The sequence below is a fragment of the Emydura macquarii genome, unplaced genomic scaffold (assembly GCF_026122565.2).
Source record: "Emydura macquarii macquarii isolate MOO-44397 ecotype Brisbane River unplaced genomic scaffold, CSIRO-AGI_Emac_v2 contig_312, whole genome shotgun sequence".
Classification (NCBI taxonomy): Eukaryota; Metazoa; Chordata; order Testudines; family Chelidae; genus Emydura; species Emydura macquarii.
In genome coordinates, this window is record NW_027130449.1 from 9,626,679 (window position 1) to 9,698,586 (window position 71,908).

Sequence of the window (71,908 nt, forward strand, 5' to 3'; positions counted from 1 at the left end):
ACTGGATTTGGTGGCCCCAACTGAGGGGTCATGAATGGGCCATGGGACTGGACTCCCCTCTCACCTCCTAGATGTTATCCCTGGAGGGCAGGGCAGAGAATTTGGGCACCCAACTCTTCTCTTACTTACTCCAGCTTTACACCAGTTTAACTCCATTGACTTGAGTGGAGTTAATCCTGATTTACACTGCTGGAAGAGGAGAATCAGACCCCATGGCGGAGGCATGGTTTGGGGGGTGAGGGGGCAAGCTCGCTGCGCCGCAGTCCATGCTGGGTCTGGTTGGTGGCTAGACGGAGGGCTCTGCGCTCCAGGGGATCGCCAGCCAGCAGGTTTGTTGGCACCAAAATCACAATTTTTTTTTTTTTTTTTTTTTAAATATGTGGCTCTTGCTAAAAAAGAAAGAAAGAAAAAAGATGGAGGAAGAAATGTGGCGATGAGGAAGGAGTGACAGACCGGGGGGACGGATGGAGGACGCTGGTCATGTCACTTCGTGCACCGCGGGGAGGCGCTCGGATACCATGGTGATGGGCACGGTATAACCACCTGACCAGACCGGAGCACTGGAATGGAGACGGTGGGCTGGGGTATGGAGAGGAAGGGGAGACAGAGGTCGGGGAGGAGTGAAGAAGAGGCCAGGGGAACGGATAGAAATTTTAGCAAAACGGCTGAAGCGGGAGACAGGACGAGGCAGCTGCGAGCACGGCTTTCCTCCCGCAAAGCCGGCTTACTGCCTGGGACTCCAGCTCCAGAAAAACGGGGCCATTTGTTTCCTATGATTATTCACAGCCCCACTGAAACAAAACTTCTTCCCTGCCTGCTGCCCCATGAGCAGCGACTTGACAAAACCTGGGAAGGAGGTCCCCGATCCTCCACGCATCCCTCCTAAACCTGCCAGGATCTCGCACACCACGACCCCCCTTGGCCCAGGAGAGGTGAAGGAAGACAACTATGTCGCCCTGGTCGCCCTCAGCCGAGGTGAGGAGGCGCAGTTCAGGGTTTTCTTCCCTGGGAGGTAGCGTATTTGGCCAAGGTGGCATCAATTCCCTTTCCACCCCGAAACCTCTAGTCGAGGGTGAAGGACAGGTCACGAGAGACAAAGCTCTGATCCTCCCATTGCCATGGAGATATTAATTCGAGCCGAGTTCAAAGGAAATTGTTCCAGCTAAAGCTAACAAGCCTTGCCTGGCAGGAAAAAAGTGCTGTCAGATGAAAGAAGCCAGCCTCTCATAACAGGGGAAAGGGGAGGTGGGTCGGAAAGAAGTGACCTGTCTTAAAAACACACACACATGCAGCCCTGCTCGGGAAGTTCCAAACAAACCTGGCCTGATTCCCTGGCTTTCTAGCAAAATCCTCCGCTTTCCTTCTTCCAACGCCACCACAACACGCCAGCTAAGCTCCCAAGACAACTCTATTCTGCACGGCCTCTTCCGTGCAAAACGGCAGCAGGGTTCGTGGAGAGCTAGGGAGGCGGCACGATCTACTGGTGACTGTGAGAGAGAGTCAGGACTCCTGGCTGTAATTCCAGCTCTGTCCCTGACACCTTGGGTGTCCTTGGTCGAGTGGCTTTGCCCCTTTGTGCCTCAGTTTCCCCCCGTAAAATGGAGATAGTGACACTGTCCATCCCTCTCCCCTCCAGGGGAATTGTGAGGCTGCTGATGATTATTACGTGTGTAGCATCAACAGGCCTCGGCCAGGATCGGCCCCATTTTGGTCGGCACCAAACACACACATGCGGTACAATCCTAGCTCCCTGGAAGTGAACAGCCAAACTCCCGTTGACTTGAAATGGGGCCAGGATTTCACCCCTGGGGACTGAGCTCTACTGGCCAAACTCACATGGGGAGCCGGGGGTACCTACAGAATTGGTGTTTAGTGTTAACAAGGGGAGAGAGACTGCAGCTGCCAATTGGAAAGAGGCGGAAAAATATCTATGAGGCAGGGCAGGCTGCTCCCCATGGCGGAGGCTGCGGAGCAGAAAGGTCTCATCGCAGTAGTGGTGAAGAGACAAGTGGAGGGGTGGAGAAAGTCCAGAAAGTGTTGCCTAGGCAAAGGAGGGCAATTTTGAACCATATCCTGAAATGACGAGAAATGGCCTGTCCTCGCCTACAGCCACCCACCCCACTCCTGCACCAGAGGAGAGCATAGAAAATCACCCATCCCGATTCTAATCGGGACTGACCTCGGATGGTGCCAATGGCTGTGTGTCACCATAGACCACTGGCCAAATCCTCTGGCATTGCCAGGCATTCACTGGGGTAGAGACAGCCAGCCCCTCCATCTCCGCAAGAAGATTTTTCTCCCCCTGCTTCTCCGTCACCAGGCTCCGGTTCCTCACCGCTGGGCAGAACACTTCAGGATGAATCATTACGTCTCCAGCATCCAACCTTCAAGAGGGCTATGTTCTGGCAAACAAGGGCTCTCAGAGGCCTCCAATGCCTCTGGACACCAACGTGCCTTCAAAGCTTCTGAGAAACTGCGGGCAGCTAATTTCACCTCCCACCCCTCCAGGGAATGCTGCATTCTCTCTATCTCCCTTTCCCGTCTTCCCTCATCATTGTCCTCCTCCTTTCCCTCACCTCTCCTCCCCACCTTCCCCAAACTCACAGCCCCTACAGGGCCCCAAAGTTCCTGCACGGAAAGGCAGAGGGCATGAGAAATCAGTGACAGCAAATTCTGTGGGTTGCACGTCCCACTTGCTTAGCAAGAGTTAGGTTCCCTCCCCACCGCTCCCCTTCCCTTTTATCTTCCCCTCCTTCCAGGCATAGGCCTCTAGGCAGCTGCCAGAAAAACTACTGATCCCGCAAGAATTCCCATCCCAGCCACTCAGGGAAGGGAAAGTTCTCTCTCTTTTCTGTATCTTTCTCCTCCTCTTACCCCACCCTTTCCCTTCCAAAGTCAGAATGAGGGAATGCCAACTCATGGCCCACTGAGTAACACGCCTGAGTGATGGGAGAGAATTCAGGGCATAGCAGGAGGACAGAGTTAGGTTACTGTAGGCTACAGGTGGAGAGTTGGATGCTTGAGAATGTGGAGACACCAGGGGGTGGAAAGATTAAGTGAGTTTGTTAACGATGAAAAGGAGCGGCGCATAATAATTTCTACCTTAATGATACTTGGCATCTTCCCTACCCCCTTTCATCTGAGCATCCCAGATCCATTATGCGGCACAATCTACTGGTTAATGTCCTAATGGGGAAACTGAGGCATAGAGAGGGGAAGTGTCTCATCCAAGATCACACAGCAAGGTAGGGGCAGAACCAGGGACAGAGCCCAGGGTTATGTGCAGTTTACACCCAGAGAAGTTAAGAGTATTTTTATCTTTCTGGAAGGCTGCACAACACTGTTGTATTGCTTAAAACCCAGAGCCCACTGTACAAGAACCCAAAGGCTGCTTGCTCCCTACGGCAAGAGGGCACAACTTACCCCATCTTGCTCTAGGCTGGCTCTTCGCAGACTGACTGCCAATGACCCAGATCGCATTCTTCCTTCCAAACAGCACTAGGAAACCCCCAACGAACAGAGGGGTAGCATGTAGTTTTAACACGGTTTTCAATACACCACACCCAGGAGTCCTGACACCCAGTGCCATTCTCTATTCATAGAATCATAGACAATTAGGGTTGGAAGAGACCTCAGAAGGTCGTCCAATCCAACCCCCGGCTCCAGACAACGCTTCTTCCATTTAATTCTGCAATTGTCGTGTTTCTGTCTGTAAGTCTCCAACCAACCAGCCACACACACTCCCACTATGCTGGCCTGGCCAGTAGTCCTTCCCTGCCCCAGCCCTCTTACACAATGCATCACTGTGAACAAAATGCACAATGCCGTTCCCGCCCTGACTTACGACTGGTGCAAACTCACCGACTCCAGTGAAGTGAGCCGGTGGGGTAACCAATGCATGGAAGAATCAACAAGCAGCAGGAGCCGGGAATGAGTGCAGGTCAAGATCAAGGAGAAGAACCTACCTGGCCGCAGCTCAGAACTCAGTAAGCTACAGCATAGGATCAACAGGGCCCACACTCATTTCTATAAAGCCTTATCATCACGAACATGCTGCAGAAACAGCAGTTTGGTGGCAGAGCCAAGACTGGAATCCAGGAGTCTTAACCCCCCATCTGTTGTTCAATCCAATAGACCATACGATCTCCCATTTGCATAGGGGCAAGGGCAGGGTGCATTCTGATTAGCGCTGATTGGTCCCAAATTCTCAGATGAAAGAGCTAAAGAGGTGTCCTGAGACTTTTAGGACGATGTGATGCTTGCGGTGGTGTCTTCCCTGTATACCTGAAGGAATTCCCCTTTGTTTTAAGTCTTGTCTAAACCGGCAATTCCAGGGCAAACCCCTAGCATCGATGGGTGAAACGTGTATGGGTCCATTTACCCCACTTGAAACCAGGATGAACGGCAAATCACTGCTGATACCCATTAGCACATTCTGCAGTAGGGGTTTGCATGAGAGGTAGCTTCTCCGAGGACTGGAATCAGGGCAGATACACAGTGTAGATAAAGCCGTATTTTGTCTCTCTCTGCTCCTGTCTCCTCTCTTGACCTGATGTCTATCTCGTTTATCCATTGAGAACCCAGCCACCATGGCATCGGAGTATAAGTAGAAAATTAAGGCTCTCTATTTAACCCTAAAGGATCTTATTATTTAGCATTGTCTTAGCCACTGTCGGTAAGGGTTTGTCTAGACTGGGGGAAATTATAGTGGTGCATATGTAGATCCAGTCACCAGTACAAAATGGGGCTTGCAATCAAAATATACCAGGGTAAATCATACTGGTGCAAGCACCTTCTTACACCACTGCATCAGCATAGCTACCTATCTCAAGGCAAAACTCCCCCCGCACAGAGTCTGCCATCGGCACTTCCCCCCAACACACTGAATCTGAGGCCCCTTTTAACACCCCTCCTCCCCGCTCTTCCCCCTCTGCATCTTTAAAGCATTATTCCTTCAGCTTGCTGAAGTGGGAGCAGTGCCAGATTGCTGAGCCGACACTGTTTGCTCAGTTTAGTTTTGGCTCGCATCAGGAGGCGCTCTGCTGGCAGAACGCACCACTTGTGGCCATATGTGGCATTATTTACACCGACTTGGGAAAAGAGCTGTAAAATACAAGCGGAGCGCAAGAGAGAGCCGCACAGCCAGAGATGGATGGGTAAGAAACCCATCTGAGAAAGCCATCTAGTGTGGGCTGTAAAAGAAATTATCACCGCGCCAAGTTAAATGGACGCCCTTCTTAAGCCAGGCTGCATGAGCTCTCAGCAAAGGTTGTAATGAGAGAAGAAATTGGACCTGCTTCTGGAATTGGTTCACGGAAGCTTAGCCACCAGCTGGGAGGCTAATTTAAGTTATAGGTTTTTATTTTCCTCCCCTTCACTCCTGCCTTTGAATATAAGGAGAGCAAAGCAACCCAGATACCTAGGATTCTGATCTTGCCAGATCCCACAGGCTAAGTAGGGTCAGGCTGGGTCACTATGTAGATGAGGAAACACCAAAGAAAACAAAGGACCCTCTTTTAGGCTGTGATTGAGAAGCCCCAGCACAATGTTGTTAATACTCTTCCAAACCACTTGAAGCCCCCCTTATGATTCCCAGACATGGGCTATTTGCAACCGCACCAGATCCTCCCCCTCCCCGGATGTAAACTAGAGCAGTCTGAAGAAAAATGACATCTAATGGGTGGAAATGGCAGCAGCAGGGGGGCAGGGGAGGAGGGAGGTGTCAATCCTGTTGAGAACCTAGGCAGCGTGTTCTGTGGATTACTGCTTGTCTGTACAGCACCTAACACTCTAGAGTTGGGCTCCTCGACTGACCGTGGCCCCTAGACACTGCTGCAATCCTGCATGTGCTCTTCTCTCTCAGCCAGCACCCCAGCGTGGTGCTGCGCCATCGGAGGTGCCAACTTCTGAGGAAGACAAATCCATTCTCTGATCAGCTGGACTAGAAAAGTTCCCCTAAAACTTTCCACAAGGGCAGGAGGGTTAAGCCTGGCATCCCAGCCAGATTGCAGTTAAGAATGTGGACAGAGCCCCCGCCGGGACGTGCTCCCATGGCTTTAATGAGAGATTCCCACGAACATCCTCCTACCTCAGCCTGTACCTGACAGGTGTGTGTGTGTACGTGTACACACATGCTCACAGAAAGGGGATGGTATTTACTCGTTTCTCTCTGCAAACAGCAACAGAAAATACCCTCTCCAAACCGGAACTCAGAAGGAAGGTGACTTGACTCTGTAAACACTGCTATTGAGAGCAGTTTATTGGAAATGTTTACACTGTTCCTGAAAAATATGAGGAGCATCGATAAGAAATCACAGCATTCAACTGGTGTCACTGTGCCAAGAGAGAAAGAGAACGGGTGGGTGGATGAGTGGCTAGGGAGGCTGTCAGTAACCTTTTCCAAGGTATTTTGGAAATACCCAGCCCTTGATGCTGTCTGGTGCATTGCAGAGGCAATATTTGCTCTTCTGCTGTATATTTTTTTCTGAGCCCCCGGGAGAAATTTTCCTTGGCAAAGACGGTTTAACAGGATCAAGAGGCAGGTTGAACTTCTGCCATCAGTGGCAGGGCAAACATCCCAACCCCTCCTGACAATTGGTAGCAGAATTTGGATTTCTGGGTGCTCCCTCGGACCCATCAGTGCATAGGAGATGGAATGAAGTCTGCAAACACTCAAGGATCACCATGCAATGGTAGGTACTTAATCATGGGGGGGGGGGAGAGACGACGACTCACCAAATGATCTCTGCTCAGAGCTCCAGAGGAAGGGACCCCATCCCCACAAAAAATATCACCAGGTCCCTGACCATACATCCCAGGGAAAAAATACCCCACTCCAGTTTCGACTACTGATGTTTGCCCTGTAGCTTCAGCAAGATGCTGAGCATGTCTTCACTTCTTGCCTTAAGCTGTTCTTCTGGGCACTGTTAAACAGCACTGGTGTTCCACCCCAGAGCTGGCTGCAACAGCAGTGGTGGTGTATATATTTTACAAACACCTATGCACACATTCACCTACACCTGTAAAGTGCTCAGAAATCCTTCAGCATGGAAGGTGGTATAGAAACCTAAGGCACTATATGGTTAGTAGTAGTAAAATAGAAATGCATTATAGATATTGAACCCTCTCTGTGTGCGCCCCTTGCAGTGCACATGGGACTAGAGCAGTCTATAACAAACCTCAGTGCCAGGATTTGGTCCTAGCTGTCGGCCCTCGTTTGCATGAAAAAAGCCAATGAAAGCACCACAAGGTTTCGTCAGGAAACTAAGTCCATGATCTACCTGTGAGTCTCCAGGGGCCCCTGTGGTTAGATGCAATTGATCTTTCCCCTGCTGGGCTGCTACTGAGCAGAGACTGAGAAGCTCTCAGAGGGAGGCTGCCTGTCAGACCCCCCCAGACTGGAGCGCGTGTTGGTTTGTGTATGTGCTGGATCTGGGTGGTGGGGAAATTGACCAGACTACAGCATTTGGCTTTTGCAAGATGGATTCCCCACCACCACAACCGGCCAAAGCCCTGTCTCCAAGTCCTGTCGGGAACACTACCCAAATAGTGCTCTCACCTTTCAAGCAGGGCCATGGCCCTTGAAGTCCCAGACAATGTTTCCATGGCTAAAGCACAGATCTGGGGCCTGTCTCCAGCGCTGCCTCTGACTTGGTCTTAGGGCCTGGGGCAATTCATGTCCCCTCTGTACAGCTCAGGGTTCTCCACCAATCACAGTCGGATGATGATATTTACCTTCCATACAGGGCATGTTGCAAGGCTGAAATTCATTTACCCCTGCCCTGTGCCGCAAGCGTCTCAGCTGGCTGGCACGAGAGAAGGGCAAACGCTACAGCGGAGTGAGCCTTACTGGACGTGACCGTGAAACCCAGTCATACCCCACGTGCTGCCTGAAATGATGTCATGCCCTTTGTGCTTTGTCTCTAGAGCAGCCCTGTACTCCTCCCAGCTTTCCTCTTTGCTGGCATCATGAAGGAAGTCTGCCCCAATAACAGGACAAACCAGACAGCTGCACCCCCCACCCCCAAACACATTCCCCCACTAACTCTGCATTTTGTAGAACTCCCATTTTTTACTGCAACTTTAACAGAGGTAAAACAGAGGTAAAAATAATGAGTCCTGTAGCACTTTAAAGACTAACAAATTTCTTTGTTGCAGCCCACGAAAGCTTATGCCTGCAGAAATGTGTTAGTTTTTGACGTGCTACAGGACTCTCCTTGTTTTTGCTGTGTACAGACGAACACGGCTACCCCTCTGGAAGTTAACAGAGGTGTTGTTCTGTCTGTGAGCCACTGGGGACACCTAGCGGCTGGACAGGTGAATCCCAGTGTGCACATTCCCTAGGGACAACCTAGGTTCTGTGCTTTGATGAAACAATAATGAAAGTACAGAGGTTGGCTGGGCTAATCCCTGGACAGCAGGTGTTAGGGCTAGCCCTCGGCATATGCCTCAGGCCCTTCCTGGGATGGAGCGGGTGAACAGCTGAGCCCAAGGGATGAGACACTAGCCCAAGCAGACACGATGCTGTATGGCTCTGGGGGTGCACTGGATGGGTCCTAGGGAGTAGGTCTGTTCCTTCTGCTTTCTCAGGCACCCCGGTCTCTCCAGTGGTCCTGAAGGTCCCGCCCAAAACCAAGATGGTGCATTGTTCTCCCCACCGTACGACATTTTGTCTTAACCTGGTTAGTCAGTGTTCGTGGCTTCCCCGGCACTTGCATGTAGGCGGGATGCAGAGACATCCCACGGCCCCTTCGAACACTGAGCCACAGATCATGCAGAACGTGGGTGATGTCCCTACTCGCTTCGCTTCGCAGTGCTGGCCCAGATACAGCTCATTAACCCGTTCCCCATGGACTTCACTCGTTCCTTGTTTGCAGCTGACTGACTGCAGTTCCAGTCCTTGGCTTTGAATTTTAAAGACCAAGATGGCTCGGAACCTACCCTGCTTAGGAGACACCCCGCATCCTTGTGTCTCGGTGAGATCAACTGGGAGCCTTCGGCTGCTGGTCCTTAGATCTGGGGGCTGGAGGTCTGTGTGTATGGAAGGGACCTCATCACTGGAATTCATGGGTCCAGTCACTGCTTGAGTTTGGTGACATTCAGGGCAGTATAATATGTTCCATCTGTTCACACAGGGGCAGGCAGAGAGCAGAACCGGTGTGGTCCATGCTGTGTAGGGAATCCACGTAGGGCACATGGTCCCTTCATGTTCCACAGCACCGTGAGGTCTCCTGGGGCTGCAGGGAAGAGTGCGGGTGTGGCCAGTCAACGGGCAGCTCCATGGATCCCTGGGCCAAGCCAGAGCATTGCTCCGGTGAAGGCTCCTGCAGTCCTGAACGTGTGATGGTGGCTATAGCATGGCCTTGGGAGAGGAATGTGCATAGAGAACGGAAGGCAGGCTGGGCCCAGTGAAGAGGACCCGGATTTTGGGCTTTTCCCCTTGTGGGAAGGAAGGTTGAGGTGGGATAATCACTTGTTTGGTGCGCACAGTCGCTGCTGGGCCCTGCTTTATGAACAGTTACAAAGGTGGGTGCATCGGAGCGGTAGCTCCGCGTTTCCTGCTTTGTTCTCACCCAGCGCTGGCAGAGCGAGCCATGAACACGAGTTGCAGTGAGAATCAACGGGCGCAGCCCTTTGGGCGAGAGCCGCCAGAATCACCGTCCCCCATCTGATTCTTCAGCCTGCCACTCCACCAGCTGACCCTCTCCTCCCTCGCTGCCCGGGCAATGCCCTGGTGGGATATTCTCTACCCCGACAGACTGAAAGCGCTCCTCTCTGCACACACGCATTTCAGCTCTCCTGTTGTTTGATGGCACCCTGATCCCATGCAAGAAGTAGGGAGAGGGGAGCTGGGATAGACTGTACAGGTCTCAAAGGAAAAAATTGAGGGTGGGGATGCGTCCCCATCTGCCCCAAGTTGTTGCCCCCTTGCTGCCCATCCATGCCTCTTTCCCCGGAGGCAGAGGCTATGCCCAGGTGGGAACTTTACCCTGTGGCTGGCAGGGTCATCCACCGACAGTCCAATTCCAAACTTCTCTTCTCCAGTTGCAGCTTTCCTGCCCCTGCGGGGTGGCGCCCTCTTCACTGTGCAGGAATGGCCACGGGGAGGAGGCAAGGGGAACAGGCAGGTTGACAGCAGGAAGCAGTGGGTGGGGGAAATCCATGCCCAATCCTGTTTTCATCTAGGGCATCAAGACGCCCACGGCCAACCCTGCTTGCTCTCCCTCCTGGGTGTCAGCCAGTCCCATGATGCTATGCCGGGCTGAGTCTGGACTTGACAAAGCCTCTAAGTGAGTTGCAATGAATTTAATAAACGACACACAGAGCGCACACAGAGAGCCCGCCGTGAGATCCCAGCTGAGGCAATGGAGGCAACACTGTTGAGCTGTGTGATGCCCATCCAGCCAGGTGTTCCCTTTACCTACAGGGCACCCAGTACTGCTTCCCTTCCCGCCCCGCTTTTAGAGATCACACCGAGATTTTGGTTCCCCTGAATAGCGGAAATCTCAAAGTTTCCCACAAGATGAAATATTCTGAAATACTTGGTTTTGTCCTTCTTGTTTTGACACAGTTCATGGAAAATAATATAACACTAGGGTCAATGTTTCACTAACGACAAAACATAGAAGTTGAAACAATAAAGGAGAAATGGAACATTTAGAGAATTGCCCCCATCAAAAATGTCAATACGTTCCTGCAAAACTTCAGAACAGTTTTCCATTGGAAAATGCTGAATCAAAATCTTTCTGAGCACCTCTAGCTGCAACCTCTTCTGGTGTGGACCCTGTCAAAGTCCTTCATGCCTTTGAAACCTCCAGTCTGGCCTGGGGCTACCTTTGCAATCCCCCATGGATAGATGAGCTGTCACAGAACACAGCAGCTTGACACAAATGTACTGACACCTGTGCTCCCAGCTGCTTCCTTGGGCAAGCAATTCAAGGTGTTGGTATGAATCTCAGGCTCTACAGGATTTGGGACCTGGCTAGCTCAGACACCTTGTCGCTTCCTGGGCACTATTGCCTTGGCTGGGATGTGCGGAGACAGAAAGCAGGGATGCTGTCCAGATGCTGCCGTCCCCCTGTCATGGTGCTCAACGCCAGAGCTGCTGTACTCCTTGCTTCCCTGGGCACTTTGCTGTCTCCTACCATGGGCCATAGACTAACTTCTACCATAGGCGTTGTTACGACTGCTTTACCAACCGCTGCCATCGGCACCATGCCAGCTGTTAAGCCCAGAGCCGGTGCTGCCACAGGCAAAGATAAAAACGTACGATATTAGCTCTGTAGAGCATCCTGCCAGGTGGAGGAGATGAGCAATCGGAGAACGGTCAGCAAGGATACAGCGGATGACTATTGCTCTGGGCACCATGCCATCTCTTGGAATAGATCAGCTACGGATCCGCTTTTGCCATGGGCTTCGTGCCAGCTGCTCCCACTGGACATTCCCTCGGCTTGAGAACTTTACAGAAAAACTTTCACTGCCATCCTCCAGAACACCAGCTAGCTGCCGGGGTGAAGGCAGCTGCCGGCTTTTACCAAGATTCATACTAGGCAGGGGTTAAACAGCTGGATTATATTGCTACAGGCAGGATAGGTGTGCATGGGGGGGTCAATATCAGGGTTACCGAAGTAGTGACAGGATGCGATTGTGGGGCGAACAACTGGACTGCTGGGACAGAGACAGGACGAGGGAGGGGGTGGTGAATATCAGGTCTGAAGGGGGAGAGGTAGAATAGGGACGTGGGCTCAGTGGTGCAGTGTGAGCTCTTGGCTGCATTTTGCTATTAAGCAAAGGGGGTTGGAGGAAGGGATAAATGGATGCACAACACGCTTCCCCTCTCCTAGATGGAGCTGTGCTGAGAGGGGCACCACATCCCGGCTGCCCCTTGCAAGTTGCTCCTAGCCCATTCCAACCCCAGATAAACCTTTCCATGCAGGTGGGTTCTGGGGCCAGATTCCCCCATAGAGCAACCCCTAGTCATGGAGAGCAGGAGACATGGGGTCCATACAGACAGCCGGGTCAGGGACCCCTCCAAGCCCTATCCAAACTTGGACCGAGAGGGCACAGAAGGGAAGTTGAGCCTCTGCGTAGACCAACTTCTGCTTCGTTCCCCCCGCAGCCTGCTGCTTGTCTCCAGCAATCCAGTCTGTCTCCAGTGACATGTCACATACGCCTGTCAGCACCAGCTAAACACCCATAAAAAACAAGGGTGAAACTCAGCCGGGGAGGAAAAATGCTGATCCAAGCCAAGCCACCAAGCATGCCTGGGCAAGGCGTCTAATGGAGACACTGGCAGCCGCATCTCTTGCTAAGGAAGCAGGGTCTCGCTCACTCTTAGACACGCGCAGGACCTGATTTGGATCTGTTTCACCCTGTTGTAACATCACCGACTTCAGTTCAGTTAATCCTGATTCACACCCACATAAACGAGAGAAGGATCAGGCCCAGGGGCTCTATTCATTTGCCTCGTTTTTTTGCATTTCTTCCCCAGTCTTCCTCTCATTTTTGCTCTGCCTTTTCTCTTTCCTTTCTTTTCCTCTCCCTTGGTCCTTCTCTCTCCCTTCACCCCTCTCCCTCCATCCCAGCTCTCCTAATTTTTCCTGCATTCAGAATTTTTGTAGGAAACAGGGGGAAGGGGAGCGGGGGAGGGGGAACAGGCTCTGAATGTTTCTCGCGCTCAGTCAGAGTGAATAAGCGTCCTTGTTCCAACATGCTTTCCCTATTTAACTTCCCAAGGGCTTTTCAGCCTGAAAACTCCTCTGAACAATGAGACACAATAGCTGAGCTCACAGCCATTTACTGTGTGCATTGGACTCATTCCTCCCAGCGCTGCTCTCCAAATGGTGCCTTCAGCGTTGCACACGGATTTCAAATATCCTGACCACCACAGAAATCAAGGGTCCCACCACCGCCACCTCACTGGCTCTCCACGCAGCAGCCTCACCACGGGGCAGTGCATGAAGTCCAGGATGTGGTCTAGCAGAGTGAACGTAGGGTGGCACCGCGGGATGGTGACCCTTGCTCAGACAACGTCTCTGGCCCTGACGGGGGAACAGCGAAGGTCCAGAACCCAGCAGATGAGCTAAAGCAGAGGTTTGGATCAACTAGGTGGTCTAATGGGGCCTTTCAGTTCCCAGGAGTCTAGTGAAACTAGCCCAGCTTCCCCGGCTCAGCTGCCCTTGGCAGAAGTCTGCTCTCCATCAGTCCTGGCCTGAGGTGACCAGACAGGGTGACCTACAAGGCCCAAAGGCCGTTGAGCGACCTGCCCCATGCTGCTCTGCCTCATTGACGCGCTATGGGGAGGTGGGGCCAGTCCAATGTGGCTAAAGGATGGCAAGCAGGGCATCCAGAAGAGCAGAGGGAGTTAAAAGTATTGCAGCTGGAGGCCCGTGGAGGAGAGGGCAGGGTGGCGTAATGATGGGGCCAGGGGAAATAACCCGATTCCACAGTCGGGAGAAGCTTTTATCCCTCCCAGAGCTCTCGATCCCTGCAAAGCACTTTCCACCCCGCTGCACACGGCCCTAGAGCACCAACAGCAGATGCCTCGCTAGAATTTCGCTCTCCCCCCCATCCCCCCCGCAAAGGAGTGGGGTGCCATGGCCCTACAGCCGCCCCACAGCTGCAGACTTGCCAGCGGTGCCTCTCCCAGCCCTGACTGTCTCCTCCCCACTGTCATGCTGCTGCTTCATCGCTCAGGCCCAGACAGCTCAGGGAGGAGACAGCCACGCTCTTCTAACGCCAGAAACAGGGCCTCCGGAGGGAACGGCTGCCAAGTGTGTGGTTGCCTCTGAAACTCAGCACTGCCCTCCCCAGGGACCACATATCTCCGGGCAGGATGGATACAGAAGGACTTCAAAATGTCCTCTGCGAGTAGAGACTCTCTCACCCTTTCTTTGGCTGTCCATGCCCTCCTTGTCCCTCTGTCCTGCTTTCGTGCTCTCCTCTCTCTCCTTCTCCCTCATTTCCCCTCTCTACAGCCTGTCTCACCCCATCCCCTCTTCGCCTTCCCATCCCCAACTCACTCCAGCATGAACCACGTCCCAGGTCACCAGCTTCCCTTGTCTTCACTCCCAGACTTCATGAGAGACTAGAGCCGCTGGAAATTGCCAACCCTCCAGGACTGTCCTGGAGTCTCCAGGAATGAAAGATTCATCTTTCGGTAAAGATTACGTCCTGTGATGAAACCTCCAGGAATACGTCCAACCAAAACTGGCAACCCAAGAATTAGCAGGGTGCAGTAGAGAACGGAGATCCCTACAGAGCAGTCTAGGGAGGGCAGGGAGTAAGGGGGGACGTGTTCTGTGCAGTTACCGCCTCTACTGTCCGGTCTATTATCAAACGCAGAAGCGCCTTCTTCCAGCTTCATTTGGAAGAGATGGACAGCCTGTGCTGTGCTAGATGGATGCTTCTTCTTTCAGGCAGGACAATGTGTCCCCAGCAAAGGACCTGGGGGGGGCAGGTACTTCTAGAGTTCTGTTCCTGGCTCTGTGACCCCAGGCAAGTCCCGTCACCTCACAGCCTTTCAGGCTCCCCATCTGTAAAACAGGGATAACGTTTCCCTGCCTCCCCAGGTTGTAATGAGGTTTATTTAATTAGCTAATGTTCCTGAAGTGCTTTGAAGATGTAACCCACTCTATAAATGCTAGAGAACAAACTCGGCGCAGGCTTACATCCTGGATGACAGGCTCCCATCCTGCATGGGGTTGCAAACTGGTGCAGAATTAGACCTTGAGGGGCAATTTCTGCTTTTGATTACGAGCTACAAATTTCATGCACCTCAGAGCGAGGAGCAGCCACGTAATGGAGCACAGAGAGTTACTGTTATCCATCATGGGCCCAGTGACTTTAATGGAGCCAAGATTTGGCCCTCAAGTTCATCAGAGACTTTCATGGGGATGCATTTGGTCCATTTCTCGTTATGGATTTCTGAGATCAGGTTTATATTAAAAAACCCGACCACAGCTCACATTAAAACACACCTAGTGCCTGAGTCTTCTCTCACACAAGTTTTATGCTACTGTAACTCCACTGACTTCAGGAGAGGCTTTACTCCTGATTTACACTGATGTGAGCGAGGATAGAACGAGGCCTCTGAATTTGTTTTACTTGCTGTAGTTTGAAAGGAGGCACCCTACAAGGGATCTAGGAAAAGCGCTCCTATGATCACTACTGGCTGTGGTTTTGGTGGATTAATTTATACAGTCCCTGTTTGCAATATGGATTATTTATATGTTTTTTCATCACATTCCTTGAGATGGGGGCATCTCGTATAAAAGTACATAGGAGTATCCTAGATAAGAGACAGGTGTGTAAAGAGAAGGAGTAGGGCCCAGTGGTTAAAGCACGAGACAGGCAGTTAGGAAAGTGGTGTTTTGTTCACAGCACTGAGTAGCTATGTGAGTCAGAGCGAGAGTAATGGGTTAGTTTGGCCCCAACTCCCATTGACTTTCAATGGCTAAATTTGCCCCTTCCCAGTCAGTGCCCCTCACCCTGGTTAAAAAAACAATCTGGGAATTTCTTAACTGTTTCCATTTCTGCTCATTTTTAGAAATTGACCAATTTCTCATTGTTTTTTAAATTGAAAGGTTTTCGCTTTGTTCTGGAAATCAGCACTTAAAAAACAAAAACAAAACACAGTGTTTCTATTCTGAAAACGAAAACAAGGATTTTGAAAATAAAATCATCTATGCTTACATCTGTACAGAGCCTAGCACGAAGGCGTTCTGGTCAATGACCAAGGCGGCTCCTAGGTGTTACCGCAACAAAAATAATAATTCATAACAATTAGCTGCTGAGTCAAAACGAGCAGTGCAAAAACCCAAAACTGAAAATCAAACATAACAAATGGGGAAAAAACCATGAATAAAAAACCTTAACAAAAACATGCTGAAGAAAAAACAAGAGGCTTTATTTGTTGGCGGTTGTGTTTATCAAAACATTTTAAACAACAGTTTTTTAAAAAAATAATCCAAAATGGTTTCACAAAACTCAGTTTAAAAAAAAAAAAAAAAGGCAGACGATGCCATTTTTTCAATTGAAAAATTTTAAACAGCTCTGCTGTCTGTACCTCAGTTTCCTTTGATGTTACATGGGGTTAGTAACACTGACCTACTTTGGAAGGATGTCGTGAAGTTTAGTTTATTCTTGTTTGTAAAAGGCCCTGAGTTCCTCAGGCGCTAAAGGGTGCTTTAAAAACTCCAAACATGGGTGTGTCCTATGAGTCAGGGATTGTGCCCTTCCTTATATATGGGTGTACCTTGGGAGACGCGGATGTACGCTGGCACTAATGTGGTGTCCTATATGTGAGACATAGATACACCATGCAGGAAATATTGGGATGCCCTGGGCAAAACACACTTGTCCCCCAAACAAATCTGAACACATCCTACAGAAATGGGGATGTTTTACTGCCAAAGAAGAGTGTGCTAACTCAGGTTAACTAACCCCAGTTAGCTAACTCAGGATAAACTAGCACCAACGACATGGCAACTCAGTTTTTAAACTCAGGTTAGCCGCTCAAATTAAAGACTACAGGGAAGCCAGAGGTTGAACTCAAGCCATTAATTTGAGTTAAAAATGGGTGTGCCTTGTCTTTACTTCTACTTTCATCAGAATTAGCTAATCTGCGTTGAGAGCTCAGTTTTTTTCCAGGAAGAGTGAGCGTGCCAAAAATAGCAAGGTGAACGCTGCAGCCCAGGCTGCAGCTTGGACTATCCCCCCGGGTCCAAGCTCACCGACCCCTTAGGTCTGAGCTGGAGGGGCAAGCCCAAGCTGCGACCTATGCTGCAATGTGCCTGCAGCTATTTTTAGCATGCTAGCTGGAGCAGAGCTAGTGTCAGTGTCTCCTTGCGCTGGGGGGGAACCTAAGACACAGATACAGCTTGTATGAACCATAGGACTGTCCTATGAAAAAGACAGCTGTGCACCAGCAGCGCGGTGTTTTTGTGCACTGGCCTGACGACTGAAATGCTGATGGGAGCCGAGATATAACCCACCCTAAGAGCTACCCAGGAACTGTTGTTTACCCTCACCATCCACTACTGCCCTCCCAGGCCTGGGCGTCACATGGGATCAAAGAGCTACAGCTTAACCACAAATGTCAGAAAGACCGTGCCTGGCTCATGTTTCAGACAGCAGAGGCCCACGATCACAAATGGGAGGCGGATCACCTGCCTGAGAGGGGTTTTCTGCTGCTCATTCATGAAAGCGAGGCGCACAAATGGGAAAGCAAGGAAGGGGCCTTTCCCGTGAACCGTTCAGCCACGTCTGCTGTGGAATAGCAGCTCCACAGAAGCAGCATTGCCCGGAAGCCGGGCAGCACTGTGTGTGCATTTAACCCTCACTCGCTGGGCATGGGATATGGTTACCAAACCACTTCCCCGCAGGGAGGGCCGTAGGGCCTGAGAAGGACAGAATGGGATTCTGCAATAAACAGCAGAAACTGAAAGTGGGTCGGTGAAATTGACATTACCGAGAGCTAACGTGCAGAGGGAAGTAAAACTCAAGAGTCTTTTGGTTCAAAACAAAGAGGGCACTACCTGCTCAAGGCAAATACAACTCAGCAAGCCGGAAGCTGGCAAGCAGATTTAATGCACAAGCTTCTTCCGCGAGCCTGTTATCTTTTGACTACAGCCCACTTTGATATGACCAGAACTGTTCCCTTTCTTTGTATGCTCCAGGCACTGCAGAACTCTGAAGAAACATAGGGAGAGTTGTGTATTTACACACACAACAGCCACCAACTTGCCTGACACACCAGGGCATAAACTGGGGACCTTCAGGGCTGAAAAGCCTGAGTTCTTGTTGCCTGAGCTAATGCTGCCTATCTGGAGCTGTAACAAACTCATCTCCTTCATGTTCACCATATACCCTTCCTTAGCCACAGCAGGTTCTCTCGCCCCCTAAACCCCCCCCCCGAAAGTCGCTACTACTGGAGCAGCTCCCATTGCGGCAGAACTAGTGTACACAAGTTCTGGCATTCAAACCTCCCGCCCCCATCTCCCAGTGCCACCAACCCCAAACATGCAAAAATTCATGAGCCAGGTCCACCAAAATATAAGACTGGCTTTAAAATCATGCATTTTAATTAGGCAACACAAATTTTGGGTTCTTTGTCTTCCGGTATATGAGCCTTTGGGGTTCCATCTTTTTAAGCTTTTCTCCGCAACCAACAGGGCTGGAAACGTACTTTTCTTTTTTTTTTTAAAAATGGAAGCTGAGATTCTCACATCATTACCCAGCTCCAAGGGCTAGGGCTTAGATAAAAACAACCTCAACCCCCCAAAACTCTGCTACTGCAAGCCTCACGATGAAACTGTGAGAGCTTGAAAACAGGGCATCTAGACCCGCCCTGAGCAGCGTTACATGACACTGTAGTTAAAATGCCAGTGACCCCCCGGCATCTTGTTTGCAATCGTGCTCCTGGCATTGCAGCTAATAAGGGAGCTGAACCAGCAGTAAGCAAGGTGGGAAAACAGGCAAAGCATAGACATTACCTGACTTCCTGCAAAGAAAACCATGTGGGCAGGCACTGCATGGCCAAACAGATCTACCCAAGCTCAGAATACGTCAAAGTGGGGAAATAACATACAGCCAGATTCTGGTCTCAGTTGCATTGGGGTATACCCAGAGTAACTGCATTAAACTCAGTGGAGTTACTCTGGATTTACATCAGTGGAACTGAGATCAGAATCTGGTCCTCAACCCTTTGCACTCCCTAACCAGAACTGGACTATCAACGCAGAAACCAAAATTGCCTCTCTCTGAGCTGGGTCATTGCCTGCTATTGTCTTCATTCTTAAGCATTAATGCTCGTTTGAAAAGCTCTGCATATTTTTCCTGAGTACATGTGAGAACAGACTGCTCCACCCTGGAACGTTCTTGAATCACCTTCACTTCTGCAGGGCTGCTGCCATACAAGTTCAGCTCAGCCCAGGAAGACAAAAAAAAGTAATTCTCCAATCTTTCTTTTTCGTTTTTATAGATTATATAAATCTGTGCCAGTGGGTGGATTCTGACTGGGGAAGGGCCATTATCCCAGTAATAAAAACCAGGTATTTAGAAATGGCAGAAAAGGCCTCTTGCGAACACCTATTATACAAAATAAATGATGCCAGGACAGAGTTGGTGCAGGGATGAGAAGGGCTGTGACTGAGGATGAAGGCATTTCTGCCCGCTGAGACCGTTTCAGCTTGCAGGCCATCAGCTTGCTGCTTTTAAGCTCTCTTTCTCTGCATTGACAAAATCCTTGATTAAAAAAACGGAGACTGAGCTTCAGGGCTGATCCTTTTGGGAATCCAGATCCACAGTTTAGGTTGTTCAGATTATGGGGCTTTGGTTCTACCACTACAGACCAGCTGCAATGTATGGACCTTGACCCACACCCCCCTCCCCTCCGAGTATGGGGTGCTTGGAGCTCTGGTGTGGAGCCTCTCTAATAAAAATATTATGGGGGGGAAATGACAATCCCATTCCAAAATAACAACCCCATTTTATCATCAAAACTGAAACTAAGCACAGACCACAGGTTCAGATCTGCTGAACTCCCTTCCTAGGCGTAAATCAGGGGTAATTTTTCCACTGAAGTCAGTGAGAGAGTCAGTATTAAATCAATGCGAGAGGAGAATCAGCTCCATCTCTGGAATTCCCTGACAGTATACTTCATCCTGCCTTGGTTCAGGGGGATGGACTGGATGACTCTGGAGGGCTCTCCTAGCCCTACATTTCTACAATACAAAGCCTAGGGTCCTTTTCCTTCGCACTGCTCTCATCTACAGCTGGCTGACATTTTATCGTCAAAAAGCTGGGGGTAGATGAAAATTGGCTTTTTGAACAGTGTGACCATTTCATGGACCGTTTTGGTATTTCTCAAAATATTTCATCCAAGCAAAATGAAAAAAAAAAACTTTCAATGTAATCTGAGTCAAAATGAAAAATTGTTGGGTTTTCCCCCATTCTTCTCCTTCCCTGTCCCGTCCCACCTTTTCTGAGAAAGAGAGAGGAAAACACAACCCCGACCTCCCAAATTCTTAATTGCATTGGGATGATAAAGTCAAAGATTCTAAAGAAATTTTCAGGAAAAAAACCCCCCGAAAATTTCTCATCTCTTTCAAAAAACGTTCACAGAAAACACTATTTTACGCCAGCCCTGGTTCTGCCCACCAAGGTCTCAAATAATCTATACTTATTCGACTTCGAGGCCCACTTCAGATCCCATCTGTTTAAGTGGGCATTGGCGTAGGCCGGTGACAATTTGATTCCTGTCCAGTGTGAAAGTGTGATGGGGTGGTAAGGGGGTTTAAATTCTATTGGTCACATGACTCGCGATCACATGACATGCAGTAAGCTGAGAAGAAGTCATGCTGATGCGCTGATGGATTTTTACTTTGCATCTCCTACGTTGTTCTGTTTTTTAAGTGCATGGCAGAGATGCCTAACGTGCTAGATGTATGTTCTGTGGCCTGGAGTTTGTAGAAGACCAAAACCTAAATAGATAAAGATACTAAAGTCATTTACACCTAGTATGGTCCATACATTTTCTCCCCTACCTGTGCTCATCACCTTAAATCCTGGGCTGATCCCAGTTTCAATACAACACATTTGATTCACTGTATTCATTTTAGTTTCAACCCTAACGTGCGCACGCGTGTGTGAGAGAGACCCACTTAACAAACCAATGCCATGCACTTCTCACTCTGCAAGAAGGTCAGCTCGGCTCCTGATAGCAAGAAGCAATTATTTTCAAAACAAGCTGCAGAACCGGTTGCTGCATCTTAATGAAAAAATTATTTTTAAAAGATATAAACAACCCTTCCTCCCAAAGGCTGGTTAGACAAGAATGTTCTGGGTGTGGGCTGCCTTGTATAATTAATTGCACAGCTATCGCTTCTGCTCCCTTTGTAACAGCTCCGTCTCTGACTCGACCCAGCATAGTTCAGCTGTTCTCCGCCTCTCAGGAGCTCGAGGTGTGTCATTTACGCAGCAGCTTTCCTGCATTCCGCCACCCTCCTTGCTGACACAGCCACCAGAAAGGTTGCCTGCTCTACCGAGAAGAGCAGCTGGCCAGAAGATCTACCTCCTATCTAGAGGGCTGAGAAAGGGGCCAGGGTAAAGAAAAGCCAGTCTGTCCCTCTGCACAATGGAAACAGGGTGTGCAGCAAGGACAAACGGCACCGCTGGGCAGCACGACGACGCCAAGAGTCTGCCCAGCCCTAAGAAAGATGCAGAGGAGCTGAAGAAACCCACCAGCCCCGGTGGGGGTGAGAAGGAAGCTGCCAAAAGCACTGGGAACCCTTCTCTGGAGACGGGGCAACTGAAAAGCACCTTCTATTCGGGGGGTGACTGGAAGAGACCGATCATCCAGTTTGTGGAGTCGGACGAGAAGAAGTCAACCTACTTCAGTATGGAGTCGGGGGACGGGAAGAAACTGTCATACCCTGGTGTGCAGCTGGGGGATGTGAGGAGGCCTCCCATCTCCTTTGCGGACAAAGGGGAAACGAGGAAACCGCTCTTCACGGCAGAGCCAAAAAAGACCTTCTTCTCCAGCGAAGGGGAAGGCAGGAGGTCGCTGTACTCTAGCGGGCAGATAGGGGATCTGAAGAAGCCCTCCCTCCCTCTGGTGGACACAGGGGACCTGAAGAGACCCAGCTACAACAGGGCCGACAGAGGTCCTGGGTTCACACCCCGGGTGAAACTGGAGGAGGTCCTATGCGACTCCTGCATCGATAACAAGCAGAAGGCGGTGAAGTCCTGCCTGGTGTGCCAGGCTTCCTTCTGTGACCTGCACCTCAAGCCCCATCTGGAAGGGGCTGCTTTCCGGGACCACCAGCTGCTGGACCCCATCAAGGACTTTGAAGCCAGGAAGTGCCCGTTGCACGGCAAGACCATGGAGCTGTTCTGCCAGACAGACCAGATGTGCATCTGCTACCTCTGCATGTTCCAGGAGCACAAGAACCACACCACTGTGACGGTGGATGTTGAGAAATCGGGGAAAGAGGTAACCCTCCCCCCCTCTGTCTTCCCATCATTCTTCCCACTGATCTAAAGAGTGGATCGCTTCCTTTCCACTCCCCAGCTGGCAACTCCCTGGGCCCAAAGAGTGTCTAGGTATAATGTTACTCTGGGGGTGGGCAGTGCACCGTGTCCTTGAACGGACATTGACAAGGTGCTGGCATGGTCTAGCAGACTCAACTTGGGCTCTACCCCTGCTGTGCCACTGGTTCACTGTGTGAGCTGGAGCAAATCATTTAGGGCCCAGTTTTTCAAGAGCAACCTTAGATATCGAGTGCTTCAGTTTTTTGGTGCCCAAACGTAGACAGGTAGGGTCCAAGCTCGGGTTCAAGGTGTCTCCAGTTGGGGACCCAAAAATGGAGGTCCTCAAAAAAAAAAAAAATCAGTAGCCACATTTTAAAATGTTGGTTCTGAACCTCTCTGGGTTTGCTTTTCCCACGGAGATGACAGGAATGCTGACCCCACCTTTGCAAAGTGCTTGGATGAAAACTGCATAGTAAATGCGAAGTGTCATTATTACTGAGCTGTTCGCATTTACAGAAGCTTGCAGGGTTGGAGTCCTATTGAGAGGGGGTCTGCAAAAGGGTGTAGCACCATCACTATTAAGTAGGGGCTAAGGAAAGACCTTCCCACCTTTGTTTATAGTCTGTCTGCTGAGTGGGTGTGGGTATTGTTACTATAGAGGCATGGATTGAGGTCAGGGCCCTATTGTGCTAGGTGCTGTATGAACTAGTCCTTGCCCAGAGACCTTCCAATCTAAATAGACGTGACAGAAAGAAAGACCTATTATCCCCAATTTTACACTTGGGGACTTGAGACACAAGGAGATCAAGTGACTTGTCCAAGGTCATGCAGGAGATCTGTGGCAGATCCTGGAAATGAACCCAAATCTGCTGAATCCCCTTTTCAGAACTGGAAAGGCACTCAGATCTCATAGTGAACAGGACAATACAAATGTCAGTGTAGACAGAGCTGCTGAGAATTCTTCAGTGACACTAACTACAGAGAACTGGTTTAACTCTTCCCAAGGCTGAGCAGAAGGAAACTCCCTACCCCTTTCAGTTAAATGCATGCAAGGGAGATTCCCAGGGAATCTAACATGATCAGATGTGTTAGTGGTGAAGACAGGCAGGAGGGAAGCCTATCTAATCTCCATCCTCTCCTACATAGTTTACAGTCTTGCTTGCAACATTTTCTTCATCTAACTGCTTTTTAAAGCTAAGTGATGTTATTTGATTTCTCATTTCTGTCTTTGCCCACATATTTATTTGGTTCTCATCAGTGCCACAGAGGACATGAAATACATTCCTGAACGGTGTTGTTTCCACGGCTGCTAAGCCTGAAGGATTTAGGGTTTATCAATATGAATCTCTCTCTCTCTCTCTCTCTCTCTCTCTCTCACACACACACACACACACACACACACACACACACACACACACGGTTTTTCTAGACTACAGGTTTTGGCTATGTTGTAACTTGAATTAATTGGAAATCAATTAGTTCAACTGTAGTTGCTCATTTGTTACTGGTTAATTCACTCCAGATTGAACCATAATGAGGAATGAACATTTGAGAGTATCTACATTAGCATTTATAATTGCTTGTGAGTGGCGGAAGCTAATTAACTTGAACTAAAACGCCACCACGGACTGGAATCCAGAAACCTCCTACATACAGCCAGGTCCTTCTATTGCTCAGCATTACAAGGGAAATCTGTAGGGATTCTCCATCCCTGGAATCCTTTGGGATTTATCCTGAATTTGTGGGATTCCTCAAGCAACATTATTTTTCTTTCCTCTTACACTCGATCTGTTGTTCGCTTTGAATGTCTGTGGTGGACCAGAGACTTGAAACCTGATTTCCTGGACAGCATTCCAACCACCAGACCATCCTGCCTCTCTAGCAGACTTTCCTACAGGGCAGAGTATCTGCTGAAAACCTCCCCATCCCCAAGGCCGCCTTTCCCGATACAGAGTTAACCAAACAGTAACACATCCTGAGGGCCAGGGCTGTTTAAAAAGCAACAAATCTTAACACTAAAATACAAGTACAAAATGCTGTAAAGTAATGACTGCTGATAACAAATTCACACCCTCCCCCCCCGATTCACCAGTAGAATTCTGCAGCACGTTCAGAGGACACCTAGCATTTTAAAAAGAGACACTCAGTTCACAACCAGTTTTCCAGCAGTTTTCAAATACAAAAAAATCGGAAATAGCCAGTAACCACAGATCTGTAAACAACACTCCATTACCATCCATCCCTACTCTTAATACTTTGCATGTCAGATCAGATCTGGTAGAGAGTCCTTTGATTTTTTTCCCCCCTTCCCTTTAAAGGAAAAGTTTACATTGTATAGCAGGTTTAATGAAGTGGCTGAGAATTGATATACTGTGACGGGAACCGGGTATTGCTAGTTTCAACAAAGTAGCTTCTAAAGGGGAAGATTTTAGATGGAATGAACTAGACTTTGAAGTTGATTGCTCATTCAGATGGTCCAGGGTGCTTCCCATCACGGCCCTTTCTGTATTGTTACAGGTCGTCTGCTACTGAGCAAACAACACTGCACTGATGTACACAATGGAGGAGTATTTTTCCTCCCCAGTTGATGTAAGGGGAAATTTTGGTTTGGCTTGTCTATGAGACCTTGTCTACAGTGGAGATTTCAGCCATTGGAGAAGTTGTTCTCCTAACCTAGACGTGATCCTAATGCGGACACTCTATACTAGGACAACTCGGTTAATGACAACTTGAAGGCTGGGAAAGCTGCACTGCTGCCAATCATTGAGTAGAGCTGCTTCGCTTCTTTACTAGGTTTTTGTGCTGATGCGGTTACAGTGCCGGGTGAAACAGGCCAAACGACTAATGTAGATGAGGCCTCAAGTAACTTGAGAAGGGGTTCTCCAACCTTTGCATTCCACAGACCATTAGGGGAGGCAGATACCAATCCACTCACTGTTTGGTTCTTAAATTATTGGAAAAGTTGCACAGTAGGAGAGCAAATGGGCTAGACGCTTCTCTTAAGAACATAAGAGCAGTCAGACCGGGTCAGACCGATGGTCCATCTAGTCCAGTATCTCGTCTTTCAACAGTGGCCGGTGCCAGGTGCTTCAGAAGGAATGAACAGATCAGGGCAAACCAGGCTGCAAGGCGTCTCAAGTTGGGAACCCAAAATCTGTGAAAATTTAAGCCTGTTACAAAGGAATAGCAGAGTCTGAATTCTGTGTCATAGCCCTGTGCTCTAACCATTAGACCATGCTGCATTCCTTGGTGTTAATGCCTCCCTCTGTTTTGCATTGGTGTCACATATATTTCATAGGTTTTTGATGCATGTTCCTCCTTCCAGGTCACTGAAATGCTGGATTCTCGGTGGGTATCACTCAAAAATAGTCTTTGTCCCTCATATCTAAACCAGGTTTTGAGCTCAGCAGGTTTGCTCCCCCCCCCCCCGCTCTTTACAGGCATTTTCAGGACCGTTCCACACTGTCTTTAGTGGTTGAGGCACACAGCTCTCCATTAACAGAAGTTGTGACCCTATCTAGCACACACACGGAAAGTGTAACCTGTATAGACACTACCTTATCTCACTTGATTTTCCTAGTTCATCCCACTTATTTACAAATTCTACCAGATTTGAGGACTAGATCTCTCTAGGGCTCTGGAACAAGTTGGTGGCCTTAGTCCATGGCAAATGCTAATAGAGACCCAAAGAGGAACCTAAATCCCTTTAGTCCTATAAAGTTGGCCCTTCCAAGGTGAGGCACATTGGCAGAGTAGTGTGAAGAGCTGATGTGCCACAGCCTGACCTGTATCTGTTCTGTAGGTAAAGAAAGGAGCTCATTTTCCTTTTTTTGCATGGAAAAAAGAATTCACTCTAGGAGAAAAGAATCCCAGCAGATATGCTAGAACTAAGTTCTCTTCTGTGCAGCTAGCGGAGAGTAGACCCAGAGAACTTTGGGATCAGGTGAGGAACACAAGAGTCAGCGAGCCTCAAACCACATTAATCGCTCTGCTCTGGGGACAGGGTCCTGGATATAGAGCTCTTCCAGGCTAGTCACATGGGGAAGGGCCCCAATTGAAAGGATAGGTTTCCAAAGCATGGGATCACCTGGCTCCCATGGCTGACACGACGACACTTGCATTGCTGCACTGCCCAACACAGTCACATCGTGATGCAAACGTCACAACCTGCAGGACCACATTCTTAGCACTGGGGTTTGGGTTCAGCTGATGAGAAGGCGGGTCTTGAGATTAAACACCCAACTTTCACACAGCCCTACTGACTGTCCCTCGTTACATCAGACTTTAGGAGGGATTCCCCACCAACTTTTGAATGAAGATCGGAAGTTTTTCTAAAAGAGATGGGTTCGTTTAAACAGGACTTGTTTCAGGGGAGTTCTATGGCCTGTGACATACAAAAGGTCAGGATCTGCACTGACTAGCATTCCCAGTATCTCTCTTTGTCTATCAAGATGACAGGTCTGAATGTCACCTAGATCACTCCAGGATCCCCTTCTTCCTTATCATTGTCCATCAGCCCCTCTGTCGAGTCCATTGGACCTGTCCCAGTTCCCAACAATGGATGCATTTGCTCTAGTTTCTCTTGATCTTTTGCGGCTTTCCTTCTCAGCTCTGGGGCAGATCCACAGACTCAGGTGTTTTCTCCAGGTCACATTCATCACTGCACATAGCCTCTTTGTGCTGTTCCCACGGCCACGAAGAGGCCACATAGCCAGTAGATCTGGACCCTGGGGAAGCCTCCCAGCCAGGGGAATTTTCCCTACGTGGTGCGGAGTTGGTATGTCTCTCCGACACCCCAGCAACTCCTCCTGGAGGGATGTTCTTGTGTGTAGGCGTGGGGGTGGATGGACCATCATCATGCTCTGGCTATTCCCCACTGACAAAACAGCCCCTTTGAGCCACAAGCAGCTGAGTGGCATTTCGACCTGCCCTGGGGCTGCTCTTATCTGCACTGGAGGCTAAACCAGCCTCCCCTGCAGTCCCAGAATGAAGACAGCGAAGACGTCACCTTAAAACCACCGTTGCCCAAACCCTCAGGTTGTGTGCTTGGATGTGCTCAGTCTCATAACCGGCTTCAGAAAAGAACTAGATAAGCTCATGGAGAATAGGTCCATCAATCGCTATTAGCTAAGATGGTCAAGGACACAGCCCCATGTTCTGACTGTCCCTAAATGTCTGACTGCCAGAAGCTGGACCTGGACAACAGGGGATGGATCACTCGATAAATTACCATGTTCTGTTTGTTCTCTCTGAAGCATCTGTCATCAGCCACTGTTGAAGACAGGATACTGGGCTAAATGGACCACTGTTTGACCCAGCCTGGCCATTCTTACCCACTAATGAATTGACACCTTTGTCTTCAGACCTTCTAATTCTCTTGTCACTAGTTATGTTGCATTCCAATTTCCTTCTTTTTCCCTTCCACCTCCCAGCCTATTTTTAGATTATTTTCCCTGTTATTTTGTGCGAATAATTTTTGCATCTTCCATCCCTTTTATAAGTCACCCCTCCTCAAAGCACTCTTATCTGCTTCAGTTAATTCCCCTCTGCCACCAGTCCACTTTATTTAATCTACATCTTCCTTGCCTTTTGATGGTGCTTCATAAGCTTTTCCATCTGCCCTTGGCCCTGGTGCTGTGTCTGGTATGGATAACTACAATATTTAGATTCTGGCTACTTAAACAGCCTCTGTGATTTACAACGAATACAGTATTCTTGCTCTAAATCGTAGAGAAGTGTGTCTTGTTAAACAGCTGCCTCATTCCACCCCAGAGGCAGCTGCATTTCAGTGCTGGAGGCAGGGATAATATAACTTATACAATGAGCTAGTGGTCATTTGGGAAATCCTTTTGGGATTCATTTTCATAAAAAGTACCATCAAAATGCACGATCGTCACCACTGCCCTCCATCCATCCACTTCAATTCTCCTGATGGCGCTGTCTATCCACCCCTTGACCCCAGACTTCAGAAAGAGCCCATCCATTCTAAAGGAAAACCCCAGTGCCCTACAGACCTTAACCCCTCCACACTGTCACTTCCTTTTCAGCCAGATGGCCAAGATCTCGTTCCTGAGAATGTGTAGCCCTTGAGAGAAAGCCGCCTGCGTAGTCCAACCTTTTCCTTGACTAAGCATTCAGGAACTAAGTCTCCTCCCTTCACCTTCCTGCTCTGAGGTCCAGTGAAATCTCCTTTAACTTAGATATTTCTATAGCCCCCTATTGCCGTAGTTCCTTTTCCTGAGGCCAATCCTCCTTTCCACCTCTCTTTTTATGTCAGCTGGGCCCAGTATCTTGAGCCCCAGAGGCATCCTCTCCTCAGCCACTCATCCCGCTTAAGTCTGCTTCCAAACCTCTGTACACCTGAAACAAGTCTCTATGTGAGTGGTCACAGTCCAACAGCCCAGAGGGGCCTCCCAGGACCTAGGAACCGTAAACTCACCTGGTTTAGGGGACCCTTTTAGAGGACCACAGCTTCCCCAGATACAAGCAAGCAAAGGCTGTTGTGAGCGATTTCGCGGGAGAAACAGGGATGCATCTTTTAACTGCACTGAGATATATTGGAGTGGCTGAATTTTTTTTTTTTCCTCCTGGAAAACTATATTTTCCCCTATAAATAGCGACTTATTTAATAGGGACAGTTAGAATTACTGGGTCTCAAAAGCTGCTGAAGTTTGTCCAAGCTCAAGATGGTACTCTGCTACTATGGTGATGGGCACCCGTGTAAGAAGCTAGGCAGATTTCCTTGGTTTGAGCTGGCTATCTGCTGTGTGCATTATTTATATTGTGCAACTGATCTCTTCCGTCACATGGCAATCTTTCCACTCCCCGACTGGAGGACTGAAACCTTTAGGCTCTACTTACACCACAGCTATAACTGAGATAGGGAAACCCGGCTATAATGTGGTTGAAAGTTGTAATACAGATGGAATCTAAATGAGTTAGAACGCAATGGTCTGATTTTCACACGCTCCTGGGGGCTGTTAGCAGAGAGAAGTGAACCCGGGACCTCTGTATTTAAACCTATGTACCTCTGCTGCCTGAGTTAGAAGACCTACTTCTGTTAGCCATAACTGTAGCATGCTCCATCACCTCTCTGTGTCCTAAGTACGCCAAGGCGGGGACAGAGTGGATTACACACACAGTGAGTGACTGACCCCTGATGCCCATGAAACCAGCAAGAGTTAAAGGTACTTTTGTATCTTTGAAACGAGCTTTATCTTAGGTAAGGGATATGGCCAAACTGAACTGTATTATAATCAAGCCAGCATTAGAAGAAGATCCCCCGACTTGGTTAAAGTTATAGTGTAAACCCGGCCTTATAACTCAGAAGTGAATGACCTTGAAATAGCCACACACGTTCCTGACACAATTCGCTATGCAAAGATGACAGCCACCCATCTTGGCTGATCCCAGGGATTGAACCAGGGACAACCAGAGCTAAAAGGTAGGAGTCCTACATCCTGAGAGATGGGAACCATACCATCCTCAAACCTTTGAGGACCGAATGCGGCAGGAAAGACAAACACACGCTGATCCCTGGGTTACCCAAACACACATTGCACAGGTATTCGGGCGCTCTCTCTTTACATGTACATCCTCAGGAACAAATAAACCAGTTGTACAAATGTTCGTGGGAAGCCAATGAAAAGGGGTCCTGAAGGCATCAAAGCAAAGTTGCTGATTTAGACCAAGCAAATGTTCTCAGCCATTCCCTTTTTGTTCCCTGATTCCCCTCCCATTTTTTTTGCTGCATTCCCCCAGCACTATCAGCATATTAAACCCCTAGACTCAGAGCAAATTAATCCACAGTCCTGTCTAAACAGAATTTCTGCCGGGGGCATCATCCCCTGGTTGCAACACTAATCCAACGTCATTCCGTAATTACATGAAAACTGTTATTGCTGCACAGACACGCCCTGGGTTGGGCCCTTCATTTCATACCCAGCTGAATTTTGAAACAGGCCTCTCTGCCCTCCAGCTAATGACTCCAGCATGATTAAAAGCAGTCCCATTTGCAATCCCACCCTTCCCAAGCAGGAGATTCTGCTGCTTCCTTTGCTTAGGGAGTCACTTCTCGTGACCCAACTGAAGGCACTGGGATCTTGTCCAGCTGCCAGCATATGATATCCATTGAAGTGGTGCCAGGAGCCTGTAGCTCCCAGCCATTATGGTTCAGGGCCAAATGCGTAAGTAAAAGCAGAAATTCTCTTTGAAGTAGGCCATACGCTGCTCAATTTCACAGGTCTCCCTCCTTCCCACAGGCTGAGCTCTCGCTGCAGAAAGAGCAGCTGCAGCTGAAGATCATAGAGGTAGAAGATGAAGTGGATAAGTGGCAGAAGGAGAAGGATCGCATCAAGGTGAGGATGGGACGTTCTCTTTGGCTTTCCCCTCCTCCCCCTCTTTCCTCCAGTTCTTCCTCCTCTTTTACCCTCACCCACATGCTCCTCTCTTTTTCACACTTTCCTGCACCACTGCTTTCCTTGCTCGCTTTCCCCCTTTGCCTCCCCTTCACCCTGTGCTCTGATTCTCACATCACACTCATTTCTCCCTCTTGTCCACGCCTCTTTTATCACCTGATCAACCACACACATTCTAAGCCTGGGAAAATGGCGTCCACTGGCATTCTCTCACGACACACCCTGCCTGAGACCAAGAACACACAAGATGGCCATGCTAGATAACTATCCTAGCTGCCTTCCTGCCGGGAGCTACTGGAGCTCTGTCTCCATTCAGCTATCCGGCAGCCATCACCTAAGGCTCGGCTACACCCAGATGTTGGGCTGCTTTAACTATACTGGTATAATCAAAGCGATTCAGCCCCCCTAGTGCAGATTAAGATATATCAAAAGAAAGGTGCCTTATACCAACGCATCTTATTTCTGCACGGGAAAAGGAATAAGCGATCCTGGTACAGGCAACTTTATACTACGCCCATAATAGGAGGGGACCAGTGTAAATATTAGTCAAAATAATTCACACCCTACCCATACAAACACTCGATGTAGACCCAGGCCCCCAAAATTATGTCAAGTCAACAAGAAATCCTGCCTTCTCTCAACCCTTCCACAGCTGTGTGTCAGAGCCATCTTGGTTTTCTTTCTTCCTTTAATACGATTTTGGGAAACCGAGTTAGAAAGCTGAGGCCAGAACTCAGGACTCTCTTGAATGTCCAAGTGACGTAGGCTACTAAGAGCCTTCAACATCTTTTAATATGGAACGTGAGCTCTTCAGTAACTGAAGGGCTTGTCCACACTAGAAATGTTTGCCGCTGTAGCTACACTGGTGTAGTTAACGTGGCACGTATTCATGCCAGTACCAAAGTGCTTATACCGGTCACCAGTCTGAGACTCTCATGCCATGCCCTTTCTACATCCCGCCACTAGAACTTCACCACCAACGAGAAAGCCACCGTAGACCAGCATTTCAAACAGCTGGTCCGGGACCTGGAGAAGCAGCGGGACGAGGTGAAGGCTGCCCTGGAGCAGAGGGAAAAGACGGCAGTGGAGAACATAAAAGAAATCGTGGAGGAGCTAGAAGAGAGGGCCAAGCTGCTGCAGGAGGACAAGGAGACCAGGGAGCAGATACATCAGATCAGTGACTCGGTGCTCTTCCTGCAGGTAAGCAGAGCCGCATCTCTCCTCCGCCCCCATTTCTACTGAGAAAGGGAAACAACCGACAGGCAGAGGATCCAGCTGGTGCCACAGGCATTGCTCCAGCGACTTCAACAGAATCTTGCCGTGAAATGTGAGGGTCTGTTTTTCGGAGACATACCCCTGCCATAAGCAGGGATTGACCAGCTGAGCAGGGCATCCAAAGCTTTCATCAGCTCAGAGGGAGCTCATATGATATTGCCTATTAGCATGGCACAATCTTAGCTGATTGACCGAACATCTCCCAGCCGTCTCAGAGCGCTAATCTCCATAGTCTCTAACTTCTCCTGTACCCTAATCTCTCCTTAGCCGCCCCAGCATCCTAGCCTCTTTGTACTTTAACCTCCGCACCTTCTGGTTGGCAGGAATTCGGAGCCATGATGAGGAACTACATTGCTCCGCCATCCCTCCCAACTTACAGCGTCTTGCTGGAGGGGGACAACATGAGCCCGTCGATGGGGCTCCTCCGGGATGACCTGCTGAACGTCAGCATGAGACATGTGGAGAAGATCTGCAAGGGCGACCTCAGCCGGAACTTCATCGAGAGGAATCACATGGAGAACGGTAAGTGGTTCCAAGAGCGGCTCCTCCCTCCCTTTCTGCTTCCCAGTCACAGCCAGAGTCAACCTCATCACCAGTGATTCTTACCTCGCAGGGATAATCCCTGGGGCGTGGGGAGAGCAGACTAGGGAGAAGCGAGATATGCCTCTGCAAATAGCTCTGCAGTAAAACAACAATCGTCTCATGCATGGTCAGTGATGGGATGATGGGGGTGGGGGCTCGTTAACCAGATTTGGGAAGATGTCGTGCACATCAGGTGTAGGGAGACTCATGGGCTTGGACTGTTCCGAGCTCCCGCCAGCGATGTTTCATGTTAGGAGTTCAGCGTTTAATTAGTTCAGCCAGCTTCCACTTTGCAGTTCTGAGTCACTTCTTCCTCCTGGGCTCCCCAGGCTCTGAATTCTTCCTACTGCCCCATCGTGCACAGAGTGCCCATCTCAAACCTCGTTGCTTCACTCTCAGGCAAGCAGCGGACAAAGGCAGAAGAAAGCTAGTACAGAGGGCACATGTTGCCTTGCGCTACGCTTCGCTGAAACCACACAAGCTAAGCAGGGTTGGGTCCCATCAGCCCTTGGATGGGAGCGCTCAGAGAAATAGCTAAGTGGGTTCTGTGGTTCAGTAGCGAGAGGGTGCTCTCCCTGCTAAGTAAACACAGAACATAGGCCAAGCAGGGGTATTCAGAAGCCCTGTGCTCGGGAGGGAACATACGGCTAAATTCATACCCATTTGCCATTGTTGAAGATCTGATGGTACCTACGCTAAGCGCAGCGTGGTTAACTAGAGGTGGGTGGGGAAAACTGTTCTCCCACAGGATGGAAATTTCTAAAAGTGGCCCTGTTTTACATGGAATGAAACTTTTGCAAATATTTTGGGGGAACCTAGAGGGAGGGAGATACACACATGCACCTCCCCCAGAACAGCACACAGGGCACTCTCCTGGAACAAGGGAGACCCAGATTCAAATCCCTAAATCAAGAAGAGCCTGAATCTGAGTCTTCTACTTCACAGGGCCGACCCACTGAGCTAGTGGCTGTTCCGGTGTCTCTTGCTTTCTGATTTTAACAAAGCAATTCCATCGTGGCGCTAAGAAGCCCTTCCCAGCATAGAATTTTATCAAAACTTCCTGAGAAACAATTTTTGTTTTAACTAACTGGCTTATTGCAACAAGAGTTCCTGACCAGCACTAGCATTAACCTTGGTGTTCAGACCAAATGCTAATGGAGCAAACAATAGCTTGGCCGATCAAATCACTCCTAAGGTTTCACCGGATAAAAGTATAATTCTCTTCCCATCCTAATCCATGGTGCGATATTGCTGAGCGCTCCAAACGGCTGCAGTATTTCAATGGTTAGTGATCTCCAAGGGGGAAAATTCACCCCTGTGCAGAGATCTAGCACAAAGCCAAGAATGCACCACTTATCTCCCACTTAACTTTCATAATGGGACTTATATGTTGCACAGGGCTTACACAGGATAGATTTGGAGGATAGAGCACCACACAGGGACTAGATACCTGGGTTCAATTCCCATCTTTGCCACAGACTTCCTGTGTGATCATGGGCAAGTCACTTAACCGCTCCGTGCCTTAATTCCCCATCTGTAAAATAGGAATAATGGCAGTGTCCTGTCTGAAAGGGGTGTCGTGAGGATAGAATCCATTAACAATAGTATCCGAGTCCCTCTCAGTGGTGACAAAGGTCACTCAGGTAAATTGTGTTCTGTGAGAGAGACCCGATTCTGTGTGAATGAGGAGTAACTTCAATAGAGGTGTGGGGTTGGACTCATGCCCACAGTTTGTATAGCAGCACATACAGCTCTTTGAAATTGCTCCGGAGAAACAGCTGCCATATAAATGCAAGATTGTTATTTCATTTAGATCAGTATCAGACAGGCCACCTATGTTTATCAGCCACTTTGTTCTTTGGCAAAAGTTCTGCAAACATCTCCAGAATAAAGACCCAACCTACCAGCTGCATTGGGGAGAACCACAAACAAAATAAAATCAGGAGCCTTAAAACAACATGGGACTCATCCCTGGGTCATTCACAAAACTGAAGCTGCGGAAAATGTTGTGTGTCAGCCTTTCTGACATCTGTAAGTTAGAGTAACAAGAGTGAGGGTTGTATGGGACCAAGGTAAATGTGGAGCTGTAATGAGAAGCATTATTATTTAGGGAGTGCCAGCCCACTGCCTTGTTATAATATGTAGAAGAAAAGACAATCCCCTGCCCCCAAGGCGCCTACATCCAAAATGACTGACTAACGGTGAACATTTATATAGCCCCATGCTTTGCATTAGATATAAAATTGGACAGACAATACGGTTGAGAGACATAGGTCCAGGCTTTCAAAAGGTCTCAGGGCTCACAGGTGGGCACAGAACTCATTTAGATGCATAAGTAAGGACCAGAACTTAGACAGGGCTCCTCACCGAATGCCTCCCTTAGTGAGAATTTTGGCCAGGTTTTCAAAAGCGCTCCACCCCTCATGCGCCGAAGCCTTTTGAAAATTCTGGCCATAACACACCAGGCTATCCCATCTGTAGCCCAGAGCCAAGGGTCAAGCATTTTCCTATAAAAAACTTGAAACTATTTTTTCCTCTTTGAAATTTTCCAGCCACCTGTCACGTAGGCCTTGCGACATTGAGTGTAGTACCACTTGAATACCTTTACAAATCTCAGGCACAATAGAAAGTGTTACCAATAATTTAATGGACACTGCTTAGAATCTGGCTAACAAGTCAAATGGTGTTCAAACTGTAAGGAAAAGTTATTTAAGATCATCCAAAAAAACTTCACAGCCCTCATCTCTGTAAGCCACAGTTACACTTGAAAGAAGGCCGAGCTTTGTATCTAGTGACTGCAAGGAAATAACTCTACAATTACTTATTGACTTTAAACAAACAGATTCCCTCAACACATCCCAACAAGTTTGCTCGCAAGCCATTTGATTTTTCAGTGTTAAAAACTTCACTGAGAAAAAATAATATATTAGTGGAGTGAAACCTGATTAATAGCAGTCTCCAAAGAGACTCCGCTTACTTAGTTGTTATAACAGGTGTTATGATAGTCTGCCAAAGAGGCAAAACATTGAAAAAGCATCCTGAGAGTTTTACTACTGCAGAAATAAATCAGAGCAAATAAACCACAACTTTATTTGCTAGTGTAAACACTGGGTGAAATTCACCTCTTTGCAGAGGACTTGGAGCAGGTTTATACAGCACTCAAGGCAAGGCTGAAGTCAGATGTAAATGGCAAATAAATCTTGTGCCGGTTCTTTGCACAGGGGCCAATTGTGCACATTTAAAATTAAGACTGAACCGACACTCTGCATCTAAACAAGTCCCAGAACTTGGCGCTGTTTGCAGTCCAGATCAACTTTTTGCACACGTCTTTATTATGCGCCATTTAATCTGAAAATCCTCACATAATGGGGGGAGGGGTTTGCAATTTCACATCCAGATGTGAATTTCAGAGGCTTAAGCCCACATCTACACACCCAAGAAAGAAAACATCCCCTAATCTTTAAGTGGTCTCCATTTCCAGCCACTTCAGCAGGTATCTCAAAGGGAAATGCCCAAACCTCAAAGTTGTGATGTGTAGGTCTTAAACAAGGGGTTTAGTCTGGGGCCTCTTTCCAACTAACTGCAATGTATTTTACTCAGCTGTTCAGGGCTCTGGGTAGCTGGAAACCCCTTCGGTAAGTGGTTGACTACTACAGGGAGAGTTAAACAGGAGGCGATAGGGAATCTCACAAGGACCGAGACTGTGCCAGCTGATTATAGAGGTGCTTGTGGATAGCAGGTGGTCAAATATAAGTTGGGTTGTAAAATGTCAGCTTCTATAAGGTGCTGCCCCTTCCCGATCAGTGGGATTTCTGTACGGGGATGCATTCGTTGAAACACAGACGGGACATTTCTCAGGTGCCGTTAGATCCAAACAACTGACTTAATTCTTTGCTGGCAAAAGGTGCCAGATTGACAGCTCTGGAGAACAAAGTCCTTTATTTATCCAGAGAATGCGTACAGCAGCCAGTCGAGCATCCTAACGCCTCACTCGGTCAATACACCGTATCTCAAGCTTCTCACATCCTTACTCAACCAATGTGACCGGAGGCTTCCAGCTCTAAAGATGGGGTTGGAATTCAGTTTCCATTTGACACCTCTCCTCACAGAGTGCCAGCCAGCCTGCTGTTCCCCGGGACGTGGATTACTTTATCTTCTCACTAGTGGTTTTGTGAGCATAGCCTGTGTGGGAAAGGGACAGAGACAGATGGAGGGGGAGACCGCTACACAGTCAGAGGGGCCCGGATATAGCAAACGAACGCATTGTCTAAGACTCCATTTTCACCGACACACACTTATGCAGGTAGCCTTGATGCTTTAACGATGCCAGCTCTGAATAGAGGAACAGGAGGAAAGGGGACATGGAGTGGCAGAGAAGAGGAAGAGAGGACAGGGAGGAAAGGCCAATGTCAATTCTGCCAGGGACAGGTCTTCATTAGCAAACGTCTTAACAGGATCCTGTTTAGACAGAGGCCCAAATCCTGAGCTTAATGAAGTTAATGGGAGTTTTGCCACTAACTTCCAAGGGATGAGACTGCATTGGCAACCCTGGAGTCAAATCCACTTAGATACCTTTGTGCAGTACAACCATCACCCCATTTCCTAGGGCATTCCAGGGGCCCTAGATAGGAATCACAAAACTAAGGAAGTCTGTCTGATCTATGCTGCCCCATGCTATCCCCTGCCCTCGCCGCTGCTACCTCCAATCCTACTTCCCGCTGACCCAGACTCTGCTTCTCCAGGTGATCACCGCTACATGCACAACAACTACGAGTGGAGCCAGCCTGACAACCTGAAGAGATTCTCCATGTACCTGACTCCAAAAGGTACTGTGGCTGACCTGGCCTCTCTCTCTCAAGCTCTGTCCATCCGCCATTGGGCTTCCTCTAAACAAAGCACGGCAGATAAGGCTCAGACACGCAACGTTCGGCTTGTAATTTGCGTCCTTGGACCGCTTACTTTCCCTGTGGCCATCCTGGAATCAGGCAAATTCAGCCCCTTCATATTGTCCATGCCACAGCTGGAGCTGGCCCCATGTTTCTGGCTAGTCTAAAAACAGAGACAGTTTTGCACCCCCTCTGAAAAAGGGCAACAGATAAGATGCCGCCCAGGGTAGCCGGCTTTGAATGCTGACACGCTTCAGTGCTAAGCATGAAGGGCTCAGGGCTGGTCTCCCTAGGACAAAGGTGTCTCTTACCCGCTCTTAGCTACCATGAAGTAAAACCCGAGGGACGACGAGGCCGTTTCCCGTTTTAACATGAGTTAGCAGGCTGAGCTTTTTACCTCGACCTGCTGACACGTATGAAAGCGCAGGAGACCTGGGTTCTGCTCCCAGCTCTGCCAAGGGATTGCTGGGGAACGCTAGGCAAATCTCAGCCCCTCTCGCTGCCTCAGTTTCCCCATATATAAAATTGGGATAGTGATGATGCTTGTAAAGTGCTTTCGGTTTTGGGGGTGGGGGGGAGAGATACCGCAGTATAGGCATGAGGTCTTATTAGAAGGTATTTTTAACAAAACCGGTCATATTTTAATACGTGTTGGCTCCTAGCATTCATCCCTACCAGCTAACACGTGTTAAAATGCCACGTTACCTGTCTACACTAAGGTGTTAACATGTTAGCGAACATGATTTACCCAAGCTCACTTTTTAGCCACCGGCTTGCCTACATGGGGAAACTGTCCAGCAGAACAACAGTGGTCTAAATATGCCGCTTTGGCTCTGCTGGTACGTGGAATGCAGAGGGACTCCCTCTGGTACGGCTTATGTTGATTTTGAAGCAGTTTAAGCTATCCAGGAAAAAGTCACTCTGAACTCTGGAACAGTTTCCACACAGGGAGTTCCATTAGCATAGCTACAGCGGTGGACGTTTACACCTTACCCGTGTTGATGAGCCTCTAGTGAGGACAAGATCCCTGCCACCTTGCACCTTGCTCTGTCCTTTACTCCTGTACAAAGGAAATGCCAAGTGGGTAGAAACTGTTACCCTCCTGATTCAGTAGAGTTTTACATCCATTGGGTCTGGCGGGAATGACCTCACAGTGCAGGGCCGGGAAGCATCCGTTGCAAATATATACATATCTAAATACAATTGCTAAGAAGAGAGTAATAAGATGTGACAATGGTGATCAAATATTTAGAGATTCCCACAGAGCTGACGCATTTGGAATGGTCTCCTTTCAGGTTCTGCTTCCTGAGTTTCCAAAACCACATCTGGATTTACCAGGTGTTTCCAGCTGTTGCTCTGCACAAACAGATGTGGGCAGAGCGTAGGTCTGTGGCCGCCATCTGTAATTAACAATAGCATTTCCCTAAATGCACATTTGAGTGGCCAGGGCTGCAGTTGTGTAATATCGCCTGCTAGGTGCCTGGGGCTTAACACAAGGGTGCCATGTAAATGCCAACCTAGATCCATTTGTCTGGATTCCCACTTTTTCTTTAAGGCTCATTCCCTTCTCCCGTCTCCTCTATTTCAGCCCATACATGGATTCCCTAGCAGCTGCCTTATTGGCTCCCATGTGTGGTTGTATGAATGGAAGGGTGTAGTACTCTAGAACTCTTCCAAGCACAGCTGTGGAGTGCACTAAGACTTCAAGGACACCAGCTTCCAATGCTTAATCTGATGGTCCGACAGGGCATATACAGGTTGCCGTACCTGCTAGTGCAAAGTAATCCTAGTGGACACTAGAGAGTGATGTGACCAAAAGTGATTGGAGTCGGATTCATTTGCAAATCAGTCGTTTGTGGCCATCTCATCTAGCCAAGGGCAATTCTCTGTTTAAAGCACCTGCCTACATCTGAAAAGTTGGAACAGGGAGATGACTTGTCCCTATATCTGTGAGCTTTGCAAGGGAGCGGTGCAGATGCTGCAAGCATGTGAAAGAACAGGAACGGAATTGCTAAAATAAGTAGCCCACAGGGTGGCAGCAGATGCATTTCAGAGCTCTCGCTCCTTAGGGCATGGGATATTCCATGCCCTGAGTGCCTGGCAGCTCAGAAAAGGGGTATGCAGCAGAAACCCTCACCTCTGCCTGAAGTGCTGGGGAAACCTTGAAGCACAAGTCAATGGTGGTGGTGGAGTAAGAGTGGGTGTGTATAAGCCAGAAACTTTTCCCTATTGTGTGTGCGTCTCATGTTCTGAGACCCAGCCTCTTCCTACAGGTGTCTCTGCTAGATAATCATGCTGACAAGCAAAGGATGAGTGGGCAGCTTAATGTAACGAATGATGGCTTTTTGTGACATTGATGGAGCTTCGTTCACACAGCTCAGAAAGAGGGAGAGAGAGAACGAGCAGCCCTTCCCTCTCCTACCCAGAGCACCATGAAAAAAAAACAAAGTTGGACAATTCTTCTGTGGCTTGGAACACGCCCTCCAGCTTGCTTGCTTTTACCTGAGCTACACAGTGCTGGTTCCGAATCTCAATCGGTAAAGAGGACTCTTAGTGGAGCAACACTGTGTACAGCCCAGGAGCTGATTGCTGAACTGGATTCTCTTGTTTTACAGCCAATTTCAACACCCGAGCCTGGGACTATTCCTCCATCCAAACTGCAGAGGACACATTTGGCCTGGGCAACTCTGCTTTCTCAATGAAAGGTATTCCTATCCTTGTGCCATGGCTTCTCCCTGCTTCCTACCTAGCCCATCTCCTTTGCTTTTCCACCCTTGCCCTTTTAGCCACCCTGACACGTTCTCGCAGCCCTCTCCCATTATTTGGTTTATATCATCATCATCTACGTTGCAGCCAGGTTCAAGGCCCCATTGTGCTACACATAGTTAGAGAGAGCCCCTGCCCCTTTTTATCCAAATAGAGACAAAGGGAGGCAGGAAATATTATTCCCAATTTACAGATAGGGAACCGAGGCATAGAGAGACTAAGTGACTTGACCAAGGTCATGCAGACCATCTGTGGCAGACACAGGAACTGAACGCAGATCTCCTGAGTCCCAGGCCTCTGTCTTAACTACTTCTCTCACCTCTCTTTTATGTAGATTGAAAGGTTGGGGCAGAGACTGTGTTTGTACAGTGCCTAGCACAACTGTGCCCTGTTCTCGGTTCTTCCCTTGGCACCACCAGAATAAACACTCGCCCTTCCTCTTATGTCTCTTTCTCCTGAGATCAGGCTTCATGTCTCTAGCCATTCTCTTAATATTCTCTTCCTCACTGTTGCCCCTTCCATTCATTCAGCAGCAAACTAGAAGCCTTCGTTGGAGACCAGGCTGCTTTTACCTGCTGTAGCGCTCAGTTCTGGCCCCTGAATCACGACCCCTGTGCCTCGCACATCTGGCAGGACTGGTACCACATGCTCTGTCAGACTCCCCTCAGCAGCCAAGCCTGAGGACTCCCTCTGACTTCACCGGGCATTACACAGCATCCCAAATGCTGACGGTGAAGGCGCTTTGGTAGACTTGGAGTCTGCCTAATTATTCTAGTTTGCGGCACCCTGGTTGACCTGGTGCTATCCCCACTCCATCACACACCTGCCGTGGTTTCTCGGACGACAGGCCCTTCTCTCCCTAGGCAGAACTTCGAGACCATCCAAACTCCCTGTTAACACCTACCTTCTCACACCTGGCCTGGGGAGGCGGCCACCTCATACCTACTCCCCCATTTGCAGGTCTGGCCCTCCCTTGCTCCGTTGGGCCCTGCTAAGGTTTTCAAAGCCCGGCAAAGAAATTGGGATTGCAGATCACTAGGCAGCTTTATAAAACCCAAGATCCCACCTCCTTTTCCCCCTCCTCTTCTGTCGTTTCTCGGCTGTAGGAATCTGTTAAAACTAAACAAAATAGCTGTTGGGTAATTAATAGACCTTTGTTTGCATTCCCAGGGTTCCCTAGACCCAGCAGGTATCAGGCAATTGTATGAAATAATTAATATACAGACAAGGACTTTTACCCCTGGAAGGCAAAATCCTGGAGTAATAGAAGCTCTTCTCTTTTCCAGTGGGCAATGGAACTAAGCTGCCGTATCAGTTCTCCCCGATGGGGCAGAGCTCACCGGGTGACTTCAGCAAACAGTCTGATGGGAGCCTCTTCACCAAGAGTGGTATGGGGCTTCGGGGTTTTGAGCTGCTTTATACTTCCCTCCACCTCCTCCTTCCACCCCACTGTTCAGTGGCGAGAGTCTGTAACGACTGGCCTGGCGGGTGTTTAATCCCACACTCTGCTGCTCCCCTTGCAAAAGGCAGCCTGAAGCAATGGCACAACGTGGCCCTGAGCACTCACGCCGAGCAGCTTAATACAATGAGCTGAGACGGCAGGATTTTGCTACCCTTCGGGGTTATTTGTCAGATCTAATGAAAAATTTGTGTAGAGGGAGGGAGGGAAAAGCAAAAGTTAATTGGGCAGCGAGGGGGGGGAGGGAGGCAATTCTGGCTAACAACATTCGTTGACCTCTCCTTGTTAAATCCTGATCGGGACACCCTTATTAAGCTAATCATGGGGGAGGCAGTGTCACCTAGTGGAGCACTGGAGTGGGACTCAAGTAGGTATTCCTGGCTGTGCCATTGGCCTGCTGGGTGACCGCCAGCAAGTCTTTTTCCCTGCTCCGTGCCTCAGTTCCCCCATATGTAAAATGGGGATAAGGATACTGACATTGTAAAGCACTTTGAGATTGACTGATGAAAAGTGCTATCTAAGAGGCAGATAGCTATAATAATGGTTAATGCTATCAATTAAAACAGAGGAACATGCATTTTCAGGAAGAAATTCTGACCTCAGTGACTTCACTGGACCCAGGATTTCACCCTGTCTGCTAAACAGGGTCAGGCCTGCCAGTACATGAATGGGAGAGAGCAGGATAAAAGCTATGGGGATGCTGGAAGTGGTGGCAGCAGACGCTGTGGTTACCCCCGAGTCACAGCTGATGCCCCAGCTTGCCGTTAGGGGGTTGCTGGAATGCCATCTTTCAGCTAAGCTGTAAACCCAAGATCTTGATTGTTTGCAGTAACTGAAGATCCTTCTGTAAGGGCCAGAGCAATTCGCCTCATATCTCGGCCTAACTTGAATTTGGCTAATGACATTCTGCCTCCATACCTTCCCCTGACATTTTCACTGAATAGGTTATTTTTCACTCTCGTTCCCTGAACTGTTGAGAGGGGGTGGTGGATGCTGCAGTCCACCCCAGAGGTGGCTGCATTTCGGTGCTAGACTATATGATTCCTAACGATGTGGATTTTCTTATCCTATAGAAGGATACTATACAGGCCAGATAAGACCACCATCATGCATCCTAACTTGCTACTTTGTATTGTCACAGCTTACCCTGCAATAGTGAGACATCAAACTACAAAGGTGCAGCCACAGACATGGAAATCCTCCAAGCAGTCCACGCTGGTAAGTAATAAGACCTGAACTTATGCACTCCTGAGGCTTCAGCAAGAGAAGAAACTGCTATAGGAGCACATAGGGCTTTGGGCGTTAGAGACAGGGCATTCTGGATCTGGGGAAGGGAGAGTTACTAAGTTTCATTAATGATAGTATTTGTTATTTTTCATAGTCAATTCTGTCTCATCTAGAGATGGGCAGAGTTGCATGGTTCAAATCGGATTTCACACTTCCCCATGGCTCAGAAGGGTTTAGACGCAGGATTTTGGTTCAATCCCATTTCAAATCTTAATTCTGGGGCTTTAAATGGAAATTTGCTCCAATCTAGATTTTGACACAGTAGTTTATACTCTACAGTATTATTGTTCGCTGCATGGGAGTCACCTACTATAAGTGTGGTCTGTGGTGCCTAGAAAACACATACTGTGAATTCTGCACACCACAGACCATACCGTAAGACTACCATACATACTCATCACACTGTATACCACACTGTATACCATCAGCCTTTCTGAGAAGTAGGCCCAATTCATCACTACCTTCTACCTTGTGCAATCATTTATACCACTCCCAAAACACAACAAGATCCATGTGGTATTGCTTTGCACTCACTTTCCACTAGTCTAAACAAATACCAGGATCACCAACTCCATATGTTCAAACCTCACAAGTCAGGCCCTACAAAACTCAAGAGATTTTTAAAATAGTACGTTTTGGGGTTGGTTCTTTTTATTTACCTTCTGGTTTTTGAGCCTTTATATTTTGTGTTTTCAAGATTTCCTTGCAACCATGATGGCTAGAAACGTACTTTTCTTAAAAAACCAAATGCTGCAGGAGCTGGGGCTTTACCAAAAACATCCCACCAAATATCAACACACAGAAATTATCAACACTGGACTACAGAATGTGCAAGGCCATATTATTTAATTCCTAAATAAAAACATACTGGATTAACAAGCCCTTAGCAAAGCAAGTAATCACATAAAAATCTACCTGAACCCATCTTTCCTGCTTCCTTTATCTCCCTTAGTACCAAGGTATCTTGGCATCTTGCAAGATCTAAATGAAATGCATGATGAACTCTTTCTCCCTCTCCCAAAAGAAAGTTTATCTTTTAATGAATATTATACATTTGGGAGAACATGCCATCACTTTAGGAATAAGAAAGGGGACAAAGACATACTAGGAGCAAAATGCACTTACCAGCTAGAAGAGAAGAATACAACTAGCAGCAACCACTTGCAAAATGGCTGCTTTAGGGTGACAGCTGTTTGGCTCTGCCAAATTTAAAGGACTAGACCCAGGAAGGCATGCTGGGGAAAATGTTCCCATCAGAGATATTCCTGATATAGGGGGCATCAGGAAAGACCAGCAAATTGCTGCTGAAGCACATTATAAGAAGGGTGGGAGCCAGTGGAGTTCCCAGTTCCATCTGACAGTGATGAGACGGAGGGTGAATCTCCTAGGAGTGAGCCCCACCATGTTTCCCTGTTGTGAAAGTCCAGTTCCATTAACAAAATTCATGCCCTTACAAGTGCCCTGTGATTAATCCAAGAGCCTGGGTAGATTCCCCCATGTAAACACTTGGGTCTCTTTTTCATGCATATAGTAGTTGGGACTATTTTATTTTTATAGCTTATATTCACCAGATAGACCTGAACCAAACAATCCAGATGATATATATGAGCATTAAAAAGTCACAAAATAGATACACGCACTCTGGACTGCAGTGGCTCTGTAAGAGCTTTTACAGTCTATTGGGCCAATAATCTGGATTTTAAAATAGCCTTAAATATGTATTTAAGTAATCCACCTTCTAAAAGGCCTGTAAATATTAATTCTCACAACGAACTGCAATGCTCTAGGAGGCCAGAGCTGCTGGCCCGCAGAGAGTTATTTAAAGGGGAGCTTTTCTTCTTTCTTTAATTACGCTGGAAATTGGATCTGTAAAGCAAATGGAATTCACACACAAGAGGGCACTGAACAGCGGGTAGTAGGAGTGTGGGCTGCACAGCAGGACTGGATGGAGATGTTACATCCATCCATCCATTTCATGCTCATCATTCCACAGCGTGCGATGTTAATTGTTATGATTAATGGAGATGAGCCCAAGTCCGTCCTTTTAGCTAACAGTCCAACCCTTCCCCAGATACGGCCTGGATCTAGGTCAGTGTATCATGATGAAACAAAACCAAGGCTGACTTTGCTTTCACCCCTTTGTGCCCACTCTAAGCAAAGCTGATTCACTCACTCACCCTTGCGCTGGCTGACCACATACATATTCATGGCAGCACTAGTTTTGACAGAGACTTTTTGGTACCTCGGTCTCCTTAGAACTCTGGCTGGATCAGCATATTTCTGAGTGGATCTCACAGGGCCCAGCAACATTCCCGGGAGCAGGGGCATTTGCGTCATTTCCATAAGCAATGCACTGCATTGTCGGACGTAATTAAGGGGACCCACAGCTACACGTTGCAGAGAACTTGTGGTAGATTTTACCAATACAGGTGGCTCTGAGCACAAGATCTTCTCTGAGATTTTGCAACCAACCAGCACAACTAACCCATAACGGGGCTGTTGTGTATTACAAGTGCTGCAAGCTCAATCATTCCAGCCAATGTTGTTTTTTGCAACACACCCTTCCCCAGGGTAAACAGGGGCCAGGTCATCATGGCAGTAACAGCAGGAGGATTACATTAGATGCTGATGTGAAGGGGCACCACTGGGAAGAGCAATTAGTAGAGTTGAACAGCTGTTTTACAGACTGCCCCCAAGTTCAGCCTTGTTCCTGTCCCTTTATCATTCAGAAATAGTCACACACATCGGGTCTTGTTTACACCAACATTTGAGGATTGGGCTATTTTTCACATAGAAACCTATATTCACATGTGGACTTGAGGATAAACAACAGCATTGGTTATTTAACCATGCTTATTCCTTACAGCTACGTTCCAGGGCTTTGGTCATCTGACCAGAAAGCAGAAAAACACCCTGCAACTTGGTTGACCCATCACACGTAGCGCATAGCTCAAAGGTTGTGAGCATCCTAGGGGTGGAAATTGTAGTTCACCGGGTAATTCCGAACAGCTCCATACAAAATACCAAAGGGTGAATTTCAACCCTGTGCAGGGGGCTGGCATCCGGCACATGCAACCGCCTAAGTCCTATTTTGAGGGCTCATGTGGGATTTGACTAATGCAGATACTTTGTGTAGACCCTCTGCCCTAAAACCAAGCTCACCCAAAGTCTGTGTGCAGCTGAAGAACAAGGGCTAAGTTTGCAACGAGTAAGTCAAGTAGCTCCAGTTTCCGAATAGGGGGAATGGGCAGTGTCGCTCTGCCAAAAGAGTGGCTGGAGCTGTTAACAGATCTGAGTTTCAGCGGATGAGGTCTGAGGGAGGGCTAATTAGATGGCTGAGGCGGTGCAAATCGAAGGTAGGTCCTTCTCTTAACTCACACGTGCGAAATTCTCCATTGCAGTCACACCACCGCCCCTTTTACGTCAACAAAGGCAACGGAGTCACTTCAAACGAGGCGCCTTGAATCCCGAAGCCCATGGGAAAAGCCAGATGTGCCGGGGAGTGGAAAACCAACCAAGAATTTTCATGGCTGTACCTGCTACTATATTAACCTTCCTGCTCTAGGCTCTGGAGGGGTGGGATGGGGTGGTCGGCACTAGAGGAAATGAGAACTTTCCCCCAACTCATAATCACTCCCGGGACTGTTTTATTTTTCCCTTGAAAGCTCTGCAGCCTTGGAGAACTGTAACACGCACAGCCCTTGCAGCCTTCTTATTCCCTGCCTTGCATCACCCTCCTCTGTCTGCAGAGCAGATTGCTCTCCTCCTCCTAGATGCTTTGGGAAAGGTGGGATCTTGGATAGGGTACGCACTGAGCCCTTCCCCTACACCGTATCATACCATTTGCTTCCTGCTCTCCCGCCCACATAGTCGTTGAGTGACTTTGCAGAGCTGGTGAAGGGTGCCAAGTTGGAGTCTGAAGCCCCCTTGGGATCGACAAGGCAAATTCATCCTGGCAACTGGCAGGCCAATCTTTACCAGGCTCCTCCACCCACATGCCTCAGCATGGACCCCCTCTAAGTGGGAAAGGCCGCTCTGTCTCTGTGACCCACTCAGTCCTTGGCCTCTCTGTTGAGAGGCTTTTGGGCTCCCCCTTGCCCATTTCCAGCGGTTCCCATGGGGTGGACATCCCCTGTGCTCTGAGGACTGCTCTGAGTCCTTCCCACTCATCTGACAATGGCCACGAAAGCAGCGTCAGACCGTGACCGCTTCCAGTCACTGCTCCCCTGCACTGGGTGCCAATCGATGGTTAAAAAAAAGGTTCCACATGCCATTAACGTGCCCCTCCAGCCACCCTTTCAAATTAAAAAAGAAAAGGAAAATCCATCCCACTAATGGAAGATTGATTAGATGTCTTAGGTGGGCTTCCCCCCACCCAAACAAAATTGGCTTATGTATTTTGGTTCCGTTGTTATTCTCTGGATGGGGAATTAATTTTTTTTTTTTTGCTCAGGGTAATATTTCAGGGTTTTTTCTGATCGTGCGCTGGACAGAGCAGTCACATGACCATTGCCAGCCAGCGAGCAGGCCAGAGGCAATTAGTGTTCCAACGATCCAACTTAGCTTCTTCCTCTGGGCAACAGGGTGGAGTTATTGCCAAAACCCCAGGAGCATCAGAGCCTGTCACTGCCGGTTGCTGAGCACCCCAGCAATGTCTTGAGCACTCTCAGCTCCCCATAACTTTAGCTGCCATTGACGGGAGCTAAAGGCACATTGCAAGATCAAGGCCTGGTTCTCTGACACTGATAAGCTGCTGCAGAGCAGAGAAACAAGGGCTTGCTGCGGCTTTCCTTGGCTTGTTCCGTTCAAGCCTTCCTCGGGTTCACAGCCAGCCCACTCTTTCTCCCCTGCTCACGAAACGCATGCAGCACCTGGCTGAATGAGGTCACACCTATTGCTCTCTGAAAATTACTTCGTAGTTAATCCCCACGGCAAAGCTATGTGCTGTTTTTTTAAGCCGACTCCTCAGACAAATCTTCTGAGTCTGAAAGATGATTGCTCCAGAATATTTGAAACGCCTCCTCTTTTATATCCAGGTTTTAAATAAAAGGAAGGGTCTGGGGAGGGAGATGGGGGCTGGGGATGGGGTTGGGCTTGGATCTCTGCTTTGGAAAAAAAGCTAAGGCAGTGTGCACATGCATGATACTAAAATAAGCTACTGCACATGCTGCTGCTTTAAATCCTAGGGAGAGATTGTGGGGGAAGGGGGGATGCACACAGGTCCCGAAGTGAAGGACCTAGGGAAGCAATGCCTGGTGATGTAATATATTTAGCAAGCGATAAGACAAACCATAGGGGAAGGGGCAGTGATGCACTGTCTAGATACCAGGGATGAGGTCATTTAGGAAGAGGATTTCCCTGGCTTCTCCTCCAAATACATCACTGGTTGCATATTTTTTTTTTTTTAAACGTCACTGATCAGGGCTCTCAAAAAGCACTCTGGTCGTTTTAGTCTGATAAATGCTTCCACTTCCTTCACATGTATTTGTTAAGAGACTGGCATGATCCCAAGCGCCCCAGATCTAAAGAACCCACAAACTTGGGGGGAAGCTCAGACCTAGATCTGAACTTGACTGCAGGCTCTTATGTCTATAACGGAAACTGAGCACTTCCTGACCCCCGCCCCAAACCCCGCGCCAGTCTATATAGGCTTCATGCCCATCTCTAGAATATTGCCTACTTTAGACCTGTCTTGCTCCTGTACCTTTACGGGCCTGATTCTGATCTTGCACATATCATTTTTTACATTGGCGTAACGCCATTGATTTCAATGGAGCGGCTCCTGATTTACCCCAGTGTGAGAGGAGAATCCGGGCCCCGTTTTCTCCAGCCAGCACCCCTTGTTTGCTTGAGACTCTTTTGCCCAGTAGAAAGCAATCATGTGTCACCTCGTGTATTAGCATTGGGTCTTAGAGGTGAATTTTGCATGAACGGTTTTATTATTTTGTTTCCCTGGATCAGCAAAGCAGAAACACCGCTAAGAATCCCGTCTTATCGGGCTGATGCTGTACCGATGTAAACCAGGTTCTTCGCATGTGAACCCTGCATTGCAGAAATAAAACAGAAACCTCGGTGTCCGAGGGGCGGCTGGGGGCAAGCTCTCTCTCCCAGTGGATTGTGTGTTTACGTTATTCTGGTTGACTTTTAGGGCTTTGGAAAATGAGAGGGATGGGTCGCGCTGGCTCGAGCTGGGAACGGAGCCGGGGAGTGACTGGGTACACCGCTGCCCTCTGTCTCCCGCAACATCCTCTGAACTATAACAAATCCCACGGTTCTAACTCTGCGCCCTCATCTAGCCCTCTCAGTGCCTATAAATCCAGATGTGCAGAATTCCTAGCTGGCCCAGGAGCTCTCACACATAGGTCTGCTAATGCACCTTGCATTTGGTCTGCAGGCCCCCCCCCAGCTCGCTCACCCACCCACCCAGCTCCTTCCCTCTCATACCCACTCCTAGGACCCTGCAAAACTCTGCCAGTGTCATTCACCACTTGCCTCACCTGCAGGCCTGTGCATCTCGGGCTGAACCCTGAGCATGCGCATCTGCCGCTGAAGGAAAGATTGACCCTTTTTCTGTCAATCACACAAAAAAAGACCAGAGTAGTGGGTTTTTTTGATCCCAGAGGGGCTGAGCTGAGGATGCTATTTCATGCATGGTCTCTGTGACAGGCTGGTCCATGATAAGACGGGTTCTATCCAGCGGTAGGTCTCTTCCCCTCCTCCATCCCCCAACTTAGCTTTACAAAATCTTCTTCCCTGGGAGCAGCTGTCCTCGCATAGGCAGGATTGAACACCACCATAGCCAGGCTGCTGGTGAATTGAGGCCGCTAAATTCAGTCTAGGGGGAGACCCAAGTAACGGCACTAGAATGAGAATGGGTTGGGTCATTTCATGCCACAAGCGGTGGGTGCTGACGAGTACATTGTCCCGCACAGCAGGTCTCTCCAGCAGAACAAAGCTAGCACCAATTACGTGGAGAAGCCAATAAATCCCCTCATTTATCCCATGTGAGAGTTTATCAGCACACACATCTCAGCTCTTCCCCATCAATTCCACTTCACTGTTATTCCTGTGATTAAAAAGCAATCCTGGGGAATCTTCTTCCGGTCCTGAAATTGCCAAAAAACCCTCTCAGTTTGAGCTCCAAAGCAGGAGGCTAGGAAGTTACAGCCTCAGCCCGCACGCCGTGACCCTGGGAAAACATAACGAGCCTCAGCTTCTGAGAAGTCAGGTCCTGCTCACAGGACAGCTCTGAGCCAGCGCATAATGAAGCTCCTCACCTGGGAGGGTGGTCCACGCTCGCAGCCCTGCCTGACGCCTCGCTCTGTGACCCGGGGACAGAGCCTCACAGAAAACGACAAGCCCCAAGAAAAGCTGCATCTACCCAGCCCTGAGCTTTGGAGAAGTTCAGACCTTGGTTCAGACGTTGAAACTGGGTCCCAAGTGTTACGAGAGCCCCCTCAGGAAGTTCTGAGGTTCAGTTCACCACCAGGGCCCCGCTAGGAGCTGCAGAACCAGGTTGGAAACCTGACAAGATCAGAGATTTTCAGTGCTGCTCTTTCCAGTCCCAGAGAGAAGAGGACAGGTGCAGGGCTGGCCTCGAATTCTGCCAGACCCTGTGCAACGTAGGACATGCAGGTCCCAAATCACATCCCCCTTCCACCCACCCTCTATAGCGATTGCAGGTCAGGGACCCTTGACATCCGGAGGTGCCAGGCCAGCATGCCTTGGGATGTTTCCATACATGGGCCGTTAAACTCCAGACTATTTAAAGCCAGATCACCACCACCTAATGGTTCCTCTCATGCAGCCCTGCCTCAGTTTAGACTCTAGAGGAGAGAAGGCAAACGGGTTGCAAGGTACACAGTCAAGGTGACGAGCATTGCATGGCCAGCCAGCAGCGGAGAGCAATGCAGCCAGTGCAGAGGGCCCTGCAGCTGAAAAGAATGAGGACTGCATGGAGGAGGAGGAGTCAAGAGGGCCCTCCCCAGCTCCGCCAAAAGTCCCCATTGATTGAGACACTCAAGACAGACCCAGCTATTATTCATAGCCCAGCACCAGCCCTTCCCTCCTGGGTTTCGCATGGAGTTTTGCCGGAGATTCTGGGTCTAGAGTCTTGGCACAGAGCAGGGTTTCCTCAGCAGCTTAGCAGTAAAGACTCCCTGGCTGGCAATAGACCTGGCTCCCCCTTGCTGTACACCTGGAGCGGTCCTGTACATCCCTGCCACGCCAGTGTAAACTGCTACCGCTCTGGCTCCTGACACCACCAATTAGCGCTGGCCCGAGTGATAACGAAAGGTGCGATTTGGCAGAGCACCAGGCCCTGTCGTCACTGCTCCCAGAGGGACTCTGCCAGCGGCGGGGAATGTCACAGAGCAGCAAGGAGTGACTTTGCAACAAGGGGAGCAGACAAAAAAACCCCGCTGCTGTCTTTCCCACGCTTTTGGCCAGGGGCATCTATTCCCATAGCCCTGGGGGAACTGGAGGTTTGTGAGACGCTAGCATCCAACAGGCGTCAGCATTAAACTGCCGTTTACTCATAGCACTTTCTGTGCTGCGCATCCCTGTCGCTGGGCCCTTCTGGAGATTATCTTCCCACGCTGGCATTTTCACCTGGATCCGCCTTAACCCTTCGAGGTACTTCCTTTCGACACGGATCCTGCCTGCTTAGCCACAGGACTGCTGCTGGCAGCGAGAACAGCTGCACGACTGCCTGCTCGGGCTAGGAACTAGATGGCAGCATGGTGCTGCGTGTAATCTTCTCAAGGGAGGCTGCGGCTCCAGCGGTGCAGGGCTGAATATGCACAGGCAGGGCACGAGCGCACCGTACCCACGTTTAGACATGAAGTAGCCAGGCGCTACGTGGCCAAAGCCCATTGTCCAAAGAGGACACCTGGACTAGACCCAGGAAAGAGGCACTGGAGTCAAAGGCGGCAGCTGTTCTTCAGAAAGGGTTGGATGAACTACTTATGCTACCACTGCTGTCCTGCTGTTCCTTGTGCTCCCCTGTCCGTCTGTATCCATCTGTTGTCTTTTGTCACGCTTATGCCGGTTGTGTGATGCTGTCCTTCCGCTGACTCAAACCGAGTCATTCTGCATGTGCCCCACTGTGCAGGAAATCAGCATAACGTTGCACCAGCTCCTTTGCTAGTGTAAATCAGCATAACTCCATTGAGGTCAGGTTACACCAGAGGAGGATCTGACCCAACGTCCCCTCCGCCCCCCAAATGACGAGCTCTGTATTAATCCCTTTGAGTTCATTCAAATCCTTGTCTCCTCATACCAGAGCGAGCCAGGCCACAGTTCTCATTCTCTTACATAGTGACTATAAAGTTTTATAACGAACAATTCTTGGGAGGCATAAACAAGGGTAATAAAATCTAATTGCATGTGAACCTTTCTGTTCTCACAGTATTTTTTGCCACATAAATTCGCCCCTTTTTGCATAAAAGAAATAGCAGATGAAGGTAGCGTTTGAATTTGCAGATTAGCAAGTATAAAATACAGCTTCCTGGGCAAACTATGAGTGTGTTACAAATGGTGACTGGAGACCTACAAAAGGCCCAGAGGTGCTGTTCCAACATGCATCCCAACCTTCGGATCCTTAGCAAGAGTTTATCCGAATGGAGTGCACTCCTGGGATTAGCAAATTGGGAAATCATCTCCACCCCACCACCACAGAACCCCAAACTGTGTTACTGGCACACAAGGGTCGATTCAGTTCCCCTTGAAGTTGATGGAAGGGGGCCCATTAACTTCCTTCCCTAGCAGAGCACTCCCATGTGGTTCAAACCTATGGAAATTCACCACACACACACACACCCTATCTCACAGGTTTGACTTTGAATATTTAATTTTTACTCAAGGTTTTTAAGCACACCACATATCATGGTGCCTTGCACAAGGGGCCCCTGATCTCAGCTGTGGTCTCTGTGTGTTATTGTACAATGAGTACTAGAAACATATGATATTAATTTACCACTCCAACTCCTTTGTCTAACAGGATTTTTAAACTGCTCTCAATTAACCTGAACATCCAAACTGAAAGAAACATTGCTGGAAAAGAGGTTAATATTTCTCCTAACCCATGAATAAAAATTTGAACCATATAAAACATTTGTGGATAATTGTGGTAATTAATTTACACGTTTTATCCTACTTAAAACTAATAACCCTATATAACCTCATCAATCATGTATATAGTCCATAAATAGTCTCCACAAACTGTCAAACCAACCAACCTGTACATTAGAATAAGCAGCGATAACCTTTTGCCTTTCTCCAGCACCTGCTATCAGAGTGATCTTAAATGGCTTTGCAAATATTAATTTTCACCACTTCCATCCTGGGAGGTAAGCAAATATTACCTGCATTTATTAATGGGGGAAACCGAGGCATGGAGCGGGCAGGTGCCTGGCATGGTATTTTTAGCATGGAACTCATAGCTGTGAAATATTATTGAGATGAAGAGCTCAGCAGGTTTCTAAGCAGGGTGGCGGTATTTGTACTACTATCAAAAATGTCCAGAGTTATAATAGCAAGGGTTAAAAATAACAAGGGTGAAATCCTGGCTCATGGACATTTTGCCATCAACTTCAACGGAGCCAGGATTTCACCCCAAGAATTTTGGAAGCGATAGAAACCCTGGTGTTTCAGGGTAGCAGCTAACTTCTAATGGGGGCCTGGCAGAAACGTCCCTTGAAGTTAGGTTATCCCATAAGGGCTTTTTGCATTTTACCCTGAAGCAGGGGCAGACGCAGCCTCCCGATTCAAGGGGTGCAGACTGGAGACCCCGCGGGCTGGTGAGCAAGCCTGCTTCGCACTCGCCCTGCAGCGACAGCTCCTGTCCTTCCTGCACGTCCAGACCATTGCGATGTGGTGCACAGGGTTTCAGCCCAGGCCTGGCCGCCTCTGTCGTAATGGCACAATGGTGGGGCAGCTGGGGTGAACCCGAACAGGCACAGTAGCTGGGCCAAACCGTCCAGGCACTGCGACCCTGTGTTCTGTGTCAATTGCACCCGTGACCCCCACGCTAAAGCTGCCTTTGCTCTGAAGCATCTGGGCATTGCTGAAGACAGGATAGATGGACCACTGGTCTTATCCAGCTTGGCTATCTTTTTGCTAGACTAAAAATGTACGAGATGAACAATGCACCTTCCTCCATTTGCCGGTTTCCTATGGAGAGAGATCATTTTCTCTAGTCCTGGAAAGATTGGAATTGCCAGACTGGATCACTCGTGTTCCAACCTGTCCAGCATCCTGTCTCCAAAAGTGTCCAACCACCAGAAGCTTCAGAGGAAGGCACAAGACACCCTCCAGTGGGCAGATGGGGGATAATCTTCCCCCCAGGAAGGTCTCCTAACCCTTGATAGCTAGAGATTGGTCTAAACCCTGCAACAGGAGGAAGTTTATCCCACCCTGAACTCTTTGTTCGCACTAACAGTTACAACTCCACATGTTCTTGTTATCCAATCATCATCTGAAATGATGTGCACAAATATTTCCCACTGACTGTCCTGGGTTGTTAGCAGCTGCCTCTAAGAACTTTATATCAGTGAGTAAAGCCAGGTGGATTGGGTGAACAGGGGCTGGGGTGCTACTGATGGGTGCTGCATAGGCAGAGAGCATGTGGTATGCCTCTGTACCCTGACTGGATAAGCCAGAGTCTTAGAATTGCATTTCCGGCTGAATACTCAATACTCCAAGTATGAAATTTGCCTCTATTTTATCAGGTTTACTGCAGAAATCCCAGTGCACTGGCTTGTTACAACGTTAGTGGAAAGCAAAACCAAACAGAGGTGCACAGCAAATTGGTGTTAGGACCCCTGGATCCTACCAGCCTGAGTCCTGTTCTCTTGCTGCAACCACTCGATCACATTCCCCTCCCAGAGCTGGGAGCCCGGACTCCTGGGTTCTATTTCCTGGTGCTCTAACCACAAAAAAACCACACTCTCCTCCCACCTGGGAATAGAGACCAGGAATCCTACTTCATAGCCTGCTGCTTTGACATCTAGCTCAAACTCCTATTCCTAAGCTGGGAGCTGTAGAGTCCTGATACCTAGACATCCCCCTATCTTCTCTTATACTGCTTCTTTCAAGCATGCCCAGTCAGCTGCTGTCTGAGACCCTGCGGCTTCTCTAGGGGGAATCTTGACGGGCCACAGGCCCGTGCGTGTGCACGCTCCTGACCTGAAGCATCCTTCACAGAAAAACCTTCACTTCTGATTCTCTCTGCCTCAGGACCTCCAGAGGACGATCGCCCCCTGGCTCTGCATTCTCCCACCTACTTATGGATTCCACTGGTATTCTCCTCTTGCAAATCCTACAGGATTTAATATCCACTCTGTAATCTACTGGCACCAATAGGCATTATCTAACTAAACCTTAAATTGAAAATGCTAGTTTTTCCATTTTCCCAGGCCGTCAAGAAGGAGTCGGGGGCTCTTGTAGCCTGATGTAATTCACCCTCTCGCTAATTAAAATAGATCGGTGGCCATGCCTGCTGAGATACTCCGCTGGCTAATATTCAGGGGGCTGCAGGCCTGTCAGTACCTGCATGCCACTGGCTGTGGGGCTGGCAGTGCCAAGGTTTCCCAGCTCAAAGGTCTTTTCTGTCATTCCATCACTCTAAGATCCTGCCTACACTGGCTCTGCGCTGCACTGCGGAAACCCCCAGGATGCACGAATGACTCCACTTATTGGGGACAAGCAGCATGCAAGCAGGGCTTTGCACCAGTGCAATCGGGCTTTTCCCAGTGCTATTGTGCACTGGTGCGGCGTCGCACTAGTCTAGACCAGCACCAAGGACGACTTTACCCTTTGTGAAGAGCTCGATCGTAAGCCAGGAGGGTGCGTGTCTGAACGACCTGCCCCATCCAGGGTGCCAATGCAACAGAGCTCCTCTCAGCCAGTGTCGAGGGCAAGGGTTCAAGGATGGCGCCCTCCAGCCAACTTCTGAAGAGGAAGCTGCCCACAGGACTCTAGGGACCCTGAGTCTTCCAACTAGACTCCAGCCCAGCTCCCCTCTGCAAACCTGCTTTTGAACATGCTAGAACGGAGGCAGGCTGGGGTCTTCAGAGGCGCATAAGGGGGTGAGGTGCCTGACATTGATTTCAGTGGGATGTATCCTAACTCCTTTGACAATCCCAGTCGTTATCGGTTCTCCGCAGCTGGCCCAGCTTTGCTACCCAGCAGATACCTGCTCTCAGGGAAGGCAACTGTGGGTCCTTCCTCACCAGAAACAGAAGGTTAACCCCTTTCCCTGTCCGTCTCTGGACAGAATGCATAGACCCCATCACGCAACAAGAGTCCGAATAGCAAGGCTACATTATGACAATGTACAGGGAAATCAATTTGCATTTATTGTTAGCAACTGGCAGCCCTACATAGTGATGCTTGAGCTACAGAACAGGGCAAATTTCACTCCTGGCCAGAATGCCTCCATCTCTAGGAGTAAAATGGTATTTTGGCCCCTCCCCTGTTTCTTCAATGCATGACCTTTCTGCTGGTGGCCAAGCGGGAGGCCAGCTACCAACAACGGTCCTGATTTTTTTTTTTAATACAGACACTGGGAGTAGGGCAGATTCTAACCAAATTCAATTCACATAGATCACTGATCAGCCATAGGATGGCATACGTTGGCCACCCGGCACACAGACTTGGCTGGGCTTGAAATAGCAACCTCCCGGTGGGAGGATATACAGAGCTGACTCAAGTTTCACACTGAGTTCATTCGGATATAAACTAATGAATCAGATTATTAACTTCGCTCAGTCATGTGCTTCCAAGAAACAGAAGCAAATTTCCTGTAACTCTTCCTCTCTCTCATTTATCAGATGCCATCTCAGCCAAGTCACTGAGGCCTGAATACCACTGAGCAAGGTTCATTTTCTTTGATGACTTCCAATTTTATTACAAATAATAATAAAACCCCAAAAAACCAAAAAAGCCCTCAGCCAAGGATTTTTTTTATTTTGCATCCATTTTTCCACATGGATAGGAGAAAGATTCTGCTTGATAATAATCAATCCCCATTTACAAAGGGAAATGCCAACCCTGAATACCAGTTCTTACCCTTAGCTCTGTCTCAGGCTCAGACTCTACCAGGGTCTTCCGCCCTCCTTAACTGCAAATGTTCTCCTTCTGCACATGACTGTCTAATCCCCTTTGGAAACCTGCCATACTCCTGGCCCCAATGACATCTAGTGGCAAGGAGTCCCACTGGCTCATTATGCATGATTTAAAAAAAGGCAAAGGATACACCCCTGACCTGCAGCCCTGACTCAGGCAAAGTTCACATTGATTGAATCAGACCAGCCACATTCATATAATTTCTTACAATCAAAACACAAACCTGTTTCCCTCCCCACCACCCCTGGATTTAAACTCTGGGACCTTAGCCCCATAAACCAAGGCTAAAGCTCTTTAGAAGGAACTGTTACACACATGAAAAGACAGATCTATCCTGTAACTAATCTGTGGCCACCTAGGACTTCATGGTTAGTGACTCTGCCGCATAGCATAGCCACTCAGAATTTAACGGCAACAGCTGGGATAGAAATCAAATCTTCCTGTTTTAAAAGCACCCTCATTGCTTGGGTTAAAGGAGAATCTTCATTTACTGTTAGCTGTATGTGGTCTCTGATACACAGCTGAGATGTTCAAATTCTAGCCAGTAGAGAGCAGTAGTACACACACAAGCCAATGAGTTATATTAACAGTGCAATAGGCAGCAATGGCCATGAAACAAGCCATTATATCCAGAGGGGCCTGGAAGTCTCCTAGGAGCAGACACCCTGCTTCCCACTTGAGACAATCTCAAGAGATGTGACAAAAAGCAAGGAACCCCCTTCTCTGGGTTCCAAGCATGGTCTGTCTAGCAGGGCCTCTCTAGAGAGGGAAACGAGGCGGCAAAGTCCTTCTCAGGTGGTGGCTGCATATCAAATAAGAAATCACACAAGCACTCCTGGTAAACTGCAGGCAGCCCTGCTCCGGCGAGCTAACAGGATTAATCTCAATGCACATAGACTCAGCTGGGCAAAAATCAAAACATCGAGGCCGAGACTAAATTACACCACTTAATGGCAAACTGTTTCCAAGACTCCTGGTTCATCCCCTGCCTCTCACGCTGCTGCTGCAGCTGGGAAAAGTGAAAGAGGAGGCGGATCCCTCGTCCAGCCTGGCAGTGGGCTGGGCTGCTGGCAATACATGGGTGAGCTTCGCCTTCAAACCCGCTTCCAACCCAGGTGGCCAACTTGCAAGAGAGGGGAAAGGAGGAGGTGGCTGTGCCGAATAGGTGCTAGGATGGCAGTGGTGAAGAAAGGCGGCAGGCTGGCATGTGGACTGGCAGGAAGGGCTCAGCGCAGGAGGTAATAAGGACAGAATAATGCGAAGTACTCAATGCTTAGTCAAAGAGCATAAGAATCGTCAAGCCGGATCAGTGCTCCTGTCCTTTCTAGCCTGGTATTTATCCTGTTTCTGACAATGCCTCACGCTGGGTGCTTCAGAGGAAGGTGCAAGCAACCCACCCTGAGACGGGCAAGCAATCAAATAACCTGCCCACAGAGGATGATTTTAGTAAGTAAACCTGGAACTCGGTAGAGGTGGATTTGATTCCTCATTCTGCCACAGACTGTGAGGTGCTCAGATGCTATGGCAATGAAGGACTTGTGTGTAGACAGGAAGAAGGCTCTCCTGTTCCTCCTGTAGAGGTTGGTTTATACTTTCCAAAGCAGGAGAGGTTATACAGCCTTTCCAAACCATCTTTAAAAAGCATAATCCCATTGAATAGAACTCCAGATGTTCCCATGATCTGTGGAAACGTCCCATCCTTTCTCAAATCCTGCTGAGCATGTGGCTTCATCACCTCACCCAGAGATCTCGAAGCGTTTCCAGCATTATCATACGTGCCATACAGCTGGTGAAACCGAGGCACAGAGAGGGGAAGTGACTTGCCTCAGCTCACACAGCGACAGAATGAAGGCGAGAGCTCAGCTCTCCCAGCTACTAGTTCAGTGCCCTCTTCACCAGACTGCTGCTTGAACCTCCTGAGCATGGTCAAGTGCATTCTAAACGGCACCTGGAGAACAGATATTAGCCCTGTATGAGCTCTTCCAAGTTGGCAAGTTTGTGGGTGTTGGAACAGGTACAGGTTGAGCTTCCAGCATGGGGAAAATCGTGTTTAGACACTGCCAAGTGAGGAATCAGGCGGGATGAGGCCATGCGCATGCGTATCAGGCTCACTGGAACTAGGACGAGTGACCCCGCTAAGTAACAATTGCATGTGTTGCCTTGTGTGAATTTTCTTAGCAAGCACAGGTTGATCCTCATTTTCCTTAATGCACGGAGGCCTCCGAATGTTCCTAGGCATCCAGACAGGGCTTGGAAAAGGTCACATAAAGCTTTGACAGATGGTTTTCTGATAGGCTGAAAAGACATCCTTGTGCATGAACACAGCTTGAACACCAACCAAAGAGGTCTTTGAGGGCTTATAACAACAACAATACCCAAGCACTTAAAGACAGCGTTCTCTGTTTTCCAAAGCACTGTGCAAACATTTAGCTACCTGCGGTAATCCTGGGATTTATGTGGTTCAAGTCAAACACTTCTGGCTGTGCTCAGAGACATGCTGGAGATTCTCTGCGGTACAGCCCAGAGTTCTGAACCGCACGGAGACACTGCTGCTCTGAGTGGCACTGAAGCAAGAGGGATTTGCAGAACGGACAGTGCTCGTTCATTGTACACGTGTGAGAATTACACTGCACTGTAATTCACAGGTTTTAAGGGCAGAAGGGACTGTTATGGCCATCTGGTCTGACCTCCTGAATAACACATGCCAAAGAATTTCACCCAATAATACCTGCATGAAGCCCGTATCTTGTGGTAGAGATAGAGCACGTTTCAAGCCATGTCTACACCATGGGCGCTACAGTGGCACAGCTATGGTGCTGTAGCTATGCCACTGTCGTGCTTCAGTGTAGATACTTTCTACTGTGATGGAAAAATCCCTTCCATAGCTGCAGGTAATTTATGTTCCCAAGTGACAATAGCTAGGTCGACAGACGCATTGTTCCACCAGACTAGCCGTGTTCACACTGCAGGTTGGGCTGGCATAGCTACAAAGCTCCGGGTGTGAATTTTTCATACACGAATGATGTGACTATATTGATCTAAATCTTAAGTGTAGACCAGGCCTTAGAAAGACATCCAATCTTGACGTCAAGTGATGGAGAATTCACCCTGTCCCTAGGTAAGTTATTGCGATGGTTAAATATTTGTACCTTTGATCAAGCCTCAGTTTCTCTAGTTTTAGCTTCCAGCCATTGTATCTTGTTCTACCTTTGTCTGCTAGATTAAAGAGCCCTCTACTCTCAGAGATCTTCTCTTTGATAGGTACTTGTGAACCATGACCAAGTCACCTCTTAACCCGCTCTTTGAGGAACTGTCATAAATGGGCCATTGTGTTGCTGCCCTCTGCTGGATGGAATCAGAAGTGCCTTACTGTGGGTCATAAGCTCTATACTGCCAGAACTCAAGGCAATTCTACTTCAGGGCTAGTGATGGGGGATTCCGTTTTCCAAGCAGGAAGATGTGAGTTCTTTCCTCATTAGTTCCAGGAAGTTTCCTACCTGAAACCAGACCAATGCAGTACATTTTAGTATGTACAGAGTCCCTCTGCTCTCAGGGCCCCTTGCACACTCTGGAGATGAATGCATGGCTGTGCAGATGGTGTCAAAGGGAGAGCTTTGGTTTCCTTGCTGATGGGATGCTGTTCTAAGAAGGAGGACTGTTGGGAAGAGATGAGGTCCACCTGACCAAGACAGGGAATTGTGACCAGATACTTTCTACAGTTAACAACAAAGGGGGAAGGAATGCAAGTCAGAATAGGGAAAGAACAGATTAAAGACTATTTAAATAAATTAGATGCATTCAAGTCAGCAGGACCTGGTTAACTGCAGTACTTAAGGAACTAGCTGAATCAATCTTGGAACCATTCGCAATTATCTTGGAGAACGTACGGAAGACGGATGTGATCCCAGAGGGCTGGTGAAGAGCAAACATAGTACCTATCTTTAAATAGGGGAACAAAGAGGAGCTGGGGAATTATAGACCAGTCAGACTAACTTGGATATCTGGAAAGATACTGCAACAAATTATTAAACAATACATATATAATCACCCAGAGGCTAAGAAGGTGACAAGTAACAGCCAATATGGATTTGCCAAGAACAAATCATGCTAAACCAACCTAATTTCCATTTTGGACAGGGTTACTGTCATAGTGGCTGGGGGGATGCTGTAGATGTGATATATCTGGATTTCAGTAAGGCTTTCTACCCAATCCCACAGGACATTCTCATAAACCCACTAAGGAAATGTGTCTAGATGAAATTTCTATAAGGTGGGTGCAGTTATTTTGGATTCGCAGTCAAGGGTTGAATAAAGAGCAGTTATCAACGATTCATTGTGAAACTGGGGGATTTATCTAGTGGGATCCCTTCAAGGTGCATCCTGGGTTCAGTTCTATTCAGTGTTTTCCTGAATGGCTTGGCTAATGCTCATAAAATGTGTGGATGAGCTCAAGATGGAAGGTATTGCCAGCAATGAATTCAACATGACCATGGCAAATTGAAGAATCGGTCTGAAATCAACAAGATGAAATTTAGTAAAGACAAGTGCAAAGGATAACCGTCTCCATATATGTTGAGAGTTGTTACGAAGAGGAAGGTGATCAATTGTTCTCCAGTTCCACAGAAGATAGGACAAGAAGTAATGGGCTTAATCTGCAGCAAGGGCGATTTAAGAACATATTAGGAAAAGCTTTTCATCTATCAGGATAGTTAACACTGGAATAATAAGGGAGATTATGGGATCTCTGAGAACAAGTTAGACGAATACCTGTCGGGGATGGTCTAGGAGGTACACTCGATCCTGTCTCAGCATGGGAGGTTGGACTAGATCACCTTTCGAGGTCCCTTCCAGGCTGACATGTCTATGATTCACACCGCATTTCAAGATGTCCTAGATAATAGCGGAGGGGGAGAAACGCAGAGGCTGAGGGAAGGTGTCGACAGCTGATGCTAGAAGTGGGATGGAGAGATGAAGAGGAAGAACTCTTTCCCAGTTATCAGGCACTGCGGAAGATAAGGCCCTGGCACCCACAGCAGCAAGGAAGTCACCACCAGCCAAACCCACACTAAACTGGGGGGAGCAAACTGATGAACCTTGACCCTTGTCGCTCCAGACAAAGCAAGCCTGGCTGCAGTTAGTTTAATTCTGGGTTACCAGGAAATAAGCCAGTGCCATTGAAAGCAGAAACAGATGAGTTGATCTTTGCTAAACCAGCTGCAGTAGGGCTAAAACAACTCTACATTGACCAGTGTGGCTAAATCAACCTCACCATGGGCTACTTCATTGCCTTCAGATGGGTTGATTTCACTATAACTTAATTGAGATCGACTGGTCTGAATGAAGGGCAGCTTTTCCACAATACCCAGGAAGAAGGCAGACCTGATCCCCTGTGCGATATGCTGCAGGTAACAATCTAGTCATCAGGAAAACAGATATAGTCCCAGCTTCTAGGATGTTATTGCATCTTCCCCCCTCTCTTCACCCTGCAGAGCAATGATGTATTTGCTTGCATTAGGATATTCAGCCACTAGAGGACACTTTCCCACTCCCCACAGATTCTTGGCGGACAGAAGGGACAGAGTGAGAATTCAAGGTGTGGGGAAGCCTGTTTGTGGGTCTGCAATCTCAGAAAGGGCTCCTGTTTAAGGGAGACCACAGTTCCCCACCCATACCGTGCCAGAAGAGGAGGAAGATGCTTTCTTTTTGACCCAGAGAGGAAACATTTCAGGAAAGGGAGGAAGAGAAAAGAGCAGGGTCAGGAGGATCTGTGGGAGATGCAAGATTTGAAGGAGAGGAGAAACAGGAACGTGGCAGACAAGAAATAGCAGGAAATTTTATAATAAGGACCCTTCTGACTCCATTTTAAACCAACTTTAGACTATCCCCCACTTGCCAGTGTAATTTCCTTCAGCCGTTGATTACAGACCAATCTCTGCTCTAGGCAACTGATTTCTGCAGCTTGTTTGGTAATTACGGGAGGCAGGTGGCATTCCCAGTCAGACCAGTTTCACCATTTCGTCCAATCACCATGTTGCAGACTCCACTGCCTGCCACTGAATGCTCAGTGCTGGAGGCTCAGAAGATTTGAATGCATGTAAACCGCAGACAGGGGGCCACAGCCTCGGCACATGTAGACTGGTGAAGCTTTGTTGACCTCAGTGGAGTCAAACCCACATACACCAGCAAATGCCCGGCCCTGTACGGACATTTCTGTGTTATCATCAAGTGTCAGAAGTGCTCTTCATGCTTTCCTTCATGCCAGGTGACGAGAACCTGGCAGGTGCCCCGGCTTTCCCAGGTGTCTGTTGCACAGTCCATTTTCGTACCTGGGGGAGAATAGAGCGGCCAAAAGAATTTGGGGCAAGAGAGGGGGCAGGTAAGTGCAGCCAAGCAGGTGTACACAGTGGGAAGTATTGCCGGTGCAACTGCTGTGTCAACGACTCCTTCCCATTCCTGCATCCGTCCGTCCGTCCGTCCGACTTCCGCTCCCCCTGGTTTTGGCTCCCAATCTCCCCCTCTCCTCCTCTTTCAGCCTCTTTCCTCCCACAGCCTCTTCCTTCCTCTGTGACCGACACCTCCTAATGCGACAGTGCTCAGAGGATTCACTAATGCGAGAGGATTTTGTGGTAGCTTTTCAGAGAGGGGGGTGTACCAAGACAGATACCTCACCAGCCTGACGGCTTCTCAGAGAGGGGGCAGCAAAAGTATTCCCCGAAACGCCCCTAGTATCCAGACGGGAAACATACACACAAGGCTAGTACCGATCAAACGTTTGCCCCCTCCTCTCTCTGTTTTGGGTACAGCCCTGCAACTATCTGGATGCTTCGGCTTACCTAAGCCCTTGAAGTTCAACACGTCCCTCAGCACCTTTCATTTGTACCATGCAATGAATGGGCCTGTGTGCGCGACTGGATGGAATAGGAACCGATCAGCTGTGGGTCATAGGCCCTATAATTCTAACAGGCACGCTCTTTGAGCTTGAGGGGCAGCAGCCCGTGCTTTTAGAGCAGAAAAGTTGGCGTTCCCTGGTTCACGACCCTGACGTGCAGCATAAAAACACGGTTGGCATGTAGGGATGGTCTCTCCCCTCACTGAAATACAGCCACTCCTGGCACAAAACCAGGCCCTGGAAAGGTCTGTAAGAAGCAAGGACAGGAGCTGAAGGAGAATGGCAGCCCTGATGGAGAGTTAAGGGGGGACGAATGGGAAGCAGAATGCAATTACTCGGACTGGAAGGAGAATGAGGTTGGCAGAACAATGAGGTTTTTTAGTGATCCCGGGGGACTGGAATCTCGGTTTTACACCTCGGCTCCCAGCAGGGTGACCAGACTGCAAGTGTGAAAAATCGGGACGGGGTGGGGGAGAGGGTAATAGGCGCTGACATAAGACAAAGCCCTGAATATTGGGACTGTCCCTATAAAAGCGGGATGTCCCATCACTCTAGCTCCAAGGCATGTCCTGCAGCAGCACATCAGCTCACGCCACTGCCCAGGGAGCAGCCATTTAACATGGACTCAGCTGAAACAGTGTCTCCCACTGAATCGTTAGCACCTTGCCTGCAGCACCCCTGGTTTTCCTCAGGGGTCTCTCCTCCAGTCCCTGACCAGACACAACCCTGCTTAGCTTATCAAATCAGTGCCTGGGGCTGTAGAGTTACTGGAGCCAAAGAACACCCTATGCAAGTGCCTCAAACCGTGCTGCAGTGAATTATTCCAGCTGAAGCAAGGCAGGCTGGCCACACCACACGGCTGTTGCTATTGCTATTCTAATGCTGTTGCTAGAATAAGACTATTATTCTCCCCACACACACGTCCTCCCCTTCACCCCCCCCCCCCCCAAAAAAAAAAAAATGCTGTGCATTGCTTTTTGTTTCTCCTAAGCACGCATCCACAGCCAAGGTGTGGGCACGAGCTATAATTTGCCATAATTGCGGCAGCTCTGCAGAAATCCATATTTTATTTTCTCCCTCTCAGGCTCTTCAATACAGGAACATGCCTGAGCACCTCAAACTGCGAAGCACGCTCCTGAGCGGAGCTACAGAGCAGCCCTTCGCCACGTTCTTCATTCCTTCCGCTACCCAGTGAGAGGCGAGGACGTACTAGACGTGGGGAGAAAGTCCCTTCCTGCACTTCTGCGTTCTTCAGGAGCCCTGGAAGCATTGCTCCCCATCCGCCTGCACAGGGGAGAACTCCCCTAGCGCTGGCATTGCTTCGGGCTGCTATAAACCTCTCGACACAAACTCCCCTGCAAGTCCTGGCTCCGAGGGACAGGTCCACAGCACTGTCAACCTTCCGTGCAAGTCCAGGCAACGCAGTGGCACATACACAGCCTGGGATAGGATGTCATAATTTCGAGCAACTTCCTGGGCTGGCTAATTTACACCAGAGCCTGCTCTGGCCCCTGAAGCAGCCCAGCATTACAGCTGGAAGGATGGCGCAGTGGTTAGATAGTCACCAGGGAACCGGAAGACATGGGGTCACTTCTCTGCTTTGCCACAGAATCCAAGTGTGACCTTAGGCAAGTGACTTATCACAATGGGGAATTGAGGCACAGAGAGGCTTAGAGCTCTGCATAATCCACTGGGGAGCATGCCCCATCTGTAGAGCATGTGTGTCTGTTACAGCCACTCCTAAGGAGCCCTGGTACTTCAGCTCAGACCTTGAGGTCCCCATTTCAGTCCCTCAAGCATCAGCTAAGATAGTAGCCATCATATACATACTACTTATGTCTCCCTCCCTCAGGGCTTCCATCTGCGAACTGAGCATCATTTTCTGCTCCTTCTATAGACACAGTCCAGAAACTCACTCCTGTTCATGTAAATCTTTTTAAAGTACTTCTGTCCAGCCACCCACCACAACTCCAAATCCCACCTCCACAAGGAAAACACTCCTCTCCCTGGTCTGGATGGTGGCTGTAGCTATGTTGGTCCTTCTGTTTTCTTCCCCTTTAAATGCAGAGGATTCTCATTGTCTGCTCCATATGCACAGTGTGTTTTAATGCAGATGCAGAATGTTCGAGTGAGATCACTGTGCTCTCTCTGAGACTTCATATTTGTTCTTTGTTTCCCCCCCATAATCAGGAATAAGTAATAACTAGCTTTTAAAAAAAAAAAAAAAAAAAAAAAAAAAAAAAAAAAAAAAAAAAAAAAAAGTTTGCCCTTCTATGTGAGACAAAACCACCAGTTTGACTTCAGGAATAAACGCCCGGTCCCTTCAGCAGGTCAAGAACTACTGCAGAGTAATAATAAGCAGGGTAACCCACTTATTGCACCAATAGATGAGCAGAAGAAAGCTGAGCAACGCCTTGTCGAGCTTCGAGGGAAAGCTATTGGGCGCAGAGAGAACAATAAGTTTGGCAAAGTGCCTGAAGGGTGGAGAGAGGGTCCATGGCAAATGAAGGGGACAGTAGATGTGAGTGGAGCGGTAGCGCGGGTTGTGGCGGGTGGATTGGTTTCAATCTCAGCGTATCGCAGGGCCCTGTGGAGAGGATCATTTTACATGTGGGTTGTTTTATATGCAAGCATATATGGTACAACAAGGAGAAAACCACACTGCCTATGGCAGCAGCAAGAGTAAAGTTAGGCTGTGCTAGCTCGTCACAGCTCTGATTAACGGACCCAAGTGAAGACACCCTCGGGGGGGGGAGGCGGGGGGACCCCCAGGGACTCAGCCACGGACTCTTTGATTCAGTGATCAATGCAACCAATGTTCGGCATGAAGCCTGTACAGCTAGATATATGAGCTGGGCTTTCGCCGCTCCCGTGGCAATCAATCACACTAACAGACAGACAGACAGACACTGTCACAAACCAGTGTGTTACCAGATCAACAGCATGAAGCCAGGTACTCAGGCCTTGCTGCTTGTCACCGACTGATGGGGGCTGGGTAGGAAGCATGCTGAGGATTTTCCTGAGCCCTGGCTAGGGCAAGGAGGAAGAATCGATGTCTATTGTGTCAAAGCGTCTCCCCTTGTGGGGGTCAGATCAGCAGCTGGTATAGAATAGGGCACATTTAGATGCTTTACACCAGCTCAAGATTTAGCCCAGCACTGGGATCCTTCTTCCGCCCTACGCTTGGTTTTGACACAGGAGTGAAACTGGTTCTTTCAGGTCAGATGACTTATTTTGATGGAGGAAAAAACAAACCAAGAACGGACAGCTCATATCTTCCCAGATAGATAAACAGACGTTGCTTTTTATGAGACTTCGCAAGCAATAAAAACCCGCAGCAAGAGAAAGAGAGAGTGGGAGAACTGGTGCTGGGCTGCATTAAGAGTAGGCTTAGAAGGATTAGATTTTTAACCCAGTAAATGTCGGTAAATGTCAATTTTGCCACGCACACACAAACCGCTGAAAAAATATTCCTATCGATAATCATCAAAATTTACAGATAGGCCAACTAAGGAAAACGCTGCTTTAGAACTTCTCAGAGTTTGAGTGAAAGGATCTTTGCTTGCGTCTTGTGACATGTAATGCTGACAGTTTGGATGTTGACGATTACAAAGCTTTAACTTTTTGAATGTCAACCTCTACTGTCATTAAATAATTAGTCTGACCAATCCCGCTTTCCCCCGCCATTTGTCTGATGCCCTTCCCCATATTTTCCCCCAGCTGTGAAAATTTAAGTCAATCAATAAAGATTGAAAAGTGCTTAAAAACAAACACCACCACCCCCCACCCGCCTGCCACCACAACAAAAAAAACAAAATCCAGTTCTGTCAAACCTAACTATGAGCAACCAGTCAGCTCTTCCAAATTTCAGTGCTTATATTATTCTTATTACCCTGGAGCCTAGAAAATCCAGTTGAGGTCTGGGCCCATTGGGCTAGTAGTCTCTGTACATCCACATAGCAAGAGTCAATCCTTGACCCCAAGGAGATTAAGTTTGAGGAGCAGTAGTCTGAGTTCCACTGTCCTTATTAACACTTTTACTCTGTCTATACTCAATCTCTGTTTTCCTTTGTCTGGACACAAAGATCAGGGAAGCAGTGCATGAAGTTTTGAGTTCTGTTCCTCACACCAGCACCCATGGACTTGGAAGGCAAGACTTGAATTCTAACCACCACCAGAACTCAAAATTTCTTATCCATTTTTTCCTCCATTATAAAAACCATCTTGACAAAAATGTTTTGGGTTTGTTTTTTGTTTTTGTATTTTTTTTTTGGGGGGGGGGGGGGGGAGCAGAAAATAAGTTGCCAACATTTTATAAAAAAGAAAACAAATAAAAATTCAGTTTTTGGAATCAATCTGAGGGGAAAAAATACAAAACTGAAGTTTTTCCTGTTTTATTTTTTCAGTTAAACATCCACAAGAAAAAACATTAAAAAAAAACAAAAACAAAAACCTAGAGATCTTTCAAAATTTCCCATGGAAAGATGGCGTTTTTCAGTTAGCTGTATTCACAACTCTCCCGGGGGGGGGGGGGAATCAGGGCATCTTGCAGAACCTCTTGGTGACTCATTTTCTTTAAGGGAGATTGCAATCCACACGTTTGAGGGATGTTCAGAGGCTCAGTTAATTAGGATTTGCAAAATCTGTGAGAGCGCCTCGCATGAAAGGAGCTATTGAAACAGTATTAAGTGAGCGTTTACATGATACACTGCAAACATATTAAAAGTCCTATATACCAGATGCTTGGGCAAGGTTCTTCAATAGCTGCCAGCTAGGATAAGTCCAACTGCACTGCTAATAGCGGGCCCACATCCTGGAGTTTCCTCCATTATAGAAATAAACATAGATCTTTACGTTTTCCTATCCAGTGGCGAATGCATTAGTCAAAACTGCAATTGGGAAGAAAGCTTGATGTGTAGCGAGCTGCCTCGAGGGGAGCCGGAAGCTAAAGGAGCTCTGACTCCATCTTGCTCTGTCTTGACTTATTTGTCTTGTAAAGAGACCGAATCAAGATCACTGATTTTTAACAGGAGTTACTCTCAGGACTTGAATGGCTCCGGGGGGCTGGTAATGGGAATCAGAGATTTTCCACCTTAGGTCAACACGTCAAGTCTGACTCAGATTGTTAGTGGCTGGAAGTCCGTGATCTGACAGTTGCTTGGTGGCCAGAAGGAATTAAATGGGTGGTTTTGGTCCACACATTTGTCCCCTTATTGGGGTTCTCACCAGAAAGACCATGGACCACTCCCCTCTCACTCTGAAAGGCGTCTCTCTAAGCCACGACTGAGGCGCCATAGTGGGGCACCTGTCTATTCTGTGGCTGGAGGATTCATCTCCACAGCCACCTGGCACCTTTCAGCAGCACTAAGACGACTCAGAGAATTCAACTCCGCCTTAAAACAAGGTATCGTGTCTGGAGAGCGAGGCCTGTGGGTCAGAAATCCCAGCAAGTGCAGCAGCTGGGTTTCAGGTGCGCAGCAAGGAGGGAAGCTATTAGAGACCACACCAAGCAACATGCCCTGAGATCTTGCCTTCCCTGAAGTAGTAAAATGCATCTCGGGTATAAAAAGCCCGATAGAGCGTGGACCAGAGGGGCCTTCGAAGAATACAAAGACCATCCGGGAGACAAGGTGCGGGAGGTGATATCTTTCATTGGATCAACTTCTGCGGGTGAGAGAGACAGGCTTTTTGAGCTTACACAGAGCTCTTCAGCTCTTCAAGAACAGCTCTGTGGAAGCTCAAAAGCTTGTCTCTCTCCAACAGAGGTTGGGCCAATAAAAGATATTACCTCGCCTGCCTTGTGTCTCTCGTATCCTGGGACCAGGACGGCTACACCACCACTGCACGCAACAACGGAACCTGTGAAACACTATCCTGCCACCAAGTTTCTCTCTCCCTCTCACCGGGGGGAGTTGTAAAGGATGCAGCAACATTAATTATTGATCCCAGACAGAATTAATACAGAATGAACATTTATTACAGCTGGTAAAATGCTCAGTGCGAGGCCTTCACCCCGAGGTCAGCGGCACAAAGAAACAATCGCACGCAAGTGCCTTTATGTTAAGCAGAACAATGCCGCCTGCATGCCAATCGCACCCTTTCATCCACAAAGAGGACCGCTCAGGGATGAGCTGACAGGGGACCAGATACTCAGCTGGTTGTAGTTAATGGAGTGAGCCATGCTGATTTGAGGCTGGTCCTGCATGCAAAGAGATTGTGTTCTGTTTATGGTACTTTTATGTCCTTCCCCCCCAGCCTCAAATACTGTATTGGAACAGCTTACTGACCTCCTCACAGTCCAATATGTTTATTCCCACGTCACACCAATGGAGCAGGGAAGTGCTAGCTTTGCTATTTGAAGAAGGGGAACTGAGGCACAAACTAAATGACTTGCTCAGGGTCATACAGGGAAGTTTGTGGCAGAAGAGGCAATTGAACCTGAGTCTCCCAAATCCTAAGCTACCACCCTAACAGGCTATCCCTTCCTCTTGCTGCCAGATTGCTCGTCAGTGATGTGCAGCCACCTCTGAGGTGGAACATGGCAGCTGTTCTTGCACTAGCATGGCTGCTTAGAGTGGCTTTCAGCGCTCGGTCCTGCAAGGTGCCAAGTGACTCCTGCAGGTGCTGAGCAGCTAAATATAAAACTTTTGCGAAGGTCAAAAAATGCTCTCAATTTTGCTTCATGGCAACGCTCCCACTGATTTTCAACAAGAGCAAACACGAAGGGAGAGAGAGCTTATCCTACAGGAGTATGGCTCATTCTATGATCAGCAGCATAAGGTCGCCTCAGTAGAAATTTGGCCAGGATGCCCTAGTCTAGCTAGAGATGAGCCCAGCCCCTAGACCCTAACACCTCCAAACTGGGAATTCTCAATCCAAAATCTTAAACTTTTCATCTTGCCCCAGCCTCCAATTCTGACCTGACAAAACCCAGGAGCACAGGCGACACCACAAGCTTCCCAGCCAGGAAGGAGAAGGGATGCTTAGGATAAACCACCAGATTTCCAGCAGTCGATCCAAACGCACCCCTGATCCTTTTCAAGTTCTGCTGTTGAACATAGTGTAGTTGGTGCTCCCCTGTGAGCCGGTTCCAGGCACAGATCCTATGGTTGAGGCAGGTGCCAGGCGTCCTTTTTGGAATCCCTGCAAGACGGCTGCAGCTGCAGCCCTGGTGCAAATGCCACTTTCAGCAGTCAACTGTGCCTAAGTCATTGAACATACTCACTCCACAACTACATGAGCAAAACCCCACTCAGATCAAGCCCAGGGGACAAGGCTGCAGCCTACCCTCGGTGGGAATGTCAATGTCCTCGGAGACTTACTGCTGATCAGAAAAGGGCAGGGATTTGGAGACGTGAAACGTGAGCTGAGCATAAAGAGCTCACCGTGCCCTCTCTGGGGAGAGAGAATTACACACGCTGCTCCCAAGTGGAGTCAGCTCAGCCCAGCTGCCATGTGCTACAGAGCTGCGGCATTCATCGTGTAGGCACTCTCTCTCCTTTGAGAGAGTAAGGCGGTTCTAGGGCAAGAGGCGTTTAGCATAACACTAGGCAGCCTGTTCTCCTTGTCCCCTGTGCAAGGGAAACCCTCCTCTCAGACTGGAAGCATTGCTGCCCTGGGAATCTGTTGGGAAGAGCTTGACCTCAGACCGGTCCCCAGGCAGAAGTGGGAGCAGATAATCACTGTACCCTAAACTTCTGCCCCAGCACTAGTTCCAAGCCTCTGCGATGGACTGCCCTGCGTCTCCCCGGAGCACAGCCATCTTCCTCCATGCTGCCCAGCCGGCGTGTTTGAGCCAGGAGTGGCAAGGGTCCTATCTCCAGGAAAGAGATTGGGAGGATGATTCAAACTTCACTCTTGGCCTCTGCTGAGCCTGCCAACAGGGTGCCAATGCAGCGGGACTTCTTGTTGTGACACATCCACCAGTTTCCCATAGGCCACTGAGCCGATATCCGATAGGTGCGACCTTTCTGTTACCCCCGACCTGGTCAAATGAGACGTGGTGGGAAAAGCTCCATATCCCTCGTTGCCCATCTTCAAAGGCAGCCTGCCCTAATCTAAATGCTGTCACGTATAGTGCAGGACCACACTTCAGAAGGGACAGGAAATAGTAAGCCCGGCCGCTCTGATCAGAGACAACTATGTTTCCAGGGAATGGCTGTTGCTGAAAGATGTCCAGTCCCAGCAC

At 48.6% G+C, this 71,908-nt stretch overlaps 1 protein-coding gene across 1 annotated transcript; it reads left to right on the forward strand.

Annotated features, from left to right (window-relative positions):
• The first annotated feature begins 21,136 nt into the window (after positions 1-21,136).
• TRIM29 (tripartite motif containing 29) lies at positions 21,137-47,748 on the forward strand. Its single transcript, XM_067566847.1, has 10 exons — positions 21,137-21,514; positions 21,584-21,994; positions 30,294-30,389; positions 31,416-31,649; positions 32,048-32,246; positions 36,046-36,048; positions 37,049-37,132; positions 39,808-39,897; positions 42,559-42,635; positions 46,106-47,748. Exons 1-10 carry the CDS (start codon positions 21,137-21,139, stop codon positions 46,166-46,168), a joined length of 1,635 nt encoding a protein of 544 aa, XP_067422948.1. The 3' UTR covers positions 46,169-47,748.
• The last annotated feature ends 24,160 nt before the right edge of the window (positions 47,749-71,908 follow it).

Bases quoted from the DNA above. Each gene is read 5' to 3' on its own strand.
- TRIM29 (XM_067566847.1), top strand. From the start codon at position 21,137: ATGGAAACAGGGTGTGCAGCAAGGACAAACGGCACCGCTGGGCAGCAC. The intron at 30,390-31,415 runs GTGAGGATGGGA...TCCCGCCACTAG, and splicing joins AGGAGAAGGATCGCATCAAG to AACTTCACCACCAACGAGAA. The intron at 37,133-39,807 runs GTACTGTGGCTG...CTTGTTTTACAG, and splicing joins CATGTACCTGACTCCAAAAG to CCAATTTCAACACCCGAGCC.